We start from the raw sequence: 72,089 nt of genomic DNA on the forward strand, positions 1-72,089 counted from the left end.
GTGTCCTGTTCATTAATGAAATAAGACCTATGAAAAATATACATATATATATCTGTACATAGAAAACTTTAAATTCTACAATTTACAGGTGCCAGGACTGAGTCAACGGGTGCTCTCAACAAAAGTGGTAATTATGGGTCCCCTTCCCTGAAGGGGACACATATTGATTTTACTCAAAATGTTTTTGTTTTTTTCTTTTTTTTTCTTCTACCCAAAGTTTGTCCGACTCGTTTTTCCATCAAATCCTTGATGGATTTGGATGAAATTTACACAGATGGTAGATGTAGTTATGTAGATGTGCATCCCACTTTGTTTTTGTTGATAACCCCAGTATTTACCCCGCTAGCCCCCTAAAATGGGTATTTTTTCCCCGAAGTTTGTCCGACTCGTTTTTCCATCAAATGTTTGATGGATTTGGCTGAAATTTACACAGATGGTAGATGTAGTTATGTAGATGTGCATCCCACTTTGTTTTTGTTGATAACCCCAGTATTTACCCTGCTCGCCCCCTAAAATGGGTGTTTTTACCCCGAAGTTTGTCCGACTCGTTTTACCATTAAATGTTTGATGGATTTGGCTCAAATTTACACAGATGGTAGATATAGTTATGTAGATGTGCATCCCACTTTGTTTTGTTGATAACCCCGTTATTTACCCTGTTAGCCCCCTAAAATGGGTGAGTTTTTAAACAGTGTCAGAATTGGCTGAAATTTGGATTTCTTGTATAGTATGCCATTTATATGTGTCGATTGTTGCGTTCAACCCTGTAGTCCTAACATTTACCCCACAAGCCCCTAAAGTGTAAAACGTATTTGTATGTTACTGGTCACCACAAACGAAAGATTTCTTTGGAGTAATAGTGTTACAAGGGCAACCAGTTGTATGTTGCTCATTGGTGGGTTGCTTGGTGGTCGTTTTTGCGCCATGGCAGTTAGGGGCTTGTTAACAGCCCTATAACATCAGAAACATTAACAGTTGTTGCTCAAAACACCTCTAGTGGTCGAAATTTTAAACATTGGCAGATTGGGCTGAAATTTTGCAGTACTATTCATTGAGTCATTGTGGTTTTTACATATTTTTTAGTTTGTGTGTCGAACCCAATTAGTTGCTCTACTAGCCCCCTAAAATGGGTCAGTTTTTTAAAACGTTAAATAGGACATACTTCAAACAATATCTGGGGTGAATCTAATTTTATAGCTTGTATTCTACATAGTATTATTATTTAAGCCCAGTGCCGATCACTGTGTTTTACCTTACATCACCCGACTTTCTCATGGTTGTCTCTTGAATTGCATTATTTTCAACTTTACATTTGTGGGGACCCATGAGTTTTTGCCTGCAGAAACGACTAAAGTTATAAAAGACGATGGCTAATATGGGACCCAATACAAAATAAGCATAGGAAATATATTTATGTTTCAAAATAGGTTATAGTGTATATGCAAGGGCAATATGTGCTAAGCCACCCTTCTAGTTAATTTTTGATCTCCTGGAACAACTTTTCCAGGACTCATTGATATATTTATGTCACTAATATAAATGTCAGCACTTACATTGGACCTTTTTGAAAACACAACATTTGACGTAGATCGTCATATCACTTTAATAGTTCATGATTTGTTATTTTTTATACATGCGCTTTTGCAGATACATTTTTACTTTGACTGTCTTACTTTTTAAACTGATTAACAGATGAGGGAAAGAAACTGATTTTTAAACTGATTAACAGATACAGGGCAGAAATAGCAAAAACCTTTTTTTTCAGATTCAGAACTTCAAAGTAAGACATCCAAAACAGCTGAAAACTCTAAACAAGTTGGTAAGAGACTTTTTTTGCTTATTGTCTATGACCACACTAAGTTAAATTGATATATATCTTCATATGTATATAGTGTGTATTTGATGTTTGTGCAATTTTATGATAGGACTCTTGTACTGTGTTTTAAATTGCCATTCAGACACAACCAGCAATAGTACTCGTTTATCTGTCAAGTACACACTTGGCATGACACAAGCAAATAATGGTGTATTTCATCGGATTAATGAAAATCTCACATATTGTATTAGATTCTGAACATTCTGATATGCCAGATGAACGTGATGATCATCAGCAAAAAACTGGTAAGATTGACAAAACTGATGATTTCAGTGAGATTAAAAAAGGGGTCCGAAAAAACATACCGTTTTGCAGCCGTTGTCGTCCGTTTTTTCGCAGATATTCATTCTGCACCTAAGCCATATCTCCTGGTCCGAGTCTTGGATACCAAACCAGCTGAATCCCAAGAAAGAGAAATCAAACTTGCGAGAGTCGGTCACATCGTAGACGACATTCCCGTTCACATCAAGAGGATCAGGCGCGGCACAACTGTGAAAAACATGTAAGTTGAGGTGGAAATTTCGTCACCTCGAATTACAAGCGCTCACCCTCCGATGACAACAGGATAAATAGTTTCACTTTCATTCTCAGCGCCGGCCAGAATACAGTCTATTCCCTAAACATTTAAAGTAATGAACTGGGTTGGTATTTAAAGCGTGTTTATGTGACATTATACTTGTAAAACCAAGTTGGTGTCAGCATCCACATCGATGTTAACACCAATGTAAACAGGGGATCCAATTGTTATCATTTGTTTAGTTTCAATTTCAGTAAAACTGTCCGATGTGTAACGAGCCATTTCCATGGTGAATGATGACGATGTTTTGCCCAAATCCACCTCAACGTGACTGCAGAAGAGGATTTGACTGTTTAATATTTGTCAGTACGATAGTTTTTATTCCGAAACAGAAACAACACTAGTGTTTTGGAAAGCAAAGAAGTCGCTTTCTGGGTATTTTTGTTATTGATAAATAATATACAAACATATTATGCTCCCATACGATAACTAAACAGTCATTTACAAATCACGGTAGTTTATGCTAGTCCGTCAGTCTGAAGTATCTTATATTTGCTTTATGTTAACTGCAGGAATGACTAGTCCAGAGGTGCAAAACCGTATCGCATGACGGCCGCATCACCGATCTTTATTTCACCAACGGCCGGCCAATTGTCGCTTGCTTGTGTTTTAAAATTACTGATGTAAAGAAATATTATATATTATTCCATCTAAAGGCGCCAAAAAAGCTTAGATTAATTTCTAACTTGAAGCGCGGATTGAGGTGAACGGTCTAACGATCAGTCTTAGCTGTTTATGACGTCATAATCTATATTATGAGGCTTAGGGTATTTGGTTTTTCCCATTGTTTGCACACTATAGGCATAAAAACGTCTGCCGCATATGGCCCCTAGGCTGCTAATACTTTTTCAGTTCCATAAAATGGGGAAAATCAAAATAGTTTTTATTCAGGTCACGGCCGCCAGTACATATATTTTAATAAACATGTTCACGCCCGCAGGTTGTGTACACCTGCACTATAGTTAAACTAATGCATAGGCATTTTTGCAGCCAAAACGCAAGCAACCCTCGAATAAGACGTTTTCTGTTTAATGTTGAGTCATTTAAAAATCGTCACACGCAATGTAAATGATCATCTTGAACAACGTACACTTACATCCCGTGGCAACTTCACTATCTGACTGTGTGGAAATTTGTTATATCTGCGAGCTTTATTTCGTTACGTGCAACCCAATATGGGTCATAACTTAGATCGCGCGGTCGCCAGGACAACGGACCAGTTAAAGCAACTGCTTTGTGTTCCTAAGATTTTGGGTTTTAACGGCTGACGTCAAAACATGTAAAGGTCTCCCCTAAAATTTTGCCAATAGTTAAAAAATCGACGCTAATGCCGTCTGCCAATTTTAAGTCAGATAAATACATTAAAAAAAGAGATTTTCAAACCTGATCATTGCCAACAGAGGTTGATCCATTGTCGCTATACCTGAACGGTTGTAAGCGCATTGAAACACCACGACTGCCGACTTCCCGTTGCGAGTTATTATTTGTGAAGACGAGCCAGCGGCGACACCAGGCGAGACTTTGTATGTTACCACAATTTCTGTGTCGCTCTCCTTGAATTGAACAACAAAATGATTTAAGACAGAAAGCTCGACGGCGGACTGAATATGACTATAAAATCACTCACTATCACTAATGATATATGACCGATCTGTCATTCAAATAAATCATATTGACACTTGAAAGAAGTATGTAACTTGTATGTTTAAACCTTACGTTTATGTTTGCAGAACATTGTCCAATTCCAGCCAGGACATTTATGTTATACTTGTCAGCCTGGTTGTCCTTCACTGCAAAGCAATTGTCCAATGGCGTCGAATCGTCACCGATCATTTCAAACTGTTCGCCGGCTCCGGGGAGCAAAGATCGGACGTAACTTCCTGGGAGGCTGCGGAAACCAACGAAAGTTGAAGAGAAAATACTTGGGGCGGAATGCTGCAGAATTGTTTGTACATGATGGAGAGTACAAAATTGATTTTATTTTTAATCGAATATACAGTAGTCGTTCAATATAATCCTGGCAAAACTAACCTCGCCGAAACTCCGGTAGTTGTGCAGTTGGTTGTGATCACTGAAAAACAAAAACAAATGTTTAAAAAAGGTGGGTAGTGCAACCACAAAGGTGATTAGTGCAACCACGATTGCAATCGTACGACTGGTGGCTCTAATCCCAGCTCGGCCTCTAAGATGACCAAGTGGTTAGTGCAACTGCCTTGAAATCGCAAGGTTGGTGGTTCTAATCTCCGCTCGGCCTAAGATGACGCAATGGTCAGCGCAATCGCCTTGCAATCAACGTACAGTTTTAAGATGGTGCAATGATTCAGTAGTTGGCAACTGAAATGTATTTCTAATGTTCCTAAATCAATTTCAGCTTTCTAATCGTGTCGCGGATCGGTAAAGTCTACAGTTCAATCCTATACAATTTAACTGAAACAAACCTGGAACTGTTGCGGGACAATTGGCTTCGTCGTCGTCAAAGTCAAAACAGTCGTGCCATCCGTCGCATACATATTGTTGTGGAAGACAGTAACCAGATCGGCAGTGATACTCGTCAGGTCCACATTCTCCTGTGATGGTTAAATGGAAAAAAATGATTCAAACTGATTTTAAACTAGAGTTAAATGTTTGCGTGCTGGCACACATATCCGTAGAACTGCCAAGAGACCAAGGTTCTACAATCTTACCTGTGTTACAAAAAAACAATTGTTTGCGCATAATTGAATGACCTAAACTCGTCTGTGATGTCACAAGCTGCTCTTAGATTTATATTGATAATCAAGCGAGTTTCTATGTTAATAAAATCCCGAACGTTGTAGTGAGGGTGGAAATGTAGTGACGAATTTTATTTAGCTTGGACCGCAAGTCCAATAACACACCAACCATTCTGTAAGACAAAAAGTTTAAATGCCACTTTACTTGGCTTGAGAAATAGTCTGTGCGGCCTGAACGAGTGTCGTGGCGTTCACAAACAAAAAGGTTCCCCACCCCTGGGCTAGCATGATAACCACGGGGCTACTGAAATTAGCATGGACCTAGCGAAATGACCATGGGACTATCGGGTTAAATAAGGGGCTAGCGGGATAACCATTGGCTAGCAGGATAACCATTAGGCTAGCGAGATAAGCATGAACCCCAGGTATAAGTATTGGGCTAGTGGGATAATCATGGGGCTAGCGAGATTGGCATGAGCCCAACAACAGGACATAGGAACAACGGTTTAATCAGGGCATAAAAAAATAATTAAAAGCCAAAAATTAAAATGATTCAGGGCTCCATTATATTATTCGGTTTATTACCAAAGCACGAGTCCTCGAAATCGGGGTGACAGTCGGGTTCGGCGCAACCATAATGAATGTTGTTGCAAGAAAAGCAGTAGAACTGATGCGCAGTGCAGTTGTCGGCATCTGTGAGGAAAAAAATGTATCACAAGATTGTTAATTCAATTCACTAAAAGCGAATCTACGAACTTCAAGGGGTCAACCAAATTGTTTGTTACATGCACGACTTTGCACGCTTAAAGCGGGTTTTCTAACGAGCTTCGTGCAGACAACCATGGCGCTTGTTACATGCACGACTTTGCAAGAGTGATTTGGCGAATTTCACAAAATATTTTTATTTACTATGTAAATAGAAGCTTACTTGTGTGATAATCATCTGGAGCGCATCCTATTTCATCGCCCTCACAATCCCAGATTTTGTCGCAGCGGTATTGTTGCGGGATACAGGCCCCGTTATCGCACTTAAACTGATCGGGACCGCAAATACCTGAATGACATTACGGTTTAATGCTTCGTAAGGGTAATTTCTGAGACTATTAAGTCGAGTAGAGCCGACATGAGCAAATTATCCTGACTAGTTTAGTTGATACTGTAGCACTGAGCGGACAGCACTTTGTCAAAGACAAAATGATCGTACCATTGCATAAAGGCGGCTGGTCACCAGGTGGACATGTGTTTGGTTTGCACATGTCCCAAATCGGACGGCACTGCTTTGATGGAAAACACTGAAATTCGTGATATCTGCATCCGTCTGAATCTAAAAAGAAAAAAAAAATAGTTGAGGGATGACAATAAATTATTCACAACTAAAGTGCATTCACTTGATCACTTATTTTCAACTGTTAATTCTTTAAAGACGAGTAAAACTCATTTAAGATAAGTTTAAACACAGAACCATCGAAAATACTCAAACGTTGAGATGGGTTTATTTCCTTTGGTGAAAGAAATCATAGCGACACAATTGCACTAAAACCCACCAACAAGCCGGAAATAGCTGCGCAAGGTTAAGACGTTGTGGAGCGCATGAAAGTGGAGGGCACAACTGGTGGATGTTGGCTAAACGCGCTTCAGCTACACTGTATTCTAAAGAGTTATTTGACTAAAAGGAAGAATATAAGTTTGACGCATTGAGGATAAAGACGACTGGGGGTGGGACGTTAGTGGAACGAGTCGAGAAGCCTTCAAACATTTTAAAGCAATTTCAAAGTGATGCAAACATTGACAAATGGAGTAGAAAAATTGATGGTCTGTTTGACGATTTTAAAAACCTCGGTTAATTCGGACCCGTTTGGATCACGCAATTTGTCCGGATTAGGCGAACATCCCAAAACCGCGGTTTGCTGTAATTGCAAATATCAATCGGAACAATAAAGTCATGCTCTCTGAACTGCTTGAAAAGTAACTGCGGTATACATTTGAACTACTAACGTAACTGATACGCAACAACCTCTTAATTGTTATAACTAAAATTCCCTGGTGTTCTTGCATGAGTCAGCGTTACTTGCCAAACATGCCACATTCTCAACCTGTCAATCAGTCTTATCGCGTTTTAAAACGTGTCTTGAAACTAACAATCAAATTCATATTGTTGGCTTTTAGCGGAAACCGTTTGTCAATCGAACTGAAATTTGAGCGATGGGCCGAGCCGAACCAGAACCGAGAACTCGGTATCGAACATTGCTGACTTTGATGCTCAAACGAGCATCTGCACAAACTGACTTAAGCATTAAATTTGCATAACTTGCGAAACTAGTGTTCGAAAGGGTATCCAAGAACAAAAAGGACGGTTTTCCTGAATGCGTTAGTCAGTGGAAAACGCGTAGTTCTGGGGCCTGTACAGCTTAATACACTGCTGGTAACGCTAGGGACCTTGGAAAGCTACAAAACTAGGGTGGAATTGGTAGTGCTTGCGACGTTGAACAATGGACGGAGCATTAACGTGTTCGGCCAAACATAACACTTGCTGTTTCGGCCCATCCCCACTGTTTAAATACAGCATTAAAGAGTACATCACAGGACGACGCATACCGGTTAAGCACTGCAACATGTTTGAACTGGTTTTAATGAGTTGCAACAAAATCAAAATCTTTAAATTACTTGGACATCCGGCTTCGTCATCCCCGTCAGCACAATCGTTCCTCCTGTTACATTTCATATACAGAGGAATACAGGCTCCAGATTGGCATTCGAATTGGTCAGCTGCACAGTTTCCTGCAAGATGGAAACAGAGTTGAATTGATGCTACTTCGTATTGCCTGGAAAATCTGTTGGATGTAATCATGCACTACACTTGTCAACGCCCAAGAACGGAGGAAAAACGGAAGAAAAACAAACCCATTGCACGTAAGCTTTTCTTTTATCAGAAGAAACAAATTTAAAACAATGAGACAATGTGGTAAACACGTGGAAAAGTGAAATGTGCAAATACCCGAAAGAATTAATCGCAAAAATAACCGATATCATCTTGCAACAAACTGAATTTACTTTAAACAAAACCAACAGTTTACCGTCACAATTCATTTCATCATCAGAACACTCGGAGCTTTCATCACATAGCTGTGATCGTGGAATACAGGTCAGGTCTTGACATTGAAACAGGTGGTTGGGGCAATATTGGCAAGATCCTGTCAACAAAATAATTATGGTCACAAAAACTACCAAAAGCTTACATTTAAAAAAGCGCAATTATGAGATAATACTGATTACAATGAGTGTGTTCCACGATATCTTTTACGTTTACTTTATATCCTGACTTATATGAAAGACTTAATGAACTTTCTCACCTGGTTGTATAAAGAAGAAAACAAATGTGGCCAGAAACTTCAAGTAGAATAATGCCATAGTTGTATTTCGTGCAATGCGTGTAAAAATAAAAACCAGTTCAGTCGCCGATTTGATCAATTCTTTAAGACACGAACTAACTTATGATTTGACTGTGAAAAAAAAAAAAAAAACTGTGAAAAAACGAATCCTGACAACCGTAGTTAACAGTCGATATCAGCATCTCCACTATATTAAACCGCTCACTTTACTGTGGAGGTGCAAACTGCTACGTGGCTATGATCCAATGCATCGTTCAACAACGAATGCAAAAACAGGAAAACATATTGTGATCGTAAAACAATCGTCGAGTCACAATCCTGATCAACACGTTTAAACGTATGCTCATGTGTTAAAATATCCCTTCTTTGTGAACAAGTGTATGATAGTTGTGCAACCTAGGTGTAGTTTTCCATTTAACGGTTTTAATCCCAACTTGACACCGAAGATGACCCACGTTCATACAGCCCGATTCGTGTAGAAACCCACGTAGAAACCAGAATGTAACGAATGTACGCAACATGTAGGAGCACAGAATGTAACGGTTGCGTAATACACCGGCAAGCTCCGGTGACTGGCATCTAATTGCTGCCAAACGCGAAACGATTTCCTCGCGCACATCGCGTATTGTTATACGACCCTGTGTTGGTAGCTGCATGCTGTTAATATTCCACCCGATGCATTATAATATGCATCATATAAGGGTACTGAATAACTTTCCAATTAAACACCTAGAATCGCCAAACTCACTTTTTATGCCTTTTTATGGAGATCTTAATGATTATGGACTTCAATCCCAACCAATGCTTGCTTTGTAAAGTTGTATTAGCTCGGAGAGAAAATATTTTTGTTTTTGTTTCAACTGCCCACAAAATAAAGAAAGAAGACAGAAAAACGTAACTTCTGTTTGTATTGATTCCTTCTGGAGTAGAAATAGGGTAAAAACCATTATCTTCTAAGTTTTAGTGGATCTAGCCCATTTTGTTGCTCTAAGATGGCCCATTGGTTAGTACATTTGAATTTTAATTAAAAGGTTGGTGGTTCTCATCCCAATTCCGACTCTGGGATGGCCCAGTGGTTAGTGCGACCCTCCTGTAATCGTAAGGTCGTTGGCTCAATCTTTAACAAGCCGTAAAACGGAGCAGAAACATGTTATAGACTATTTACAGCATGGCTATAGCTAATTTATAGTCCATGCACATTGTAAGTACGAAAGTCCCTATTGTGAAACTTCAATGAAAATATAAAAAGGGATGGCAGAGGTTCGTTTGGATATACAAGTTTACAACATCATTGGTTGATAGGACATAACTATAGGTATTATTTCGCATTAGGAACACAGCATGTAACGGTTGCATAACACTACGGCAAGCTGCAAGCTCGGGTGACTGGCATCTAATTGCTGCCGAGCGCGAAACGATTTCCTCGCACACATCGCGTTTTGTTATACGACCCTGTGTTGGTAGCTGCTTGCTGTTAATATACCACCCAATGTATTATAATATGCAACACATAAAGCTACTGAATGACTTTTCAATTAAACACCCAACATCGCCAAACTTACATTTTTTGTGACTTCGTATGGAAATCTTTAGGGTTGTGGGTCGAATCCAACTCAGTAAATGCTCTGTAAACAGCTGTGTTGGCTTGAAACGAAAATACCTTTGTGTTAATTGCAACTGCCCACATCTGATAGAAAGTAAACAGAAACAAAAACGTTGTGATCTGCACCTATGTTTTCATTTCTATCATCATTGGCTCAGATTTATTCATGAGAATATATCGGCTGGGAGGTATAGTGCAAAGAATTCTAATTTTCTGGTTGGTATTTTACTAAAAAATGTAAACCAAATGTTAATTGTTCAGGGATGCTGTGTTGATTTTAGTCGATAGCTCTATTACTTTGTGATACAAAGGCATTAGAAGACCAACTTACCAGACTAAACAAAGGAATGTAAGAGAAGTTATTATCCTTATGGGAATTAACAAATTGCTCATTGGTTATTTCATTCTGAAAAAATGCACCTATGAATATATTTGCAAACTAAGAAACTGTTTGTTGCGTATAACATAAACTGTTTTTATGGGTATTCTTTGTTTACCAGTTCTATATTTCGAACAACAAACATCATTTGTCAATGTTTCTGCATATTGCTATAAAACAAAGAATATCAGGCCTGAACTACAAAACAAACTCACATAGGAACGAAGACAATAAAATTCTTCACAAACACTTAAAACGGAGCAAGCTGTAAGCTCGGGTGACTGGTATCTAATTGCTGCAAAGCGTGCAACGATTTCCTCGCACACAACGCGTATTGTTATACGACCCTGTGTTGGTGGGCACAGGCTGTTAATATACCACCCGACGCATAATAATATGTATCACATAAAGCTACGGAACCATTTTCCAATTAAACTCCTAAAATCACCAAACTTACTTTTGTATGACCTCTTCTGGAGATCTTATAGATTATGGATTTAAATTTCCAGTCAATTGCTGTTTTGGCCTGGAAAGAAAACATGTTGGTGTTTATTGCAATTGCAAACAACTGATCGAAAGTAAACGGGAACCAAAACGTCTACAGCATTGTTTTTACTCTTAACATCTGTTTCTAATCTGTATTTTATGAAAAAAAATTGGATCAAATAGTTTCTGTTCAAGGCCCGTCGGATGATTTTAATTAGCAGATCTATTAGTTTCTTACACGAAAACTTGGTACATAAATGGCTCAACTCACCAGAGTGAAGAAATTATCTACCCTGAGAGGCTGATCTACAAATCACTCATCGGATTTAATATTGGGTTTCAATGCTTGCTTTTGCAGAGGAGGGAAACAGATTTAATGAAAATCGTCTGTGATAAAAAACATTGGTTATTCACAATTTCGGAAATCAATGCAAATATGACATTTACGAACTGAGATGCCCTTTGTTTTACATTACATACACTATTATTCTCAATAGCAGAGTTTAATATAACAAGATCAAGCAAGGAGGCTTTGCAAAACACTGCATTTCAGAAGCTTCTTGCTAATTGATGTTTCTAAATTTCACAAGCAGCCACAGAATATCAGTCCTGAACCACAACACAAACTCAGATAAGTAAAAGCCGAAATATTTGTCTCTTTCTAGTGTAAAGTTTTTACACATACTTGACACAGCAGGGTATGCCACGCATATCGTTTATATTCAGTTGGCACCAACAAAGTGGTTGCTTATGTTGAAATTCATGTGAAACCTTCATTTTTTTATTTGTGAATGGTTACAACTTCATAATCAACAGCACGTCCTAGGACCAAGTATATATCATAATTGTTCATATTTCCCGGATGAATTTATAACATAAACACTATTTATGTTCAACAACAGTCTAGTTGACTAACAAATACAAATAGTTACAAATAGATTTATTAACGTTTTGTTTTGCAAACATTTAAAACACTGCGCCAAAATTTTAAAACAATCATCACGGTTGAGTGATTATTTGATTGAGTTTGATTTCTATGACTAAACCAACTCTCTAGGAAACAACTGCTGATCCCAAAAGAAACACAGCACTATAAATCTCGCAACTATTTTCTGAATTTACTCATAATAAGGATTATATCGTGTTTGGTGTCAGTGTTTTTCCTAAAACTTTGCTAAAGTAAATTAGCGTATTCAATATATATTCAAGGAGACCTGCACACGATCAACGTGTAAGTGAAGATAGATATGCGGAGGTTCATGCGCGGTCTTCAAGTACTGGTAATGCTACTCTCGCAATTTAACAACGCAATAGGTTTGCGCTATGAGCCTCACGAAGTTTGTAGTTCAAACTGCTGCCTCAAGATTCCTTGGAGATAAACTCCACTTGTAAAAAAAAACACCACTTGTATAATCCTTTGACTGCATTGTTGGCTTATTTGGTTATCAGCGACAGAAATATTTCAAGACGTCTTATTCAAATAGAATGTGATTAAAGAGAAAACGGTAATTAGCAATTAACACCAAAGTCACAGTACGCCAGGGTCATTCTGCTTGGTGACCGGCTGATTCGGTATAGCGCCTTCAATGGCCCTCGCGTACTGTGATTTATATATGAGTGTGCCGTGATCGCTGGTCTGCATAGACGCTTCAGGGCTGATTCCAGTTATATATTTACATTCATCTTAACACCAAAGTATAAAAGAAAGACTTGAGGTCAGGGCCGCCATTTTGTTTTGACCGGTAATTAAGGGCCGCTGGTCCGCTCGCAGGTTTCAGTCAAAATTGGCTAAATCCGCGCGCCTCTATATACTTAAACACTTCTAAGTCCCATCGCTTCAAGTTAAATTAAAGGCTTTGTCATTTTTCTAGTCACTGTTAAAATTTCTAAGTCCAGAGGCTTCAAGTTAAATTAAAAGACTTAGTCTTACCTAAGCTAACGTAGGTCTGCTTTCTTTTTTGTTCCTGTCTAAGTCTACTTTCTGTCCTATCTGTCTAATAAGCGTTAACATACAAATGGCGATTTTCCCCAAAATCGCGGTTTATATAGGCAGGAGTCAGGGTATTTCCCGAGCGCGCCATGTTAGAGCGGGATGTATTTTCTATGACGTACGGGAAGTTAGTTTTCTAGCCTGCTGTACGCGGCTGTGCTTTTGTTGTGGAAAAAGCTATACAAAATGTCGGGTATTATCATGTTGCCGCCACAAATAGTCCCCCACCCAGATTTTAGGCGGCGATCAGTATAAGATCGACGGTATAGACATAGCGACCGTGTGATTCGACACACGAACAAACATGTAGTATAGGGTGCAAGAAATGATCATGGAACAGAAATGTCGGTGACAAATATACACTATATACAGTTGGTTACATGGATACGTGTAAGTAGGGCGAAAGTTGCGTTGCTATACGAACGACTCTCGGCTGAGAGCAATGATGGCGCTCGACCCACTGGCGGTGTCGAATTCTGCGCAAGGAACGTGAAATAAGTTCATGAATGCGGTAAAGGTCTGGACATCAAACTGTGGTTGAACATAAAATGTCTTCATCCGTTGCGATCGTCGATGTGGGCGTCCACGATTAGAGAAGTAGAATCGAGCGTTGGTTAGACGCGAAGTTGATAATAATGCTTTTCACATGAGGAATAGTCGCATTACGATTAGTCTCGTGGGATTCGTTGTCGTTCTGCACTTGCTGTGCGCGGTAAGGAGGGCAATAAAACTTTGAGATTGTCATAGAAGTAGTTAGGCGGAGGTGCTCGTTAATCTTCGTGTGATATAGAGCGAAACACACTTTCGGAATTAGTCCTCAATGTAAAACCACGACGCGGTAGAGATTCTTTGTCCCGAAAAATTTGAAATCATTCAAAACCGAAGTGGTTTGATCAGGTCCCTTCAATTCCAACAATTCACGCCAGCGAACCAGCCGCTACATTCGAGACTCTCTATGAACTGCAAATTCCGCTTGAATGCGAAATTGCCGTAGCCATATGCAGCCCGCGGTGTTGGAATGGATGCTAGGTTGCAAGAGAGCCGGTCATGACATTTCTCCTCTTGGCAATACTGTGCCAGGTAAAGTTTGCGTCGATTGTAGCGTTGTAGTAAATAAAGCCGAAAAGGATTGACGTCGACGTTGGCGCATGTTTGCGTTGAGTGTAATATAATTCGGCTGGCATAGTAAGTGATTTTTAGAGGCGACACCGTACTTGGGTGTGAGGGCGAAGCGTGACGCAGATTTGCGTTGAATGTTAAAACAATTGGACGGTGCAGTAAGTGATTCTCAGAGGGGGCACCGCACTTGCGTGTGGGGGCGAAGCGTGAAGAAATCGCGATTTAATATGGGATGAGACTGCCAAGACCACAGATTCTGTCCCTTCGGTTGATAGTAACGGCCGCGCCATTATGTTTTGGTCGTATCGGGCTCCATTGCTTGCTGACATTCACAGGAAACAAATCGTGTGAAAACATGAGTTTGGAGCACAAAGTTGTCGGGTGGTAATCATCCACTGTATAGTAGCGTCGCTTTTTGTCACGAAATAGGAATTCAGCAATTATCCAGTAGCAGACTGCCCGTTATATTTTTTAACGGGTAATTCAGTACTTGTTTACAGCAGGCAATGGTCAGACACAGAACAATATGTACAGCGCAGAATAATTCCTTTTTTTACAATATGTACATGTTGTTTTGTACTTTTGTCAATGTTTTTGCGTTGCAATCGCGACGATTAACTTGTCAATGACGGCGTTGAGTTCGTCTAATTTGTCATCAGTTTTATTGGTAGGATGTGTTTTAACAGAGTAAGGGCGATGAAATCTGTCTGCAAATGCTCCTAGCTCAGAAAGAGTATTGAAGTCACGTGCAGTTATTACTGTTTGCACTACTGGTTTTAGCAAGGAGATAAATTTCGTTGTGACAATTTCTCTCGTTGTTTTGTCATAGTCAGGATTAAGCTTGCATGCAGCTTTTAAGCGATTTAGAAGCAGAGATGGCGACTCGTCTTCAGACTGAAAATCCATTTCGTTAACTGTCAAACAGGCAAGTCCTGTTCCTTGTGTAAGTTCCAACATTCTTGATTTCATCGTTTCGTAAGGTGTTGTTAAATTGACTGCCTTTAAGAGCAAGGCCCTGTGATTGGCTGTTTGCTCGCTCGTTAAACTATTTACAAAAAGTGTGAATCGCGTTTCTTCGTCGTATACTTTGTTTGATTCCAACCATTTGTCCAGAAATCGAAAGTAAACAGGTAAATCCATTGTGTTACACCAGGGGCGGGCAACTTGTCCAGTCGGCGGGCCTGATATGGGAAAATGAAGTACTTGGCGGGCCGGATTCCTGAATCGATACATTAATCGCGTATTTATCCAGTGATTTAAAACGGATTCTTGACCACCTAAACCAGGGGTCGCCAACCCGCGGCTCTTTGGTCCCTCCATATCGGCTCAGGTTTTGAAATTACCAAATGTTTGAAACATTTGATTTTAAAATCTGTGACGATTAAGCCGGACACACCGCGCTTCTAAAAAGAAGCAAGCTGGCGGCGCGCAAGTTGTTAAATACTGTTTTGGTTTGCAGTGTGTGTGCCCGCGCAACAACACCTGTTTGAAATTTTTATGACACAAACGTGTTAAACAAAGAAATACAAATTAGCGTCTGAAGAAAACAGAACATTTAACGCTACATGGGGAGATTAATTTGCTTTCACTGCTGATAAGGCTGGTTTACCAATGTGCCCAATAATATGCAATTAAAAAACGCTTATGAAGTTGCATTTCATTTCATAACGACTTTGTGGCTCCTACGGTTTATGTCCTATGTGAAACTGGTTCGAATGGCTCTGAGTGGTTGGCGACCCCTGACCTAAATCAAATACAATTAAGAACGTCACAATTACAATACAGTCCAAACAATCTAACTGATATAACTTTTTTTCTTTTTTCACCACAGCAAATTTAATGCATACACCACAGACTTAGGTACTGCTGAAACACTAACTAGGGTACACGTGTGGAAACAAAGGAAACCGTGAAAGCAGGCCACACACAAGGTTGGCGGTTATGTCGTAACAATGGACGTATGGTGCAATGGTAACAACGGCGGGAAAGTTTTTTATTATTGGGGAGCGTTACTGTCCGTTAATTTGACATAGTTAGCAAGTAGTGGGTGATTGTGGCAGACTGTGGCCGCGGGCCACATTATCATGTAAGACCGGAAACTGTGACGATTGAAATGAACTATCTTTTGATTCTGTTGTGACAGATACATGTTGCTGGATGCAGGTAGGTTGTTCGGAAGCAGCGTTGCTTGTTGCTTCCTGGCCACTCTCTTGTACATAGTTGGTATGTCTGTTTGTGACATCGTTTTGGTTCGTAATGCCGCTCTTGTGCGACTTGAAACACGGGGACTTTATTCTGGAGTGTCTGCCCGAGAAAGGCGCCCCAGAGTAATTGAGGTGATAAAGGTCGACATCGTGCTTGCAGGATAAGGCTTGCAAGGATGGCAGTACGGTACGGTACGCAGCAAATTTCATCAAAAAGTACGGTACGTAGGTACGGTGCGCAAAGAAAGCTGAGATACGGGTACGGTCGATCACTAAAGCGTACCACCGTACCAAAAGCGTACCGTACCACCGTACTGGTACGCATATTAAACGTTGATTAAACGATCATTTTTTAATCGTTACCATTTGCAGATAATATCAAAATTGTCTGAAACTTGAATTTAAGTTGTTTGAAACATGATTTCATCACAGTGCCCTGTATCAAAATAGGGCTTAAAAAAGTTTATGACGTCACTCCTTAATAATGTGTGCTTTTTTATGTCTGTATATGGGTCAGGCGCGCCAGACCGTTCGGCCAAGTTCCTGCCCTTAATAATGTGTGCTTACTATGCAGAAGGAGGGTTACACGCATAGGCGACATCTGCCGAGTGGGCGGTGGTGGGGTGGGTTTGTGAAGTACGGTGGCGGCCACTGTGGAAATTTTGATTTGTTTGTAGCGGTATAGTATGAAACATCGTAAAATCTGAAGAAATTTGGAAACTAAACAAGCATGCTGACAAAAAAGCAACAAAACGGGTGGAAACTACAACGTGTTTTGGTTAGAGCTTTGTTTATGACGTCAAACAAATTGTTGACAGTGAATGTATGGCCACTATTATGTACAATGCGATTGTACTGTAATGAATGGTTAGTTTAGACTTAAGGTGATACAGGAGCAACAATTTGATGAAACTTTTTCTAAACGTTGCTAAACGAATAAAACGTTATAGCAAATTGTTTCAACTGAATATTTTTTTAAAGAAATGTTTTTTTTTAAAGAATTTAACGAATGTTACATTCTATTGAAAGTTTCTTGGGCTTTAGAGTGGGTTCGTGTGGTTGTACGCATTAGTGACGTTACAAAAAGTGACGTCATAATTTACGTCCGCCACCTTGCATTTTATAAAACTCGGCGCCTGTGGTTATACGTACCGTAGACGTATTATTAAAACGCGCACATGACAAGAACAGAGATCAACTCGGCATTTGTAATTGATTCTTCAGTCAGTTGAAAAAGCTAGCTAGTGTTGTAGTCTCTTCCGCACCAATGATTTAAAGAAACATGCTGTTGAAAATTACACACTGTCACTGCACGAGCCCATCGTAGAAAACGGATCAACCTTTCATTTCGAATAAGCTGGTTGTAATGGGACAGCTTGTTTAGAGTTTAGACAACTCTCCTTTAAGTGCATGTCATATTGACATAAAATGTATCCAACTTAATCCCGATTGGTTTATTTGAAGGTACGGTACGCAAATTTTCGTACCGTACCTTGAGTACGGTACGGTGGTACGGTACGCTTTGATTTTTGACATTTGGTACGGTACGGTGGTACGGTACGCTCTACGTAACGAGGTACGTGGTACGGTCAACGCAATACGTACCGTACCGTACTGCCATCCTTGAAGGCTTGGTAGCGGAAATAATTCAAGATTACCATGTACGGTTTGTATTACAAAGGTGAAAAATAATCCATAAATTTGTACTCCAAATAATCCGAAATAAGTCCAAATTGTTGGTTTTCCAAAGCAAATTCAAAAATTATATTCGAAAGTAATTCCCAAGTTGCAGTTAGATGGTAAATCCCAAATTGTATATCCAAACGTTGCGGTATTCCACAAGAATAATTATACAGCAACAGTAGATCCTTGAAAACCGCAGACCTCGAACTTTTACAGCACCAATTTGCGGAGCTTCAGGCGCGGTCTTCAAGTACTGGTAATGCTACTCTCACAATTAACAATGCAATAGGTTTGCGCTATGAGCCTCACTAAGTTTGTAGTTCAAACTGCTGCCTCAAGATTCCATGGAGATAAACTCCACTTGTAAAAAAACACCACTTGTATAATCCTTTGACTACATTGTTGGCTTATTTGGTTATCAGCGACAGAAATATTTCAAGAAGTCTTTTTTAAATAGAATGTGATTAAAGAGAAAACGGTAATTAGCAATTAACACCAAAGTATAAAAGAAAGACTCGGGGTCAGGGCCGACATTTTGTTTTGACCGAAGTATTTCTGTCTTACTTTTGCAGAATGCAGAATATTTTTGTGTAATTATGTAGTACTTTGTGGTACCTTTGTATGTAGTTCCAGCTGAAACAAGGCTATTGCTGAAAGTGTTTTTCAGTGTTTTGGTGTAGCTAACCAACAAGTTTAGTCAATGCATAGGTTGTCATATTTTGTTACATATTTATAAGACAGCATTGTATTTATATGACTTATTTTTTATCTGTTGCTTACAGAAAAATAATTTTACACATTGAAATATGACAAAGCGAACTTTTGATGCCGCTTGCTCTTGACGTGGTCATGGACACTAGCTATAATGATAAAGAAGAATAAGAAAGTGATATATCTGAGCCTGATTTAGATTCAAGTGACACAGAAAATGATGCAAAGGCAGTGAAAGTGATGTTCTTTTATCTTGAAATGGTGACAAAGTTGATGATGATGATCTTTGGATGGTGATAAAGTGGATAATGTTGATCTTCGGATGATGATGAAGTGGATGATGATGAATACATAGATGGAAAACTTGTCAGTCTGATGATCAACTTTAAACCAACAGTGGCTGGAACTGAACCAAACTGCATTGGAAATGTTTTCAGAATTTTGTAACATATGATATATATATATATTTCTCAAAATATTAGTGATCGGGGATCTAAGGAACACTGGAAGGCGAGGGAAGCCTAGCAGCTGTGGCTATACAGAAAGGCTGCAAAACAATCCACATTTCATTGAAAAAGCTCATAATAAGAGAGGTCATCATAAGAATGTTTTGTGTGTATCATCCCTGAACAATCTGTGAAAGAAAACCAGGGCTTCGAGCCTAACCACACACCCCAATACTACTAACTCTAGGTGTTTGCTTGTAAAATTGATGTTCATTTTATTGATTTTTTTAGCAGTAAACTTCAAGTTCTAATCCTTTTTATGTTTGTTTGTTTTCCAATTGAACACAAAGCTGAGAATGCATTGACTTTTGCCAAAAGTGGCAGTAAAAGCACATTCGCTACTAACAAAATAAGGCATAATTAGCTCAATTTAATTTCACAAATCTTTGGACTTCAGAGATAAAAACTATAAAATCTTGTTTTGTATGCCAAGGGCTGTGAAAAAATGCCAAAAAAATAATTCCCTCCCTGTTTGGCATTTTATGTACCAAACTAAAAATGTGCAAAGGGTTAAGGGCCGCTGGCCCGCTCGCAGGTTTTAGTTAAAATTGGCTCGCGGGTTTCAGTTAAAAAGTCCTCGCGCATCTATTTACACTTAAACCCTTCATTTTTCATTTTTCAGGCAGTCGTTAAAATTTCCAAGTCCCATCGCTTTAAGTTAAATTAAGGGCTTTGTTATTTTTCTGCTTCCTGTTTATCCTATCTGTCTAAGCGTTCAGAGGATTTCCCGAGCGCGCCATTAGGCGCGATGTATTTTCTCTGACGTACGGGAAGTTAGTTTTCTAGCCTGCTGTGCGCGGTTGTGCATTGGTTGTGGAAAAAGCTATGCAAAATGGCGGGTATTGGCATGTTGCCGCTACATATACGTCCGTCACCGCCCTGTTGCACAGACTGATTCCTGTATGCTGTTATTACACTGCACTTACATTTGTGCCAAAGCATATTTACAAGTTACATTTTTATAGCAGTAAAGGTGGACGTGGCCTTACAACACTCCCACAGTCACAAAATGACTAATTTTGTAAACAAGCCAATTTAAGTGGATTATTTTTGTATTAAAACAACCACACGAGAAATTAAATGCAATCTGTGTAAATGTAGACTATAATGTTCGGTTTGTCTTCTTATGTCTTTTACTTTATCCTCTAATTTTCTTCCAACTCTTCATCCTTTTCATTTCTCCCGTTACTCGAGATAAGAGAGCCTTACATAAGTTTCTTAACGAACTGCTTGACCTCTAACAAATAAGTGTGTAAGCAACTTAAGGCAAAATAGGAAATAGCAGTTTATGTTTGGCTCTTAAATCGTTCCAAAAAATAGACTTGAATCCTTCATTTCTGGTCTTTAAAAATTAGGTAAAAATGTACCAAACGATCTTGACAAGTAAAGTAGGCTGGCTAGGTAATACTTACATATTTTTACTTTTATAAAAGTTTAACGAACTGCTCCTCTCCAGTCGGCGGGCCTGATATGGGAAAGTTAAGTACTTGGCGGGCTGGATTCCTGAATCGATGAACATTAATCGCTTATTTATCCAGTGATTTAAAACGGATTTTTGACCACCTAAACCAAACACATTCAAGAACATCACAAAGACAATACAGTCCAAATCTAACTGATATAACATAAAATTATTCACCACAGCAAATTTAACTTAGATACTGCTTAAACCCTAACTAGGCTACACGTGTGGAAACAAAGGAAACCGTGAAAGCAGGTCACACACTTGGTTGGCAGTTATGTCGTAACAATGGACGCATGGTGCAATGGTAACAACGACGGGAAAGGTTTTTGCTATTGGGGGGCGTTATTGCCCGTTACATTTACAACTATAATTTGATACAGTACGCAAGTAGTGGGGGGTTGTAGCAGACTGTGGCCGCGGGCCACATTATTATGTAAGCCCTGAAACTGTCTGCGGGCCGCTCCTAATCCCGCTGTGGGCCGGATCCGGCCTGAGGGCCGTATGTTGCCCGCCCCTGTTCTATGCTATCAATTGGTCTAGGTGGCCATGTTTAGGCATTAGCAAGTCTGGGTTTACCTATGTCGTGAGCTCGAGTGTCCATACAACTATAAACAAGTTACAAGTCACTGCAATTAGGTATTTATTGCCCCGGTGGTGATAATAAGACATCGCCGAAGCATATAGACTTGCTTTTCTATTCGTGATCACCGCAATTGCCTTTACAACTGGTCGAGTTGATTAAACTAAATTATATTACACCTGTAATGTTAAACACATAACATGCTTAATGGCAAAGTTTAAAGTCTATTTGTATTGACTAAAAACTCTATACTATTTTGCAGTCGTTATTTTCGGTTTTATCGCAGATTGTCATGTGGCATGTAACCAATATCTCCTGTTTCACTTCTTTAACACCAAACCAACTGAATCCTAAGAACGAAAAGTCAAACTCGCGAAAGTCGGTCACATTGTAGATGACATTCCCGTCAACATTAAGAGGTTCAGGCGCGGCACAACTGTGAAAAACATGTAAGTTGAGGTGGAAAATTCGTCACCTCGAATTACAAGCGCTCACCCTCCGATGACAACAGGATAAACAGTTTCAGTTTCATTCTCAGCCCGTGTCAGAATACAGTCTATTCCCTAAATATTAAGGTAATGAAACAAAGTGGGCATTAAAGCGTGTATTTGTGACATTATAACTGCAAAACCAAGTTGGTGTCAGCTTCCACATCGATGCTAACACCAATGTTTGCTCAGTTTCAATTGTAGTAAAACTTTCCGATTGGTAACGAGCCATCTCCATGGTAAATGATGACCAAGTTTTGCCCAAATCCACATTAATGTGACTGAAAAATATAATTTTGCTCGTTATGTCAAAGATTGACATCAAGGCCTGTCATGCAAGATGCGCTTTGTCGTACGAGAAAGGAGTCAATACAAAGCAAGATCTTGCACGTTACAACGATTTCTGAGTCGCGTTCTTGCAATTAAAAACACAACGAATAGCAAATTGCAACAGAAAGCTTGCCAGTGGACTGAATGCAACCCACAACAAAATAATCAAAACTGCATTTTGCAAGCCACGTTATATTAATAATTTGCAATTACAAGATGAAATGAACACCACTCAGAGAGCTTACACTAATATTTGCAGCACATTGTCCAATTCCTGGCTGAAAATTCATTTTATACCTGTCAGCTTTACTGTCCTTCACTGCAAAGCAATTGTCATGTGGTGCCAAATCGTCGCCGATCATTTCAAGTTGTTTGGCTGCTCCGGGAAGCAAAGATCGGACGTAACTTCCTGGGAGGCTGCGAAAACAACTAATGGTTAGAACTCGTCATAGAGCATGTGATGAAATGAAAATAGCGAAAGAGAAAAAATATGGGCTAGAGATGGTAGCAATGCATCAACTTTTGTTCGCATCTGTCGGTGGTTTAAAAGTTCGCTTTGTGAATAACCACTTCCGGCCGGTGTTCGGCGGTACTGCATTAAAAACTCGAGCAACGCTTCTATAGGCGGAATTGACGACTTCCGAAGAGCCTGCTTAAAAATTTGTACCAAGCGCTCAGCAGCCCCATTGGTGGCTGGATGGTATGGTGCTCCTGTAACGTGAACTATTCCTCGCTCTTTGCAATAATTCTGAAATTGTTCGGACATAAACGTGGGAGCATTATCTGTCGCAAGCGTGTGAGGATAACCTAAGTAAGAAAAGTCGTTCTCCAAAAGATCGATTGTAGTTTTTGCTGATATCGACTGCGTTGGATGAATACACGGGTATTTCGAATATGCGTCAATTAGCAGCAACCAGTTGTAACCCATGAAGTTAATTGCATGGTCAACATGTAACCGACTCCACGGTTTTTGTGGACTCAATCATGGATGCAGGGCAACTTTTGATGGAGCGTTCTGATATTCCGCACACGTAATACACTTTCGGCAGAGATTAACGATGTCCCTGTCCATGTTTAGCCAGTAGACTGCTGTACGAGCCAACTGATTCATACGCTGCATACCGAAGTGTCCCTCGTGTAGTAGTTTAAAAGGACGAACACTTTCAGGAATCACCGTTCGTGAGCCGTATAATAGACATCCGTAGCATGTGCTCAGGGATCCTTTAATTTTTCGAAAACTCTCTGCTGGATCGTTTATACCCTCTACGCGATATTTTACCGGTCATCCTTCTCGAGTATAACGCATCACCTTGGTCAGTGTAGGAATCTTTGGTCTCTTTCTGCAAAGAATACGAATCTGACGGTTGAACTTGTAAACTCAAAGTCCGAATATTGCAAACGGTATCTACATCGTCAGCACTTTCTTTTCCGTCAAAAACTGGATCTTGAGGTAAGCGGCTTGAAGCTTTGTTAGCTGTTGGAAAGTGTTTTGTTGCCGTTCAGTGGAAAGTGTTGCTTAGCTGTTGGAAAGTAGAAAAAAAATGTTGTTGGTTTTTTTTACATTTAACTACTGAATAAGTATGTGTTGCTAACAGTTTGGTGCACGAAACACTACATGGCCTCGTGGACAGATAATGCCGGCATTGAAGTATCCGTTCGGCGTCTCCGGAAAGCAGGTTAAGTGGCTGGTGCCTAAACCAAGAAAGAAGAGCTGCGTACTGTTCGTTTCGGACAGCAACGCACGGGACCTGATTTCTTCTTCTGTGGTAAAACCTTCGCCCAATTTTTTTTCCGATTTTGCAGCTGTTACCATCCCCGGTGGTACCATTGAGCATGGAATCACGGAGATGCAAAATCGTCCCCCAATTTCAAACGTCGACGTTGTGGTTTTGGCCCTGGGTACGAACAACATCCTAAGTGATGCGTTTGCAGTTGGAACCCAGTGGCGTTGGTTGGCCAGAAAGATTACCGGGGATATTCTTCGGATGATCAACTGTACCAAATCGTTGTACCCCCATGCAAAGGCCAGTGTAAAATAAACATATTCTTTATGTGCTTTAGCTACCTCGATCGTTTTTTATTTTATAACCTGTTTCGTTAACCAAACTGCTAATTAGCTTCATCTCCAATAAACGCCTTCTAAACCTCCATGGATTCAAAAATGTATTTTATAGATCTTCATCGCAGCACATTCGTTCAGGGTTTAGTAACCTAATAATGTACCATGTTGTATATTTTGTCATGCCATTGGACATTGGGGTGTATTTTTTTTGTTTTTTTTTAAATCTTGTAAATATAGGTATACTGTTGTGGAATTCTGTCACAGCACTGGCACAGCGAGCGTGGCTTTATTCCCCATGTTAACCTGGCAATTCGTGAGGCTGCAAATCAAAGCAATGTCACGTATTTGGACCTCGCTGTACCAAACACACCAGAGCTGTGGTATGACAAAGTCTCCTATCCGATGATGGACTGACCGTTTATTTGCGGCAGCTTGAGGAATGGATTACACCACCAACACTTCCGAAGTTAGTTAGGAAACAAACTGAGGTTTCACTTTCCGAAGGTTTTCCTGCGTTGTCTGATTTGCCAGGATCAGATACCCAGAAAAAGAAGGCAACGAAGCTCCGCCAAAGCTATGCCCAGGCGGCAAGATTGTTGGTAAAACCCCGGGTGAGTTTTTATGAGTTGTTTCTGAAAAAAATAACAAAACTTAAAACTCTACAGATTACAAAACCCAACACACCAACGACATCACCGAGGAGCAAAGCAGCACCAGCACCAGCACCGACCACACCGACGCCACAGACATCAACGCAGCCACCACCAAGAAGCACCCCAGCAAAACTGAGTACAACAACACGCTCACCACCACCAAACAGTACCCCAGTACAATCAACATCAAGAACACCATCACCACCAAAGAGCAGACCATCAGCACAAACATCACGATCGATAACTTCTAAAAAGGTTAGTGTTTTTCAAAATGTTCGATTAATTGGTGGGGCTAACCGACAAGAAGTAACCAAATTTGAAATAGAAGCTGCAGCCGCTAGTTTGGGTATAACAGATGTCCAACATAATTCAATTCAAACTTGGAAAGACTTGTCAAATTTATCTACAACAAAAACATGTCAAAGAAAAAAATACAAACGAAAGCAAAATATTTCAAACGTGTTTGGCAACAGAATAGAGTAAACGAATCGCAGTGTGACAGTAACAGTCCAGAGTTTGTTGACACTAATACTCAGTCTAAGTGTGATGTAAGTTTTTGGACCCCTTCAGATATATTAGCGGACCAAACTTCATTTGTTTTGCCATCAGACGATTGGGAAAAAATTTACGGTTCTGTAAAGAGTCGTTATATTTGCAATAAAAATTTGACAGATATTTTTAAAAACATGCTAAAAAAGTCAAACAGTTTTTGTTCTTTTGTTTTCCAAACCCACCACTGGAACAAACATAAAACCGACCAAAGCGTTTTTCATTGCTTTGGAAATTGCAAGTTTGAATTTTGCACACGCAAATTCGAGATTGCTTTGTTTGACAACATAACAAAAGAATTTTTCGTGAAGTATAGTGGAGAAGTGAAGCACCGTAAAAACGATTTTTGTAAGTTGCAAACTGAAAGGAGAGCGTAGAGAGGAAATGAAAAAAACGATGCAGAACAAAAAAGCGCGACTCCATAGCAAAAACTTGGTTGACACTCTTTCACAAAGTGTTTACGAATCCGGAAATAGAGACGTTGCTCCGAGTGCAGAAGTTTTAAGGAAGGTCAGGCACGAAGCGAGAAAGATTGAGGTCGCAGATAAATGCGAGTTGACAGCGTTGCAATAAATGTTTGAGACTCAGAAAGCGAGTAGCGTTGGAGAAAAGATTCCTGGGGTTTTGAGAAAATGGTCTGGTGAGCCGCGCTCTGTGATGTTGTGGTCAGAGGACAATTTAAGAATTTTTCACGATCGTACGCAGTTTGACGCAGCGTACATCGATGCAATGGGCGGTGTGATAATGGGCGTCTCCAAATCAAAGCCGTTTTATGCGTATGAAATTGTGGTGCGTCACCCTTTTAAGGGGAACGGTGCCCTATGCATTTTCCCTATTGGTAACAAATTTTGATTTCAAATTCGTTAAATTTAACGAATTTTTGTTTCGAAAGTTGAAAATTTGTTTTGAAATCAAATTTGTATGTTTGAAATCTGTGTCGGCGAAACAAATCTTGTTCGACTTTAACTTTTTCCAAAAAGTGTTGGTAATGAGTCGAAACAAAATTAAAAACTGAAAATTGATTTGAGAGGCATTTTTTTGTTTTGGGCAAATTTTTGCCAGTAGATGTCAATAAAGTGCCCCAAAATGAAGAACTTCAGCAGTTTGCACTTTAGCTGCGGCTTTCGATGCAACTTCTGAGCAGATTGTAGGGATAATGTTCGTCACAAATTTCGTTTGCAAAGTTGATTGAAAAACAAATTTTGTTCAAAAATTTGATTTGGAAACAAATTTCGTTTGTAAGGTTGATTTTGAAACAAATTTCCTTTACAATTTTATTTTGAAACAAATTGTCTTTGCAAATTTGATTTCGAAACAAATTTCGTTTACAAATTTGATTTCGAATCAAATTTCGACTATAAATTTGATTTTAAAACAAATTTCGTTTACAAATTTGGTTTCGAAACAAATTTCGTTTATAAATTTTATTTCAAAACAAATTTCGTTTACAATTTTGATTAAGAAACAAATTTCCTTTACAATTTTATTTTGAAACAAATTGTCTTCACAAATTTGCTTCGAAACAAATTTAGTTTCAAACTTGATTTGGAAACAAATTTCGTAAACAAATTTGATTAAGAAACAAATTTCGTTTATAAATTTGATTTCAAAACAAATTTCGTTTTCAAATATGATTTCGAACCAAATTTCGTTTATAAATTTGATTTTAAAACAAATTTCGTTTACAAATTTGATATTAAAACAAATTTCGTTTACAAATTTGATTTGGAAACAAATTTCGTTTACAAATTTGATTTCGAAACAAATTTTGTTTATAAATTTGATTTCGGAATAAATTTTGTTTTCAAATTTGATTTCGAACCAAATTTCGTTTATAAATTTGATTTTAAAACAAATTTCGTTTACAAATTTGATTTCGAAACAAATTTTGTTTTGAAATTTGATTTCGAAACAAATTTCGTTTACAAATTTGATTTCGGAATAAATTTCGTTTGCAAATTTGATTTTAAAACAAATTTCGTTTTCAAATTTGATTTCAAAACAAATTTCGTTTACAAATTTGATTTCGGAACAAATTTCGTTTGCAAATTTGATTTTAAAACAAAGTTCGTTTTCAAATTTGATTTCAAAACAAATTTCGTTTTCAAATTTGATTTCGAAACAAATTTCGTTTATAAATTTGATTTTAAAACAAATTTCGTTTACAAATTTGATTTCGAACAAATTTCGTTTATTAATTTCATTTTAAAACAAATTTCGTTTTCAAATTTGATTTCGAAACAAATTTCGTTTATAAATTTGATTTTAAAACAAATTTCGTTTACAAATTTGATTTCGAACAAATTTCGTTTATTAATTTGATTTTAAAACAAATTTTGCTTTCAAATTTGATTTTGAAACAAAATTTGTTGTTAAATTCGATATTTCTGAAAAAATTAGTTTATTTGCTTTTTATTAAGGACACTTAACTGTGGAAGGGTATATGAAATAACTTAGTTTTTAGCATAACTGATCCTGTTATTTCTGTCTATAATGAGCAAAGATTTCCAAAATGAAACAAATATATGATTTTCAGGAGTCCCGACAAGATCCCATTCTGACTCTGATGTTTGTGTTACCCCAACCAAAAAGAAATTGTAGCCTCAGCGCAAATTTTTTTGTTCTTTTCTGTTTTTATTTCAATTGTATTAAAACATTTGTAAAATGTGAACAGTAAGGGTTTGCCAAAAAATTTAAAATCCAATATTTCGACTAACCCAAAATCATTTAACCATTAGCAAAATAGCCTAATTTCATTTCTAAGGAATTTTTTTACTTGGTTGTGTGTGTTTGGTTGTGCAGGTCTTTGTGTATATATTTAGGTTTGTGAAAAAATTTGTGAAAATTTGTCATCAAATTTTGTTTTTAAATCAAATTTGTGAAATAAATTTGTTTTTATATCATATTTTTGAATGAAATTGGTCAAATGAAATGTGTAAACTTCTAATGATCTGAAATCATATTGACAAGCAACTTTTGTGTTAAAAATCACTTTTATAAACAAAATTTGTTTCCAAATCAAATTTGCAAACAACTTTTATGTTCAAATGTGGTTGTCTGAAGTGGTTGTTTGTTATGCAGGTCTTTATGTATATTTTTAAGCACAACCTTTTACATTTTCATGTTCAGCAATGTGTCAGTGTTTCAAATTCAACAAATGTTTCAATTCAATGTGTTTTGCCAAACAACAAATCTTTCAATTACTTGCCAAATCACAGCATTTCATTCTATTTTATGGCCTGTGTTTTTGTAAGCAGATCTTCATGTATATATTTTTGTGAACCAAATTTTTTACACTTTCATATTCTTGTACATTTTCCTGTTTTTAAGTTCAATACACATTGTTTTCTGATTACAATTTGTGTTATTAAATGAAAGGCGAAGAATGGCAAATTGGATTACAATTTCTTTTAACATAAATTATTGCTTGATTTTTTATAAAGCAAACAATAACACCACCATCGGTAAGGACCATTCTTATAAGTTTAAAGATTAAATTTCTGAATTGTACTGTTATCAATGTTATGTGAGTAAGACTAGAAACAAAGTTAATTTGTATGAAATGTGAAATAGATTTCTGACAAGGTCCTACCTGTTCATCAATGTCATTACTAAAACCAAATGTTTTCCATTTTAAGAATCAAAATGCAACGAAAATTCTTTACCTGTATTAGTAAACAGAATTTGGTTTCCAAGACGCATAATTGTCTATGTAGTTATTATGTACATGTCAATGCTCTTTGTGATAGCAAACCATTCGGACCTAATTGGGTTTTAAGAATAAATGAGGAACAAACTTTCAATTTGGTAGCAAACTTTCTTTTAATTGACAAAACAAAATTGGTTTAAAATGTGCATATTTGTGTACAATAGATGTAATGAAAACTACACCAGTTGTAGCTATCAAAGCAATATAAGATGGATAACAATTTTGGAACAAAGTCAAGCAAATGTTCAAACCAAATCATTTCAGACCTAGTTGGGTTTTAAAAAATAATCTTTTCATAAATGGTGATTCAAAATCAAATTTGTAACCATATTTTTTTCCGAAAATAACTTTGTAAACTACATTTGTTTTCAAGTCAACTATGTAAACAAAAATAGATTTCAAATCTAATTTTTCAACTTAAGTTGTTTTCAAATCAAATTGGAAAACATATTTGGATTTGAAACCAAATTTTTAAGCAAAAATACTTTCCTTCCAAACAAATTTTGATTTGAAATCAAATTTTGTAATGAATTTTTTTTTAAAAAACGAAATTTGTTTTCAAATGAAATTTGTAAACGAATTTTGTGATGAACATTTATCTCTACGATCTGCTAAGAAGTTGCATCGAAAGTAACAGCTTAAGACACGGAAATCGTAAGCGAACATTGTACTTACTTTTACTGGCAGGACCGTTACCGCCACAGAAGCCGAGACAATTTGGATTTGAAGTTGGAAATAGCTTGCAATGTTTCAGTTTGTTCCGTTTCGCGGAATATAAGTTTCAAGTGCACATGTTGCTTATTTTCGTTGGCACAACCGTTTACGCTATAGAAGTATGTCGCTTTTAGCATACCTTATTGCTTATAAAACACGAACGAATTCAGATCAAATTAAACCGTTCTTAAGAACCAACTTGGGATAGCAATCACAACCCTTAATAAAAAGCAAATAAACTAATTTCTTCAGAAATATCAAATTTAAAAACAAATTTTGTTTCGAAATTAAATATGTGAAAAAATGGTTTTGAAATCATGTTTGCAAACGAATGTAGTTTTCGAAATCAAATTTGAAAACGAAATTTGTTTTGAAATCAAATTTGAAAACGAAATTTGTAAACGAAATTTATTCCGAAATCAAATTTGTAAACGAAATTTGTTTCGAAATCAAATTTGAAAACGAAATTTGTTTTGAAATCAAATTTGAAAACGAAATTTGTTTTAAAATCAAATTTGTATACGAAATTTATTCCGAAATCAAATTTGTAAACGAAATTTGTTTCGAAATCAAATTTCAAAACGAAATTTGTTTTGAAATCAAATTTGTAAACGAAATTTGTTTCAAAATCAAATTTATAAACGAAATTTGTTCAGAAATCAAATGTATCAATGTAATTTATTTTTAAATCAATTTTGTAAACGAAATTTGTTTTCAAATCAAATTTGTAAACGAATTTTGTGATGAACATTTATCTCTACGATCTGCGAAGAAGTTGCATCGAAAGTAACAGCTGAAGACACGGAAATCGTAAGCGAACATTGTACTTACTTTTACTGGCACGACCGTTAACGACACAGAAGCCGAAACAATTTGGATTTGAAGTTGGAAATAGCTTGCAATGTTTCAGTTTGTTCTGTTTCGCGGAATTTTTGTATCTCACATTTAAACCTGATTTGATCAGGATTGTCCCTCGGAACCGATACCTGATATTCCAGTCAAAAGATCAATCCCAGATGAAACTGATGAGGCAAAGAAAATCTCTTTAGGACCCTTTATCCTTGCACCTGATCTGAACAGTGATGAGCAACCTGTTTGCAACAAGGTGAAATTTGAGCAAAAAAATCAGAGCCGGTATGTGAGTGTAAAACATTACGATGTTTCGACAAGTGCTATTGTCATCTTCAGGTTACCAGAAACTGATTACAATAGTATGTGTCGAAACGTTGTATTGTTTTACACTGATACACTTGCTTTATAGGCGCCGACAGAATTATTTGTGGCTCCTCCTGCCCCTATGTCCCGGCGCGCATGGCTGGCTCTGGTTTTTGTTGCCGAGGTTATTCAAAACCGTGAATAGTGTACATAAGGTTTAAACTTGTCCTTTTACTTAATGTATAAATTAGTTGGGTCTAACTTATCACAATTATTTTGTAGTGGGAATTGGGATGCTCTCACATGTGTGGCATCGACACGACAGGTGTAGCTTACTGCTATTGTCTTTAAGGATATTTCCTGATGAAAGATTGGAAGACTTGCCATGGTAAGATACAATTATAAGTCTGCTCATAAATTGTTTCAAAAGTTAGGTTTTGTTGAAAACACAATTACATTGCAAAATTTTAGTTCAATCTGTGAGTCATTGCAAACTTCCACCTAACGTTTTTACTCTTACACCTATTTGTTAGAGGTCAACCGAGGCATTAAGTCACTGATAGTGGTCTCTCTCATCGCGAGTCTCTGCCTGATGATGCTGATCATTCTTATTTTGACTGTTGTCATGGTGATGAAGAAGAAAGATATGAAGAAGATTGTGATTTAGAAGTATTATGAAAAGGAACGAAGAGTGTGGGCAATGATAAACCAAAAGACTTGAAAAACAAACTGATCATTATAGCTTGTATTTTCACAGAATGCATTTAATTTTCATGTGGTTGTTTTAATACAAAAATGACCCACTAAATTGGCTTGTTTATATAATTTTTTTGTGAGAGTGATTTATGACTACAGTCCCTTAAAAACATCTTTGCCTTAGTCTTGTAGTTTGTCAAATCTGTTGCTTCAGGCTAACTTCAAAATCTGCCAGAAACAATTACTGTGATGTGAGGATTAAGCTATGCACTGGTCCGTGTCACATCTGAAAAAAATATCATATTAAAAACAGACATAGCGGTGGTTTTATTGGAAATTTTGCAACCAGTTTAAATAAACCAATTGCAAAAAATTATATTTTTCAAAATTTTAACTCACAAAGTTGTGGACAAATGGAGGCATAGTTATTTCTTTTATTTGCAGGAACTGGCCTTTTGTTTTCAAACCATCATTTTCTGTAGAGATAATTGCGTCTCGATGGCGTTGAGGTGTTCTGCTTGCAATGTTATGTTATAATTGGTTTGAAGCTTTTTTAGCAACAGCGCCATGTCCGAATCGTGTTAGAAACATTTGAGAGATATAACGACGTGACACAGGTTAGAAATGGGCACTAGCGAAACAAAGTAAGTAACACGATTCAGTAAGCTTGAATGCACACAATAGTTGTGTCATGATGTCCAATACGTAACAAAACATCAGATGTAGAAAATTTAGGCTACGTAAAACTTTCAAAAAATTACAGTTAAGTTTTTATGCTAATTCGGCATAACTGTAAGCATTAAACATTCAGTTGACAAAAAATACACACATAATTGCAAAGTAACAACCACGTACTCGAAACAAATGGACTAAAGTTCTAAACTTACCGTCTAATTAATTCGTTTATATCACCGTACTTCACTTCCTCCAGTGTGTAAATTCGAGCAAAAAAATACGGTTGGCATCTAGGGTAACTAAAAAAGCAAGTTCTGCAAACCAACACAGTTCACAACCAAAACACTTAAATTCGGAATAAATTACTGAAGCACCGCGACAATTTTAATGCTTTTGCACTTGTTTGTAGTTTTTTTAGCTTTTATTTTTCATGTTCTGTCTTCATGTGTTCTTGAAACTGTTCTATTCTTGGAAAGCTTAGTGGACATTCGGAGCACTGATAACGTTGCACCGTTGTATAAACTTTCATGTGACGCAACATGTTTCCGCGCTGTCGAAATTTCGTCTCGCAATACTTACAAGCGAATGGCAACTCGCCGGTACGGAGCAGCATATGGTTTGGCAAAGTTTGACTATATCCGAAACTCTCTTTTCAAACTTTGCATTGGTAGGGTTTTTTCTAACAATGAACTTTTTCCTCGTGGGTCGTCGCTTGTGATTTGTAGCAAACGTCTGTGTGCAGACGCCGCAATTGAACTGTTTATTTCTAGTGTGCATCACCATGTGACTTTTAAGATGATGCTCTCTGCGGAAAGTTTTTTCATAAATGTCACATCGGAAAGGTTTTTCGTCATTGTGGACACCCATATGGGCTATCAAAATGTGTTTAAGATCCGAAGATAACGTGCATTCTGAGCACTAGTGACGCTGTTGGATGGAGAGTCCGGAATGTTGTGATTTAAAATGCTTGACTAAGTTAGACTTGCTGTCTAACTGGTCTTCACACTCGATACACTTGTGAAGCGTATCTGTAAAAATGTTATGGTTTAGGGCAGAAGAAATGTTACCATAGTGATAGTGTATAATTTGTTTGTTTCGATATCGTTGCCTTTACAAACTTTAAATCTGCTATTAGTCAGCAAGAGTTATTCTGGTAATAATATAAACAAAGTTCATACAGTCTAACCTAATGCAAAAGGTATTTTACGCAATCGTATGAAAGCATAAATTTGAAAAGCAAAAAGTATTTAACCGAACCTTCGTGATTTTTTTCGTGAAGTTTACAAGTTTTTTGTTGTGCAGATTGCTTGTCACAAAACTTGCATCTGTACGTTTTTTCTCCTGTGTGTCCATTTAAATGCTGTTCATAACTGGATTTATGTTTAAAAACATTTTAACAGAATCCACAGATAAACTTCTGTCCTTGGTTATGCGTAGATCGCTTGTGACCTTTCATGGCGCTTGACTGGCTAAACTTTTTCCCACATAAGTCACATTCGTACGGTTGTTCAAAAGTATGCCTGCGAATGTGAAGTTTAGGATGTTCCTTTCGCTTCAATCGTCTCTCACAAATTTCACAAGAAAACGGAAGTTCCAGAGTTTCTTGAAGTGACACGTTTTCTTCATCAAGCTGAAACTGCAGAATGCTCTTTAAATGGAAGTATTTTATTAGTCTTTTGTTACTACAACTTTGTATAGAATTCATTGCGACTTGTTACAGTAGCGCCGCAGTAAAACGCGATTTTTTCCACTAAAGTTCACTGACTAAAAAGTTTACAAATTATTTTCATTTACAGTGTGATAGATGTCGATATTGTTGGCAAAAGTGAAATAATTCTTGCGTTTTGTCATTAGGCGTTGAAATATTCAGTACCGTAATTTTCCAAGTATAGTGCGCCCCCGTGCATAATACGCACCCTAAAAATGGCATGTCGATGCTGGAAAAAAGCTTGTACCCATGTATAATACGCATCCAAAGTTTTACGTAAAATTATTTCAGAAAAAAGATAATCTTTTGAAACAACCGGGTGTTATTCTGCCGGTCAGTATCACTGCGCATGCGCTCGCAAACTCGATAGCGAAAAATGTTTAGGATTTGTGCAGGGTACATCGTGACAACAAACGAGATCTTACTGGTCGCGTTCAAGCGGAACCGATCTTAATACTTGCAGAGAACATTTTTATTTTTAAAACACAAATGAAGTTTAATATGTTTTAGATTAAAATACCTAAAAATCAGAATAATTAAATTGAAACATATATACAAAATTTTAGTTCCATCCGTTGCATATCGCCAATGATATCATCCCATTCACGTTGTCGCTAAATGGGCAGTGTGCAGTATTTGACAATAACACACCATCAAAGATTGCACCATCGCATCAAACGATGTGTCGTCGATTATGAAATTTACTGACCAAGTGTGTTGGGCAGGATGGCTAAATGTGATGCGCGATAGACAACAAACAAGAAGAAAGGTCTGATTTCAAGTTTTATTTCGAGGCAGATTTTCTTCAAAAACTGTTGTACCCATGCATAATGCGCACCCTAGATTTTAGGACAATAAATTAATTAAATTTTGCGCATTATACACGGAAAATTACGGTATTAGATGAATTCTTCGTAACGTTTTTTTACGACCGGCTTGTTAATCTCCCAAGACACATCGGTTAAAAAACACTGCTCCAAAAAACACGCCGAGCTGCGTTGCATGAAAAATATAAAGTGGGTATTGGCGTCCCAATTCTTTTGTATAAATATGAAAAAATCATTCTGCCTTTGGCAGGGCGTAAGTAACCTGCCAACTGTTTTTTTCTTCTTTTTGGTAAAATTACCACAAGACCTGCAGTGAAATACATTTTAGGCTCAAAAAATTCTGGCCATGTGCTCCTTGTTTGCAGATAAGAAACATATTCGTACTCAGCGTCCCCAAACAAAGAAAACCGTAATGCGGGCCGGCTATTGTAATACAATACAGAGCCGTGTGTGGGCCATGCAAGAAAACTTAACCAACGTTGCGATAAACTTAAGTATGCCACAAGCTGACAAGGTAAAAACTAGAAACGACTACGTACAAATTTTAAAACTGGAAATTGTTTACTGATAATCTTCATAATATAGATTGCGAAATAAAATCAACACCAATCTTGAAGTAAAACCATAACTGTTTCACATACGTTTCACACTGCCTACTATATACATGGAGCGACACTGACGAAATTTAAAATGTCGTAGACCAACTAAGTCACTTTCAAAATAACTGCTCCATCGAGTATTCAAGTGGTATTTCGCATATCGTTGCGTACACATTTGCAAAAGTCATATCGTAAGTCTAAGTTTCATGCAACTTACAACCAACTCGGTTTTCGATACAGTAAAGTTTTCCAAAACCTTTCCTTGCATTCCACACAGAATAAGTCTATTGTTGTGCGGCAAACAGGAAGCAATTTAATTCCCTGTTGGAAACCAGAGCACGGAATGTGGGGCGGATTAAAGCAGGGGCCGTCAAATGAACGGTGGTACGTTGAGTGAATTTCCATGGCACGTCTATTGGTCAACTGGTCTGTTTTCCAACGCAGGTTATATTTTTCACTACACGTTAACCTATAATAAAACTGTGCGTTTATTGTAAAAGTGGCTGTCAGTGCAGGCTTTGTGGTCATTTTTTGCCAAAAAAATTATTTTAACTTCAACAAACTTTAACGTGAAATTCAACTCCTACATTCTTAACATGGTTTAAAATAACAATACGACAGCGATGTAAAACCTTACGCTTTAGTATGGCAGTAAGTATGAAAAGCATTAATAGTTTAAACCATGTTACGAATGACATACGGACTTCATGAACTCGGTCTGCAGCAACTGCTCTGCAAAAATAATCGATGTGGCTGCTCCTGCCACTATACAATCGGAAGCAATTCAGTTGCCCGTTTCTGACCACACTAAGTGCCGAAAGCATAGTATGAAATACATTTTAAACTCTGTTATACGATGATAGTTTGTTTTGTCCAAGCGGAAATTGTGTAGTGTAGCGTTATTATGCCATCTGTTTATTTACCTGTAAGTAGATCTTTCGAGCTGTTACAATGTTATATACTAACAGGAACACTAGGAAGAGAAATTATTTAACTTATTTTGGACATTCAGGAAATTGTAGGGTTTTTAAGTGTTTGTGGAGTCTTAATTATATCTATATGTATAAAAGCTATTGCTGCCAGGCATAGTATATAGTTTAAAGAGCTCTTTTGGCAAATGTAGTTTTATTACGACGTTTCGACGTCCTATACAGGTCATCTTACTTAGTGTAAATAACACTGAATGCGACTAGTACAGTGCACGATAAACAAAGGAAAAAAGAATGGAACGTAGGCACGTCATAACGCAACGAAAACACCGCGCGATAACAAATGATTGGGCCTCGAATCTTTTAGCGGGTGCCTGTAGCACGCTGGGAGGATCACGTCTGTTTGATGTTCATTGTGTTGCCCCGTTGGTGAATATTCCATGACTCAAGAAATAGTCTTTTCCTGTAGTCTGGCTCCCGGGCCACAACAGACGCTGCATTGAAATCAATGTGATGGCATTGTGATATCGCGTGATTGGAAAGGACCGACTTCTTAGCGCCGCTGTTGGCAACATCCCGTTGGTGTTCTTTTCGACGGGTGTTGAGTGACCTTCCAGTCTCCCCGATACATATTAACGGACATTCGGCGCAGGGAACAGAATATACAACACCTCGTTGTTCAAAGGGGTTGATTGGATCTTTTAGGTGACTTAGTAGCTTGCGGAGAGTAATAGCAGGTTGAAAGCCAACCGCTACGCCGAAGCCACGCAACATACGCCGTAGAATATCCGTCAGTTTCGGTATGTACGGAAGTGTCGCAAAACCCTCTGTTTTTGGATGGGTCACCTGCTTGGGACACGTTGCCCGTCGATCACGGAGAATCCAGTTGGGGTAGCCGATATATTTCAAGGCTTTGCGAACCTTTGTCAGTTCCGCCTCGCAGTCGTCGCTATGAGTGCACAAGCGTCGTGCCTGATCTTTTAGGGAACGAACCACCCCTCTTTTCTGATATGTGGGGTGATGAGATCAAAATTTGAAATACCTGCCGGTATTCGTTGGCTTGTGGTACACTCTCGAGTACAAGACAGTGTCATCGGTTCTTGCGACTTGAACATCTAAAAATGAAAGACAGTTTACCGATTGGAGTTCCATGGTAAACTGAATGCCTGGTTGCGTCTCGTTGAGATGCCGCAGAAATGCCACAACCTTGTTCTTAGCAATGACACAAAAAATGTCGTCAACATATCGCCGTCAGAATCTTGGTGGGTTGGCAAATGTTGATGAGTTTTTTTTCCTCAAGAGCTTCCAATGTCATGTTTGCAACAACTACAGAGAAAGGGGAACCCATCGCTGTGCCTTGAACTTGCTGGTAAAAGCTTCCCCTGAATTTTAAAAAGGATTGCTTCAAGCAAATGGTGTTCTGTCTTTCATGTGACACCATTACCTCTTCGTTGGACAGGGGCGGCAACTGTGCTATCTCTTGAACAAACTTGGACGAGTTCGAAACAGTCCATTCCTTATTGCCCACGAGGGGAGAAACAACTTTCGCTAGGTACTTTGCAAGATTGTAGGTTGAAGTACCAACAAACGAAACGATTGGTCGCAGAGGGATGTCTTGCTTGTGGATTTTCGGTAAGCAGTAGATGCGCGGGGCGGAGCCGTCCTTGCTATGCAGTTGATGGAAAATGCTTCAGAAATGCATCGCCTTAATTATATCGATAAATAATTTCCGTAGCGATATACAGATCATGCTAAAGTGGTAAAACACAAACATTCAACAAGAAAACAAAGGCAAAAATGAGCTTTTACAAAAAGCAAATCCTAATACACTTTTGGTAAAAAATTGAAAATTTTTACGAAGGTTTGGGAAACTTCGCTGACAATTAAATCGCCCAAATTTGTCGCAGTGACGTCATGAGGTCGCCATAGCTTGTGGTCACGCTTGGTTAACGTCGCAGCCCTGAACTCGCAATCAGAGTTGAACTGCAGAACTCGGTGATTCCCCACATCACAGACAAACACGTTGTCATGACAATCGCACGTGACGCCGGCCGGGTACTTCATCTCGTACCCACAACCGCTTAAGGGGCGGATCAGGTGTATGGGGTTCCCGTAAGGGTCAAAAACCACCAACTGGTTTTCAAGGTGGTTTGGCACTATCACGTGGCCTTTACTGTTGCAGCAAATCCGCAGGAGGTCGCCCTTAATGCCCGGATTAAAACTTTCCAAAAGTCTGCCATCTTTTGAACACGTAGAAATCCGCATCTTTCGTCTACATGACGAAAAAATCAAATACTTGCGTCAGAATTTCACAAGATATTAACCTATTCTATTTCAAAATCGTGCAATAATGATACGTCATAAGTTCAACAAGCTTTACAAATCTTATGGACTAAGTTTTTATTTCTTCTATCAACTGACATGTTAACACAATTAAATTCTGACTAAATGTACAAACATGATAAAACGTGCTCTTAATTTGAAGTTTACCTGTCAATAGCAACGATTCGGTCCATATTGTCTACAGCGATACAAGATGTTGAGCCGATTACACCCGGTCCGAAACTGCTTATTTTTCGGCCTTCGGGAGTGAAAATCCCAATCCTCGAAGTACCATCAAAACCAACGCAATTAATGCATAAGTTCCCGTCCCTAAAAACCTGGACACCTTGCGCTTGGAAGTTAAATCTTTCCATAGTGGTCGGAAAGGAATTTCTGGAAAGAAGCGAGACCAAGATTAGAACTTTTGGATGATTATTTCTTTTTTTTTTACACTAACAATTACCAACTGCGAGATTTGAGTTTGTAACTATCATAACCTTCAGTATCGTTCTCTTTGAAACTTATCTACTCACATTGGTTTCCGCTTTAACAGGTCAATGACTTGCACACGTTTGTTCCAAAGGTCACATACATACAGGATTTTGCCATCCTTGCTAGTGGTAAAATGTTGTACCCAGCCCCCGAACTGGCCTGGGGCCTTTCCTTTTCTCCCGACCTATGAAGCGTGTGGTTTAAGCTAAACTATGCAACTTAATAATCATATAGTAATTTTCTACGAAAAATCTTTTGCCGAAAGTTGGATAAATGTTATAAACAAAATTAGCTAGATAAGGGTATATTTTTCCTACCTCAAAATTGTAATTCACATAACCTTGAACAGGATTATGTTTTGCAGGTGGGGCTCCCACTTCTGAATAGGGATCTTTCCCTGTTTGCAAACCACCACCAACACGCGGAACCCCTAAATTGTGCGATGAGGTCATAGTAACTCAACGTAAGAAAAAGCAAATCTATAAAGTAACAGTTTTGTTTATTTCGTGCTACACATTATGCATACATTTCAAATCAAGCCCAAAAATAATACACTTGCTTCCGTTTTTCTCCAAACAGGAAAAATAACTACAGAAAACCAGACACTGTTGTACACAAGACTTTAGATTCTCAAGTCTTTCTAGTAATCGCGTCTATACTTTTCTAGAACGCTTTGTTTCGAAACTAACAAGAATATTTTTGACATACGCATTCATAGCGAAACTGTGTAACCATTGTTCTAGATGACGTCATACTTCCTGTGACGTTTAGCTGGTAAACGCTAAGTGCTTCTCCGTGGTCGGAAGTAAGCTAACTTGGCAATAAAATGGTTGTACGCTCCTATGGTGCGGTCTGTAATAATATGGCACAACCTGTAAGCACAAGATTTAACAACCTCAAAAAACGCCCAATGTTTAAGTCGCTTGACCCTTCCTAATATATGCCTAAATTTTATCAGCGCACGTGCATTTTTATAACTTGTAGTGTCGTCTTCATTGTAGTTAGCAAATGCAACAAAAAGCATGAAAGCGTCAATAACAGAAAATAATTGCGAACATATTCTAAAAACTACGTACGACTTTTGCTTTATTTCACAAAAGTGAAGAAATAGTGGTTAACTATGACGAATCACATAACAAGCCAAAACCCCAATAGGACATCTATACCTGTTAGTCGCTTTTACCTACAACAGCAAGCATAATACAACCACGGGTTTACACGCTGTTCGATCCGCCATGAGCCCAAATCAGAACATGGATCTGCTGGAGCCACTAGTGGCCATTGCAAGTAGCTGACCATCAGCTTTGTTGGGAAGAAAACTGACCTTTTGTTGCCTAAAATAAAAGTTTGAGTTTCAAAAAATTGTTTTTTTTACCCCACTTGACTATACAGCTGGTCTAAATGATGTTAAATAAAATTCTTACAAATTTTTGACACAATAAAATACATAAACATCGAAATTTGACGTCGGTTTAAATAAGATTTGCAAAACGCTGACAAATCGTCGACCTACTGCAGTTTTATATTGCCCTACGCCTTTGATCCTAATTCATAAAACCTACAAGAATAAGAAAGAAAGATGAATGACGCATGGCCCTATGAAAACAGACAGTGACGTCCATAAAACCAATATAGAACCTTAATAATTAGAGAAACCACTACTAGAATATACATATACTCTACAGCGAACAACTGTTTAAATGTCAGTAAATCGGAAAATATAGTATATGGTAGAAAATTGCACATCACTTGGAACGAACATACGTGAAATTTAAAAACAACGATATTATATTTTTGATATATTTTCGACTACAGCAACTCAATTACACTAACTTTTATTTACCAATTTTTTTAATCATCTTGTAAATCGATTTTGCAAAAGTTTCTGCTTGAATATATGCAGCAATTTTGAACAATGGTGAAAGACTTGTGACTCTTTGGAAACCAGAAATTACTCAAGCAGGCGTGCGATTATGGAACCTAATTCATCCCTATTGTCTCAAGAATATTGGTATGCTATAATTCATCTGAAACTGCTTTGTAATGCAGCAAAGTGTGCATTTGACTTTAATGTTCTAATACGTGTTTCTGTGTTTTTTAAAACTATATTAAGTTTAGGTTAGAATAAAAATTTCACTATTGCAAAGAGCAGCATTCTACCTTTCGCAATGACTCACCAGCATGAACAAAAGTGTAGCAAAAAATGTACCTACTTTATCCGACACGCGAAGGTATTTTTGGTTTAATGAAACGTATAGAACATTTTGTAACATAATACGTTAAAGATTGCGCAAACCTGTAGAATAAATTCTAATGATGATTTACCCGGTCTAGCAAGATTTCATTGCGTAAATATAATCCAAAAGCGGTTTGTCACATCACAGACAAGATCAAAAGAATAGTAATTGTACGCGAACAATTGTCTTTCCTTTGTTACTTATGATAGAATAAAAGAGCAATAGTTAGGAGATGAAACACTTTTAAGCCAAGCAAATAAATGCTGCCATTTGCAATTAAAACATGATTGTGCTAAAATGACACTAGAAATATAAAAAATACAATGCACCTCAATGAATGAAAACATGTAACCAATAATTATCCAGCTTAAGTTCAAGCAAAACTAAAAAAACAGAGATGTTTACAACTGCAATAAAATAAAATTTAGGCTGCGAAACGCGTGCCACATGTTGGTCTCCCCTGGCTTATACACTAGGTTGTACATTGACTTCTTAGTGACTTTTACAAAGCATAGACATAATTTGCAGTTTGTGTTCACAAATTTGGGCGCATTTAGCCGCTTGCCTCGTCTACACATCGTCCACAAGCACGTTAAAAAACTTGTTCAAATCTCTCAATAAACCTGATCGTCGCAACAAAAACAGGAATGAGAAACAATGAAGGCGCGCGACTCTCCGAAACCAGGAAGCGCCTTCGACGAAAACGTATTATAGAAATTAATTAATCGGTGTAGACCAGGGGCGGGCAACTTCCCCAGTCGGCGGGCCTGATATGGGAAAATGAAGTACTTGGCGGGCCGGATTCGTGAAACGATACACTAATCGCGTATTTATCCAGTGATTTAAAACGGATTTTTGACCACCTAAACTAAATACAATCAAGAACGTCGCAATTACAATACAGTCCAAACAATCTAACTGATATAACATAAAATTATTCACCACAGCAAATTTAATGCATATACCACAGACTTAGATACTGCTGAAACACTAACTACACTACAAGTGTGGAAACAAAGGAAACCGTGAAAGCAGGCCACGCACAAGGTTGGCAGTTATGTCGTAACAATGGACGTATGGTGCAATGGTAACAACGGTGGGAAAGTTTTTCTGTTTTTGGGGAGCGTTACTGTTTGTTACAGCTATAATTTGACGTAGTAAGCAAGTAGTGGGGGATTCGGCAGACTGTGGCCGCGGGCCACGTTATCATGTAAGACCAGAAACTGTCTGCGGGCCGCTCAAAATCCCGTCGCGGGCCGGATCCGGCCCGCGGGCCGTATGTTGCCCGCCCCTGGTGTAGACTCATCAAGAAGTGAGGCATAATGGAAATAAAAACCATCAAATCAAAACAAACAATGGGCTAAAATGACAAGTTTCTTCGTTGTTTTAAATTGCATTGAAGCAAGACGGTTAAATGAACAATTATATAAAGTGTGTGTTTTTATACCGGAATAAACACCAGATCACAAAGACTCATCTGCATCCTAATTAACTGCGACAGCAAATATTACAAAGTCGGAACATGATTTGTCAATACAGTGAGATTTGGTGCTACACATTTTAACTTCCTCGCAAGCTTTGAGCCAGCGAGTCAAAAACGAGCTATATTTGGTAAACAACTATTGCAAAGTTTGCACAAATTATGCCGCAATCGCTACAAAATACCCCACGCCATATTTTTGAGCAATGGGCAATATATGGTCATTGCGGTTTTGGGCATTATAGTGGCATACAAAAAAATACATATCACACACAACAGAAAACAGTACGCAATTGAAAATTTGTTGATTTCTGGAAGTTTCTGTATCAACTACAAAACGATACACAAGTTACAGCACATAACGGGATTGTCCGCATTAGGCATTAAAACATTTCAACTTATACGTTCAAGAACAGACAACATTCGCTTTTACACCACACTAATTATCGAATTTACAATCCGCATTTCGAGCGTAACGTTTTGTTAATCGCTGAAATTCTGTGTCTGTCAGTATGGTGAATTTGACTGTTCCTTGCTTTTGATCACAATGGCAGTTGAAAGTCAGGTTACTTCTAAAACACTAAAATAGCAAGCAGTATACCGAAATAACAATGACAATACATGAAAGTTTCTGCGTTTTAATGAGTAACAATAGAACATAGTAAATACGGCAGAGCAGCGCATTTATTGCCTGAGAATCGAATTCATTATTATGTCTTACAATTGGTCAGGCAATAAACCTCGCAATTGAACCGGTAGCTTGGCTGACTATGTTCGATAAAAATTGTACAAGAAATGAAAATGTTTGATAAAGTAGAACATGAAATCAAGTTGTGGTTTAATGTAGGTATACCCCCAAGCTAGTCGATGTTCAGACTAAACCTTTCAAATTGATATGGTACTGAAGAGTATAAAAAAAAAGAATATGCCTGACTGGTTTCCTGAATCAGTGTTACCAGTTAATATTTTTAAAGAGGTGACCGACAACAATGAAAATGACACAGGCTTTGGTCAAGAGTGGAGCGATGACTCCGATTTGAAAGGTAGGTCTGTTGACATCCTATCTTGTACATTTACAAAATTTTACTTTCTTTCATTTGATATCCCTTACAGCGTGCTTGATAAACTATATTTCCGCTGGTATTTGAAATATCTAAGGTAGATTAGATAGGGAGAGAGGATGTATATTTAGTCGAACTTTAGCTCTGTTACAGCCGAGTGTGTATAGATGGTCTGTAACAGGTCCCTTGGGAATACAATGTTCTAGAATCTAGACCATTTGTAATTGGCTGCCTGTGGTATCTGCAATCTATGTTTAGCGAGATAGGGGCAAGGGGGGATTTCTAGTCGAACTTTAGGGGGGTCTTATACTGGCGATGCGGTGGAACAGTAGTCTGTCGTACCCCAATTGGCATTGTATGAACTTAACTTGTTCATTTGGCATTAGTTGCGAGTGGTATCTAACTCGTTTATGCTACCCCCCTTTTTGGGCCCTTTGTGGGGGGTGTGGCGGGGAAAATATCTGTCGTTTGTGGAATTTGTATTTCAATGGGCATCCCATGGCGGTGGAATCAAGTGGTATTTCTCCCGTTTGCTTTGTACCCATTTGTTAGCATCTTTCGGCTTCCCCGGGGAATACCCAGTGGGTGGAACCCGGCAGACTCCCATTTTTATTGACCTCTGGTGACCCTCTACACACTTGTATCGTTAAATAATGGTATCTAATGACAAGTATTGCTCATCCAGCAGTTTTTATTGTAAACAATCGACGTTTCGGCGTCCTATACAAGACGCCTTCATCAGGGTAATGACATAACTCGCAAGACGAATGTCTTTTAAAGCGACAAAATGCAAAACACACACATGTAAAACAGCGATAACAAGATCGCGCGCTGCAAACTCGCACCACCGTAGAGATAAAACAAGCTCAGTGGTGTAAAAGCGACCGATAATTTATTAGCATTAGAACATCTGTTTTAACGTTCATTGTGTTGGGGCGTGAATGGATGTTCCAAGACTCTAGGAAAGTTCGCTTGTGGTAATCAGTTTCCTTCACCAACACCGGAGCAGCGGAAAAAGTAATGCTGTGGTGGTGAGTCGTTGCATGGTTTGCTAACGCTGATTTCTTCGCACCATTCTTGCACACATCCCTTTCGTGCTCCTTCCGGCGCGTATTTAGACGTCTACCAGTCTCACCGATGTATATTTCGTCACACTCCCCGCACGGTATAGCATACACCACACCCCTAGTTGCAGTAGCATCTAGAGCAGAGATGGCGAACCTTTTTAGTTAAATGGGTCAAACATGAGATCAAAATTCGGAAAGAAAACAAGATGGGTCACATATTTTATTATATGTCAATGTCAATGAGAAGCTTGTCGTTTGCAATCCCAGATAGTTTTCAGTTTAATACACGCAGCAGTCATATCTGAGCTGAGACCATTCCGGGCACTCGATGTTATGAAATTCATGTGCGAAAACATTAATTCGCATGAATATGTGGAACCGAACAGCGTCAACACAGTTACAACAAATAGTTTCATATTGTACGTTTGAATAAACATGTCTGTTGCCTCACAAACTTTTTTTGAAAAAAATTAAAAATTTTCTGGACTTGCGACGCGCCAGCAAAAAAAGTTAATCAGAAAACGTATTATTAAAGTTGTAACAACAAAAAGCCATGAAACAGAACTATTCTGCGACGCCGTTGGGAAATTGAAACGACGCACCAGGGCGTCGGTTTGAGAACTACTGCAATAGGCAATCTGGCAAAGGGCTTGAAGTTAATTGTTGTGTTGCTTTTTAATCTTGGAAATCTGGTCACCTTACCTATAGTAATCTGCATACATTTTTAAAAACTACAAGTGGGTCACTGGAATTCACATGGTGGGTGACTGCGTGACCCGCGGGTCAGTGGTTCGCCATCTCTGATCTAGAGGGTCTTTTGGGTGCGACAGCATCTGACGAAGGGTGTTTGCTGGTTTGACCCCAACCGATACTCCGAAATCGGTTAACATGCGACGGATTATATCTGTTAACCTTGGTATGTAAGGTAAGGTGACGAAGGCACGTTCTTTGTACTGGATTTCTTTCCGTGCAACCTTTTTGTGATCACGGAGAATCCAGTTCGCGTAGCCATTTAACCGCAGGGCCTCGTTTACCCTGTGCAACTCCGCCTGAAGCAATGCTGGGTCTGGCGTCAAGCGTCTGGCCTGGTCTTTGAGCGCTTTGACAACAGCCCTTTTTTGGTACAAAGGATGATGGGATGTGAAGTGTAAATAGCGCATGGTGCTGGTCGGCTTGTGGTACACCCGCGTGGAAAGCCACCATCCGCCGCTTTCAAAATTTCCACATCTAGAAAAGGAACCCGGTTCTTGCTTTCCAATTCCATAGCGAACGCAATTCCTCGTTGCACATTGTTTAAATGTTGCAGAAATTCTGAATGACACAGAATGTATCATCTACATATCGTCGCCAAAATCGTGGTGCTTTGGCAAAATTTTGCAAGGCGCGTTCCTCCACAGACTCCATGACCATGTTGGCAATGGCCACTAACACAGGAGAGCCCATGGCCGTGCCATACATTTGTTTGTAAAAGGAACCTTTGAATCTGAAGTAAGTTTGTTGCAAGCAAATCTCAAGACCCCTGTGTATGTCTTCATGTGTCCATGTGGTCCTGTCTTTAAGGCTGTAATCATCGAGTAGCCGTGACGTGGCTATTTCCAATGCTAGGTCGATTGGAACGTTGGTAAACAATGAGGTAACATCAAATGAAACCAACGTTTCGTCTTCACTCAATGATTGTTGCGCATTCAAAGCTTTCACAAACTCTGCAGAATTTCTGACGGTAAATTACGTGTTTCCGATCAGCGGCGCTAAAAGTCGAGCCAGATGTTTGGCTAGGTTGTAAGTGGGGCTTCCGATGAACGACACGATTGAACGAAGAGGTACATTCTTCTTGTGGACTTTCGGCAATCCATATAACCGTGGAGCAGAACCATCTGTGCTGTGCAAGTGATGGAACATCGCATCTAAAATGCATTTTTTCTCCTTGTGCAAAACAAACTTGTTAAGAACTTGTTCCGTTCTTCGGGTCGGGTCACGTGGCAGTTTCTTGTACGTGCCAAAATAACGGTACTATTACCTTTGTCTGCTGGTAGAATGGTAATGTCGTCATTGGCTTTTAGATCCGTGACTGCACGACGCTCTTTGCAGCGCGCGATCTTGTTATCGCTGTTTTACATGTGTGTGTTTTGCATTTTGTCGCTTTAAAAGACATTCGTCTTGCAAGTTATGTCATTACCCTGATGAAAGCGTCTTGTATAGGACGTCGAATGTTTACAATAAAAACTGCTGGATGAGCAATACTTAGTCATACATTATGCCTGGCAGCAATAGCTTATTTAATGGTATCTAATATCTAGATATTGGTATCCCAACGCGCGCATTGGCCAGAAAGCTCTCTTGATTTCCATAGCCATCGCAAAGAAGCGTGATCTGTGCGCAGCACAAAACTGTTACCCAGTAAATAACAGCGATATAATTTCGTAGCAAAGATCACAGCCAAGAATTTCTTGCGGTTTGTCGAATAATGCCGTTCATCTTTACTCAGGCTCCTACTACCATACGCAATCACGTGCTCTTTGGATTTGACCTTTTGGCTGACAACGCAACCTATTGCATACACAGAAGCATCAGTGTCTAAAATAAAGGGTCGCCTAAAGTCGGGGTATAGTAGGATTGGTGCGTTGGTCATTTTATCGTCCTCATCAAAGTTCTTCCCTTTTTCAGTAAGCCGGTGTAACGGGGATGCGATCTGCGAACGTGCTGAACAGTGCTTGGAACAGGCAAATTTGCAACAGCGCGAAATTTTTCGAGTTTGCACAGGACACCCGCCTTGGAAACAACATGTCCGAAAAAAACTTACTTTCCTTTTGAAACGGCAACATTTTGATGGCTTTAAAGTTAACCCTGCGGACTCCAATCGGGCTAGATGTTCGTCAAACGTTCGCGCATATATTATTACGTCGTTCACATACGCAAGAACTCCGCTCCATTCCTCCCTATTTTAAGGACGATGCGCATTATTAACCTTTGAAAGCTGGCGGCTGCATTGCATAAACCCATCAGCATTACATCAAACTCGAATAGACCAATGTGACTAGCGAATGCTGACTTTCCGCGAGATTATGGATCCATAGAAATGTGCCAATAACCCGATTTAAGGTCAAGCGTGGAGAAATAATAGCAACTGGCCATCTCGTCCAAACTGTCGTTTATGATTAGATAACTGTTCTTTTTGGTGACGGCGTTAAGGTCACGATAATCGATACAAAATCTTGAGTCATCTGACTTTCTCTGCACAAGAACAATTGAACTCGACCAGGGAGACGTTGGCGGACGGACTAAACCTTGTTTGCGCATTTCATCGATGATCTCTTCAACTTTGTGCCTGTGACGTTGCGGCATCCTTCTAGGAGCTTGGCGCACTGGTCGAGCATCTCCTGTGTCGATAAAATGCCGCAAAAAACTAATTTTGCCAAGGTCAGTTGCGCATGTAGAAAAGGCGCGCGTATGCGCCAACAAAACTTCAAGGACTTTGCGCCTCTGGGTTCCAGTTAATTCATCACTCATATTTACCCCTGAGACTATATTTCGCCAATGCTCATCAGCCTGGCCTTCCTCTGCTTTGTGTGTGATGCTGGAAACTTGCTCAGCCCCAACAGCTGTTACAACTACATTTAGAAGCATTAGCATCTAATAATACACGAGATGCGGATTGTAAAAGCTGCCACCCGGTAACTCTAACTCCTACCCCTGAAAACCGTCCGATCATCACAGCTGCTCCGTCTGTAGTGAGAGAACAACACTTTTTCCAAGGTATGCGATGTTCCGCCATAACTTTCCCAAGTTTGTAGAAAATCTGAACAGCAGTCGTGGTCACACCCAAGTCTACACAGCATAAATATTCATCGACAACAGTAAAATCCAAATCTGGTATTCTTATGAACACCAGTAGTTGGGCTCGACCCTTACATCATTTGCACTGTTCCCACAAAAAAATTTTTGATCGCGAACTCTGGATTTCATTTAGGCATAGTACGCAATTGTTTTCTTTGCATACGAAGAATGACTGCTTTTCAGGTGTTGTAATTTTGCTGGAGCTAGGGCAGAATTACAAAGCATTTTATGGCAAATCAGACACTCAGGCTGAGGAGTCAGATTCTGAATTTAAAGAAACATATCCTAAATATGAGTCATCCCATTTTCTCACTTTGGAATTGTACACGTGTGTATCACGTTCATCCTCTTTGGTGGCAAATCTGCACTCTCCTGGTCCCGCTCATTGACGACTGAGTCAACTCTATGAAAACTTGGACTTACATTTACAATAGGAAGCTATTGTGTTTTGCTTCATTTTAGCTAAATTTGTTTATCTACGCGAAATTTATATTACCGTTTAAAGACAGTTTGCATAATGAATTTACCTACCAAATACCTCTGCTGCATACCTCAAAGCACATCTTAACAACTTAAGCATTCACCTTGTGCCAACATAATTATGCCTAAACTGTGTGCAATACACAAGGCAAACAAGATGTTCAGTCAATGGACTGAATCGTCGTGTCTGTTATGTTACAAACGAGTTGCTCAGTATAACTGGAAAAAACGTAGATTGAAATGATGGATAAAAACATTTTGTAATAAGGTATTATAGTGACTTTGAACTAAAATACCGAAACCCCACCCTAAGAGCTCGCGGAACCCCGGTTGTAGAGCTCTGATCTAGCAGATACATTGTCAAGAGCCTATCTAAAAAAAGAATCAGACAACAACCTGAATGATGATATAGAACAGGTGATTCATACTCTCATTGCAAGTCTACCTGTAACTTCCTCAAAGCATGAAGAAATCCAGAGTGCATACATCTTTGCAAAAAGTGCAATACTATTGTCAAAATGGATGGCCACATTCAAGACAGAATGTTGAGATTAGTGCTAGCAGTTACTGGAATATTCGAGATGTTCTACACACAGCTGATGGAATTGTATTTGCAGAATGACAGAAAACTGCAATACAAGGGACAATACCTTTACCAACAAATTAACCCAGACAAAATTACAACTGCCCTGGAAAAATTAAAGTCAATGAACACAAATTTTAATGGTATTGCATATGTGAATTTTCAAATTTAGCAGATCTGTAACAGGGCTTAGAAAAATGAACTACGCAGATGCTGATCTGTTGCAATACTGTGATGAAAAAACAGGTATTTTAAAATTTTACTTCTTACATTTTAAAGCTTAAAATAATTGTAACTCACTGATGTTTGGGCAAATATCCAAAACCATTACTTTTCATACCATGATATTCAAGACGGTACATCGCATTTGCCGAAGAATGTCGTGGTAGAATGCTTGAAGATGTAGAACTAACCACTTTAGGTTTGTTGTTTTACCTTTAAGTTGTAATGTTTTTTTAAATCATACATTGCACCCAGGTTGTGATTCTACAAACAACAACACACATACCAAGACAAACTCTGCAAATGGTAAGATTATTTTTTGGCAGATTTTAGTGCAAAGCAAAATAATAACTTGCGTTTTTTTAGAGGATATAAGTCAAACCATTGCTCCTATTGTGTTCTGCCTTCTCCCTGCGAAGTGCAAACCCAGCATAGTATCGTTTTGATACTGATGATAAAATATTGTGTCTTGCACCTGGGAAACGAAACAGACCCACCAAAAGCACAAGAAGCGGAGGGAATGTGTTTCCCTGAATTGTTTCCTTCTGGAAAAAATACTTTTCAACAAAAAAAGAACCAAAAAAGTTCCATTTAATCGGTATTTAAACACAAGGATTGTGAGTCGTGACAATAGGTTTGCTGCCTGTCCTGAGTACATATTTTAGGTCAGTACATCAACGATGTAACAACTATTGTTTCATCCATGGCCATTACAAAGAGAAAAAATACAACTACAATGCCCGATGGTAATACAATTACAAAGGATGTTTTGCTTGAAGAGGAATCCATAAAGAAGTTTTTGAGAAAAGATTAAGCATATAAGTCGCTAAAAAGTTTTTGTGGTAGTCCCCCATATTGGAAAAAAAACCTAAGGTTTATTTGCCATTCTTAGACAACTTGGCATTCCTACTTGGTTTTTCAGCAGCAGATAGGTGATGGCCAGTAATAATTGAGGCAATTTGCCTTTTACACAACAAAACCATACCTGTTCTGGAAAACATACTGCTTGTAGCAACCAACCCTGTTACAGCAGCACGAATGTTTGACCAACGGGTTAACCACTTTCTTAAAGATATGATTATGTCTGACGCTCAACCGATCGGAGAGGTTGTAGATTTCTTTTACAGGACTGAATTTCAAATGAGAGGTAAGAAATTTTATGATACCTTATAACACATACAATCAACATCAGTTTTCAAACTTCTCACGTTGGCACCCCATCCATGCACTTTTCTGGGTAAAAGATGCACCACAGTTTAAACTAAGTCCAAATGAAGAGGTTTACCAATTTATTGATAAATACATCACTTTTCCTGATGCGCAAGAAGATCCAGAGCTGCATGAAATGGTAACAAAGCTGCAAACACATAGCAAAAAAACACACATTCCAAATCATGCAAAAAAGGTGGAAAAGTTTGCAGGTCAATACGTTCAGCATTTTTAATGGTTTATATTTCCAAATACTGTCTTACTACTTGGTAATCCATTTGCAGATTCAATTTTCCACGTCCAAGTAGCTCTGCTACGTTTGTGACTAAACCTGTTTCAGATGAAACCAAAACCAAGAAAACTTTTACTGAGTCAATGCAAATCTTGCAGACCATATGTAGTATGCTTGCCTGGGATTTGTCACCAGATAAAGATGCTGATGTACTGCTTAGGGTTCCTCTATTTCTCGACTTTTTCGTTTCTCGAGAATCGAGAAATTAAAAATTCATTTCTCGAGAATCTCGAATTTTTTTTAAGCGGATTTCCTATTAATAACAAACAAGAAAATTTGGAGTGTACAATTTTTTTGTTGGGCGCATCGAAGACTTGTTTTTTTGCGCATCGCTATTCGCTTCCAAATTGGCAAAGAAACTAACCGCCAGCCGAGTGGATCAGGTAATAAATATAACGCAACCAAGCGTGACTGCTGACTGGAAGAGTGGTGAAAGTTTTGCGGCACCGCACGGTAAAAATCGCGCTGTTTCGAAAGCTAAGCAAAAAACTGATCAGTGCTCAAGGAGCAAGTTCAAACAAAATAAACGTAGTTAGTGGTGTCGCATTTACCTATTTTAAACGTTACGTAATTTTCTTTAATTTTTCGTTTGTTGTTCGATTGTTTTACTATTGTCGTAATTAGCATGCAGCCTAGCTTAGGCTCCTTATAATACACACTTTTTGAATTAGCCATAATTTAATTTTTATTCTGAAGTCTGAACACGAAAATACGAAAAAGGCGCATAAAACGAAATGGTACAAAAAACATAAAAACTGGAGAATATATTTTATATATAAATTTATTGGTTCTTAAAGTAAACTTTAAGAAATGCTAACATATTTATCGTGGAGTCCGACAATCGAGAACGTAGTTTCGACACAAAATATCCAGCTCCAGAAAAAGCGCGTTCAGCCTCAACGCTAGTGGGGGGCAAGGACAGCATAGCTTGGTAGAGTTTCTCCAAGTTTGCTGTCCTGGAACCTGTGCCTTGAAAGGCTTCAAATTCGCTTTGCAACGACACAAATCGGTCGCTTGACGAAATCATCGGAAGTTCTGTGTCGTATTTTGTCAAGCTTTGTTCCAAGGACTTGCTGCTGCACGGTTGAGATGCATCGGTATCAATCTGCTCGCGTTCATCTAAGTTTTCTTGTTGAAACAGTTTCAGCATCCAAACTTTTGCTGCCGAAAACAGAGCAGTTTTTGCAGGAATCGCAAAAAAGCCAGTTTCTTCATGATCATACATGAGCTTCGGGTTGTGCAAAAATTTAAGAAGCCCTATCATTTCAACATTACGGCGTTGAGCAATCCTGTTTTTGACTGCTTTTAGCATTTGAGAACAAATTGGCGAGCCTTCTTTTTCTAATTGATAAAAAATAAATCGAAATGCAGCATCTGCCGTCAACAATGTCGCGTTTCTCGAAGATATTGTCTTTAATGACGCTTCCAGCGGACTTTGACAAGGTCTTGCAGTTGGGTGATTTCATCCGCGGCAATGGAAATGCTGATATTAAAATCAATCTGCGCCTTAGCGACTGCACTTTTCACCTCTAAATAGGCACGAAGCATTTGCAAGAGACTGTTCCACCTTGTTTTGCAGTCCAATTTTAGTTGCAGTTCTTTGCCCTTAGCTTCTTTTATGTAAGCTTGCAGCTTGTCGTTTTTTAGAGGAGATTTTCGAAAAATTCGAGCCAGTTTTCTCACCTTTTCTATCACGACTGATAGCTCCTGGCGCAAAATGGGCAAAGGTGTGCTCACAACTGGCTCGAAGCTTTCCCAGTATGTTATGGTTTCCATATCATCATTGTCAGAATACTCATCATCGGACTCTTCCGGTAAATTTGGATAATTTTGCAAGGTTTCCAAGTCGTCGGTGTTCGATGTGTCGTCAGCAATTACCGGAGGATTTTTGTAGATCACATCGCACACAGCCAAATGAAGGGCATGGGCAAAACACTGCTGGTGTTCGGCCGGAGCCAACCTTTCAAACTTTACCATTACTGCGGCACCGTCGGTTACACAGCCAAATATTTGCTTTTGAAAATCTAATCCGAAGTCTTTTAGATGTTCGGTCACAAGTTGGAGGCTAATTTCTGCAGACAAACTCCCCTTCACTAGTACCATACCCAGACTCCAAAATCTTTTGTCCCGCGCATGGACATTTACATTCAGATAACGTCTGTTTCTGGTAGATGTATACTCATCCAGCGTTCAACTGAAGCGTTCCATTTCCCGAACACGCATCTGAAGTTGATCTTTTACGGCGCTTTTTGCTTCAGCGTAAAATTTTTGCACAAAGTGCCTGGCCTTGTCTTTTCCCTTCGGACACCGAAAACCGTCGTTACTAAACGCCTTTTGAATAAATCTACTGTTTTCGATTTGACGAAATGTTAAGCCATCTGTTGCAGCCAGTCTTGCAACCGTTTCATCTAAACTTATTTTTTTCTTAAAAAAGGAATCAATCAAAGATTGTTTTTTTGCTCGTGGTTGGTCCTCTTTAGATGACGGAACTGGGTCTGTTTTTTTTAATATTGTGCTGCGACTCCAAATGCCGCAACATTCCAGTCGTTTGAGAACCTCTACAGCTTATGACTGCGTTTGGACAAATTGTACACTTTGCTTTTTCGGCTCCTGAAACCTTTGTGAAAAATTTCCAAACGCTCCATTTGCTTTCCTTAGACATAACGCTTGTATTCAAAACTATATAGTACTTCCACAATGCAAAATCAATAAATGATTCGTTGCCAGAGAGTCCAAGAATCGTACGTTCGAATCTGGGTGTCATTGTGATTAACGGGTCGTTAGGGAAGGATTCACGCTGCGATTCAATAGCAGCCAGTGTCAATTGGAAAGTTCGACGCCAGACAAAGAAAAGACAGTCAACAACACTGACCGTCGCAGAAACTAATAATGACCTGCTGTGCGTAAATGTTGAGACAAAAACGCTCGTGTACATCACTGTCAAATGACTAAAGACAAAGTGACTTTAACTCGAGACGGCGTATTTTTCGGCTTTTCAACGCGAAAGAGCGCTTCCTTGTGGCCAGCCAGGTAGGACTCTTGACAAAGGCAAATATGAGACCGAAAAACGATGGCAAATTTGCCCGAGTCACTTCGGTCCACAATCGAAATTCAACACTGACGTTGTGCAAGAAGGACTGGTGCATACTTTTGCAATTGTGTGATGACGTAATTTTTCTCGAGAAATTGTTTTTCATTTCTCGAGAATCGAGACTCGATTTTTTCGAGATTTCTCGAGGAGGAACTCTAGTACTGCTACAGGTAACATATATATCCATTTGCACACGGTTTAACAACAGAAAAACTACAAAACGCATTTTCGCAAAACGCTAGGTTAACCCTTTACAAGACGTTAATTTAAAAAGAGATCCAGAAGAGTGTTGGGTGAATGCTTACAACCCACATCTGCTTCGTGCATGCACGCCAATGTGCATTTTTAGTTTGTGCTTGACCCCTACAGCTGAGATGTGACAAACAGGAAAACTTACATGCAGAAACAATTCACTCATCGTGAGATAAGCCTTATGGAATCAGCCTATAGATTGGTTTACCTCTTGACGCATGTTCGTCTGCTTTTGACTGGTCGTTAGCCATTAAATTTTCCAGTAACTAATCAACGGCTTAAGATTCATCAATAACCAAAATTAAACAATATTTAACAGAAATTGCGACAATTTGACACACCACAGAAGTGTGCCATAGCACTGAAATGAATATTACTGCTTTGTAGCGTGACAATTATAATTCTGGCATCAAAGTAAGTCGTAACAATTAGAGTGTTTGCGTTACAGTGAAATAATTTGCAGTTGAGCGGTAGCACTAGTTCAGTTCAAATGATGAGCGGTTTAAAGAGAAAGGAAACGTATTACTTTAATGATTAATGGAAGGTCGAATATTTTTTTTGTCATGGTAAAGGAGAATAATTGCACATGTCTCATCTGTCATGCTTCTCTTGTATTGACCAAGGAAGAAAATTTGTAAAATACTTTATGACACGCCATATACGATTTGGAAAAAAGACTTTATGACACGTCAATACTATTACTATTCTCTTGGAAGTGAAGCAAGGAAAAGATAAAAAGTTAAAGAGCTCACAACAAGATTTCGAAGACAGCAAATAAGTCTTAACAAGATTTTGTATTTCGTCAAAAGGAACTATTTTAGCCTCATTTAAAGCAAGTTGTTTCTTTGAAAAAGGAAAACCATTCTTAGGTGGAAAGATGCTGAAAGAATGCTTTCTAGAAATTGTAGACACTCGGGAATTTTCGTAAAAAAAACGAGATTAAACAGCGATTAAAGAGCTACAGTTGTCGAGAAACAAAGAAGAATAGAAAACATAAGAAGAATAGCAACTTTTTCTGAAATGTTTTTACTAGCTGTGAGTGCTATTCATTGCAACTTAATAGGTCAACAGCCGCACAGGTTGTTTGTTTGTGCGTATGTTTTTTTATGACTGGAGCATTAAGAAGAGGTTTGTGTAAGTGGTAGCCTAAATTATTACCGATCAGCCCATCGCGTAGGGTTAAAGAACGTCGATCTTTACGACTAACAAGTTGGCCACCCCTGGTCTATAGTCCCGAAGATGTCGTCATTTATTTACGGTATGCACTAACGAAAAAGGTTGCACACCCCTCGTTTAGACTATTTTTTTGCGCCGGTCACTTTGTTTCAAATATTGACGTCTATATAAGTGTTGATCGCCAAGTAGATCGTTCTCCTGAACCTTTCTCATCAGCTTTAGCTGTCATTGTGTTAATGACTTCATGATGGGTAATCCAGTCCCAGGAAGATGGCGTTTGTTTGAAAACATCTAAGACAGTGTTTCTCAACCTTTTTGCAAATTAAGAACCGCGACCCCCTTCTGGAACTGCACATATCACACTACAGTACAACTCGAAAACATTTATTACAAATGACTGAAAATAATTGATGAGAGGGTTGGCGTTGTAACTGAATGGCCGTTGTAAAAAAAACTTTGCGATCCGTGGTTAAGCGAACTGTGATCGACAGTGCCTGTCTCATATCTTCAAGCATCATTCGGTTCCGTGCCTTCGTCTTGATTTGTACAAGTGCCAAGAAGCCACTCTCACAGAGATCCGTTGTGGCACACAGAAGCAATATTGGAAAGCTTGTTCAGATAGTTGGCGCATGCCACACCAGAATTACGAAACAGACATTTCATCAACTGCACGTCGTGGGGACGAATCGTTCAGAAGATCGCAAAATTGGTCTTGTAGTTCATCGGGAATTTCGGCAACATCTAAAGTAGCAGACTAGCAGAGAACGGATTTATTTGAAGATGAAAAATAAATGCTCATCAAGCTTTTGTTCAAATTTTTGAACATGACATCGACGCCAACTAGCTCTGTACTAATCGTGGCAAATAATTTTTCGAAAAAGTCTGGATCATCCTTGTGTGGTGGATAAATGTTTACAAACAATAGTGGCTGAGAATTGATGGTCGCTTTTATCATTATAAATCTGCCTTCGACGTCTCGGTATATGTTCGATAAAGACAAAATAATTTCTGACCACACTTATATTTAATCATTTTGCATCTGCAATCTTTGTTAGAACATTCTTGGCACATTGTAATTTTCGGCAATAAGTTAACGGTTTTACACAAACACGTTAATGAAAACCTTTGACACACAAAACACTCAAACAAAGTAACTTCCACTTGAAAGTCTCTGCAACAAGGCATCCATGTCATTTGATTGGTGCATGTTTTCGCGTTTTCTTGCACCAGAAAGAGTTCGTCAGTGCAGCATTTAATTGCTACAAAAAACTTTTCAGAACAGCTCCAACATACAAACGTATAGCAACATTAATCTTGTCGGTTTTTGTAAAGTTTAATTTGCTTAAATTTATCTGATACCTTTGAATAAAGTTGAAGACATTTTTGCGGCTTGTGCAAGGTACATCGATGCTGTTACTTCGCATCTCAGCTATACCAATCTTTTTTTCGCATCTCAGCTATACCAATCTTTTTCGTTCCGCTTTAATTTCGAAAGTCTTTGGTGCAGAAACGAAGACGTGCATGACAATCTCCTGATTTTTGTCCATTTCGGAATTTTCTTAGTTTTTAATTTCGCTCCCTGACGACCGAAATTTGTAATGACGTTTTGGTAAGCTTATCATTGCAAAAACGGAATCTTTGAAGCGCTTGGTCGTTCGACTCCAGCTCCCAAAGCCCGTTGACTATTTGGTGCATAGCTTTATCCAGATCGCTGATGGCATTTTAATCGGATTTGATTGTACCTGTTTTGTCTATTGCATGTTTTTAGAATTTGAGGATCGACCAGGGCGAGTTTTTGTACGTTTTCCATTTTTACTTTTCTCCTAACAATCCCGTAATTGAGGGTCGAGCCATCGAGTTTAAGGTCATCCAGTGGGGCGCTTCCCTTCTGAGTTTGCAAGCAAAGATTGTTTGGTAAGCCTTTTCTGATGCATTCTGCTAACATGACCAAACCTTCTCGGCTGGGATTTTTCGATTCGAAGAAGTAGAGGATCCATGTTCAGGGATTTGCGGATTTCTTTCAGTCTATTTTAATGATCCGCAAAAAAGTGAACCCGAGTCGACATTTACAGTAAACTGCAATTTACTAACACCCACTTTGGTTTTAGTTGAGTTGAGTTTATTTCGCCGGGCAAAATCGTAGCAGCACAATTGCGCTAAAATATTCACCAGGCCGGAAATAGGTGCGCAACGTTCAGACGTTAAAAAGCGCGACAAAGATGAGGGTACAATTGGTGGAGGGATGGAAGACGCGCTGCAGCTACACCGTTATTATAAGCGTTATTTGACGTGGACTTACGTCAGAGGGTGAGGTTGGCGCATTTGGACATCGAGACTGGGGGGGGGCAACGTAGGTGGAACCAGTCAAGTTGGGACCTAAAAGCTAACCACCCGTGTTAGGGAAGAGGGAGTTGAAAGCCAAGTCAAGGTTCCGACAACAGTAATGGTTTTATTTTACAAATAAATAAACGAACATAATGATTTTTGTTTGACGAATTTTTTTGCCGACATACCCATTTCTTCAGAAGCATAATCTTCACCTTCATAACACAATGTATATAAGCCTCCCAATTTAGTACACGAGTTAGAAAAAAGTTTATATCAGATATTTTGAAGTGCGGAAAAAATCAAATTTCCTGCTGGCGTATATTCAGATTTAACGACGTTGTGATCAACGAAGCGCACAACAATCTCCAGGTATTCGTTGTCTAACCCTTACAAAACCTAAATCCTTGATTTGTGCTAATCAGTTCACTTCTGCGCTTTTCATGAAACAGACAAATAACCAGGGGCGGCTCGTGCTAGGGTGCTGCGGAGCTGCAGCACCTCCTAGATATTTTTACTTAATAAACCTATCATAAGATTACAAATAACTTTCATTATTTTTATTTTTTATTCCATGATTTTCGCCCTAATCACCTTTTTCTCATTAAATTTTTTTTTTCATGAAAAAACATTTTTTTTTTGAAACAGTAATGTATACCCATGCTTGAACTGCAGCTCCAGTTTTCTGACGTTTTGCGGTTCTGCGCATGCGCACATTTTTGCAGTTTTTGATTGAAAGGTTAATCATGGCTTTTCAAGATTCTCATTCGGTGACTGTAAGTGAGCTTCAGCAACTTGTTTTCGCAGTTATCAAGTTCTGAAAAGGTAAGTATAAAGAACAAAGGGCGTCCGACGCCTGATATTCAAGTTTGTCAGCCAGGAATGAGCCACAACAAGAAATATATACGAAGTTTTAATTCTGAATGGTATCAAAGGAAAAAATGGCTTTGTGGTTGTGAAGTTAAAAATGCACTGTTCTGTTTTCCATGTTTGCTGTTTGGAGGTGACGACAAATGCTGGACAAAAGATGGTTTTACAAATGTAGCCAAAATATGTGAGAAAGCAGAAAAACATGAAAAGTCAAAGAAGCATGTGGACAATGATGTTTCACTTTCACTTTTGGGAACTGTAAATATTAAGGAAAAACTTAGTGAGGCGTATAGACTTTCAATTATTGAACACAACAAAAAAGTGAAAAAAAATCGTGAAATATTGTCCAAAATAATAGACTGCATTTTGTTCTGTGGAAACTTTGAAACTCCCTTACGTGGACATGATGAAAAAGATGATGCTCCTAATCTAAGTGTATTTAAAGGATTAGTTAATTTTGCATCTAAGTCCAGACTTAACAAAACACTTAGAAACAAGTACAGTTTTCAAAGGGGTTTCTAAAACAATTCAAAATGAAATACTTGACTGCCTTTTACAAATTTACCGTGATGAGATAAGGGCCGAAATTGGAAGATCTTCTTTTGTGGCTGTCATGGCTGATGATACAACTGATGTTTCGGAAACTACACAAATGGTCCTTGTTCTGCGGTACTTTTTGGATGGAGAAATCTACGAGCGCTTTTGGTTTTTTTTTTTACTCCAGAAAATCAAGCAGCTGATGGCATATCAAATCGTATTTTAGAACAATTGGACATAATCCTTCAAGGAAATGGACAAAAATTAATAACTCAGACATATGATGGTGCAAATGTGATGAGAGGCAGAAAATCAGGAGTTCAGAAAAAAGTAAAAGCAGTGTATAGTAATGCACATTTTATTCACTGTTATGCACATCAACTCAATTTGATCATGAAAACTGCAGCAAGTATTAGTCGAAATGCAAGAATATTTTTTTCTAACGTTTTGGCTATTCCAACATTTTTCTCAAGATCACCACAACGTGTTACCATTTTAAAAAACATATGGATGCCAAAATTCCACGTCCATCTGCTACAAGGTGGAACTTCAACATTCGGACCATAATCACAGTTTATGAAAACTTGTCACCTTTAAAAAAAAGGCCTCACTGAAATTCAGGCAACATCAAATGCAGATCAAACAGGAATTTTAAAATACTTCACTGACGATAATTTCAAGTTTTGGTTGGGGCTTTTTTATCAGATTATGCCGCATGTCGAAATTATTTGCAATCTTGAGATATTGAAGCTTTTAAGGTCAGTGAATATATAACAAATTGTAAGTGTGCTATGTCTAAAATAAGAAATTCAAAGTACTGTGAAAACCATTTAAGGACACTCAAGGCAGAAGCTAAGGAAGTATGGACTGTATATGTGTTGATATAACGGACAGACACTCTTCCACTGAACACATAGTAGCTGCTAGATTGTTTGACAGGAAACTTTTTACTAGTTTTAAGAATGAACTTCCTACAGAAGAGATAGTAATGACTACTAGAGCATATCCCTTCATTGACAAAGACAAGCTGGCAAATGAGTTTTACTAAACTAAATGTGTTCTACTGTAGATCTGATATTCATGAATATTGCAAATTACTCGAGCTATTGAAATTTATCATGGAAAATAATCTAGATGATGTATTGAGTGAAATTACAAAACTGATAAAAATCCTTTTGACAATTCCCATGACTACTTCAGAGGCTGGACGATGCTTTTCAACAATAAAGAGAATAAAAACTTTTCTGAGAAGCACAATGAATTCAGAAAAGCTCAATGCTCTTGCTGTGCTTGCAATAGAAAAACAATTTCTTAGTAATCATTTAGATATCAAGGAGAACGTTATTGATCATTTTGCCCAAATTAAAACCAGAAGAATGGATTTTATTTTTAAATAATTAGATCTTGCTACATCTATATGCTTTTATTCAAGTGTGAAAGCAAGCAAAGTTTAAAAGTATGCTTTACATGTAAGTAGGAATGTTGTAAATTTTAGGATAAGGAGTGTTGTCCTGTAGATAAGTTCTTTATTTGAGCTTAAGAAACTGAAACAAAATACTTGATGTACAAACATTAGAACAAAGTGAAGTTGCTTAAACTAACATTAGCAGATAGAAACAAAATGTAGTTGTTAAATTTTTATTTAATACGCATTTTTGCTTGAACGCCGTGTGGTTAACCAATAAGCATTTTTGCTTGAACGCCTTATCGGTGTGGTTAACTAAAAGCCTAGACTGGTAATAAGGCCTAAAGGCTTGAACGCTCAACAGGTGTGGTTGCACTACAAACTCCCAGTTTCATAGGGCTACTGGCGAGGCGTCTGGGTTAACAAAAATGTGTGGTTGGAATTCTCATATTATTTCATTAGCAATTGCAAAAAAGTTAACTATCCCTGCCCTAAACTGTCATCAACTACCATGTAGTTTTGTGCTAATAAGTGTTAATTCTTTCGCATGGTACCTTTACAACATTAAATTAAATTAGACATCACCACAAACTTACATTTTCATTTTCTGCATTCTATAAAAACACAATAGTGTTACCATTACCACATTAAATTAAATTAGACATCACCACAAAGTTACATTTTCTGCATTCTATAAAAACACAATAATGTCATTAGTGGTACCATTACAACATTAAATTAGACATCCACACAAACTTACAGTTTCTTTTTCTGCATTCCATAAAAACACAATAGTGTCATTACTGGTACCATTACAACATTAAATTAAATAAGACATCACCAAAAACTTAACATTTTTATTTTCTGCATTATATTAAAACACAATAGTGTCATTAGTGGTACCATTACAACATCAAATTAGACATCACCACAAACATTTTCATTAATTTGTTCGAAGTTCTACAAAAAAACGAGAGTGTCACATTAGCTGCAAGTTATAGTACAGTTTAATGCAAGCCCGGTAAGTTTAATAAAGTGTCATTCAAGCGTGACGAAGGAAAACGTAATAAAAGAACACACAGTAGTTTTCTCGTTGCCTATATTATACTGTGACACCACAGAAATCTTTCGTTTGTGGTGCGCAGCAACATACAAAAACGTTTTAGGTTTTTGGGGCTAGTGGGGTACCACTAGGGCTATCGAGTTGAACTAACCAAAGGGCACATCTACATGACCATATCTACCACCTGTACAAGTTTAATCCAAATCCATCAAAGATTTCATGCCAAAAGTGCATGGACAAACTTCACCGGAGAAAAAAGAAATAAATAAAAACATAGTGAAATCAAGATGTGTCCCCTTCAGGGAAGGGGACCCATAAAAAGTCGCGAATGCACAGGATAAAGATTTTGACTGGTCGTAACAACTATTTTTAACTTCGCACACGGTTGTAAATACGTATAAAGTTTAAAATCCGATGAAAGCGGTATGTTTCCAATATTTAAAAATATAATTGGTGGGTGGGGCCTTAATACCTTCAGGTACCTTGCACAAAAAAAACTTTGATCCCGTAAAAAAATAATAAAATTGCAAATTTTGTTTTTCCGTCGGTAACAAACGGAAAGCACAGCGTCAAGCTTGGAACTAGGTAGGCTTTTGCGCTAAATTAAGCCTTCTTTTAAGCTGTCTAAAAGATATTCTGCCACCTGGCGACAATTTCGCAAATTAAGCAAGTTTCAAGCGACTTTCCCCTATTATCTCAAACGTCGACTGGGGTTTAAAATACAATTACTAAATCAATGCCATTAGTTTCATGATCAGTTAGCTTGTGTATTTTCCTCAGTGGATTCGTCAACAGTCCTCAATAATTTGGTAAAGAAAGGCGAAATCGTAAATAAGGACTCACTACAAAAATCAATGCGCTTTTCAGAATTCAATTTGTGGGTGTGTCAAAAGCGCACTTGAATTTTAATGTAGAGTCGTCGATTGCGTTTGGTTATTTACCTAACACTGCACACTTTTTAACTTTCCTTGTAACTTTTTCTTTATTTCCTTGTAACTTCGTTACTTTTCCTTTTTTATTTAGTATGAATCAACATGTGTTTTTTCAATTGTTCACCACGTTAAAATGTCTTTTCACAAGTGTCACATCGATGAGTTTTCTCATTTGTGTGCGTCAACATGTGTCTTTTCACACTTCCATTAAGACCAAATCTTTTGCCACAAGCATTACATTGATGTGGTTTCTCTTTAATGTGAGTCAACATGTGTCTTTTTAATACTGCCATTCGGCTAAATTTTTGTTCGCAAACATTGCATGGATAAAGTTTCTCAACAGTGTGAGTTATCATGTGTGATTTCAAATGTACGCCTTGGCGAAATCTTTTGTTACAAACATAACATTGATGAGGTTTCTCGTTAGTGTGAATCCTCATGTGCATTTTTACGCCTACTCTTTGTCTAAAACTTTTGTTACAAATGTTGCATCGATGAAGTTTATCACCAGTGTGAATCAATATGTGTGCATTCAAATTTCCAACGTTACGAAATCGTTTTTCACAAACTTCACATCGATGTGGTTTCTCTCCAGTGTGAACCAGCATGTGTGTTTTCAAATATCCAGCCCGAGAAAACCTTTTTTCACACACATCACATCGATGTGGTTTATCACCAGTGTGAAGCAATCTGTGTGCATTCAAATTTCCAACTTCACCAAACTGTTTTTCACAAACTTCGCATCGATGTGGTTTCTCTCCAGTGTGAACCAGCATGTGTGTTTTTAAATATCCAGCCTGACGAAACCCTTTTTTACAAACATTACATCGATGCGGTTTCTCGCCAGTGTGAATCAGCATGTGCCTTTTCAAATGTCCAACATTATTGAACCTCTTTTCACAAACATTACATCGATGTGGTTTCTCGCCAGTGTGAATCAGCATGTGTCTTTTTAAATGTCCAAGTTGAATAAACCTCTTTTCACACACAACGCAGTGATGTGGTTTTTCTCCAGTGTGATTCATCATGTGTAGTTTCAAATATCCAACTCGACTATACCCTTTGTCACAAACAGCGCATCGGTGTGGTTTCTTTCCAGTGTGGTTCATCATGTGACGTTTAAAAGGTAAATTTACGACTGAAGTATTTTCCACATCAGCCGCATTGATAAGGTTGTTCCTTTTAAACGTAAGATAAACAAATACTTAGATCTTGTTAAGTCCGAATCGTCTTTTATTGCATCCAACTAATCAACTATTAAATAAAATTGTCAATTCAATCAGGATGTCGTTGGCTCCGGGAAAACTTAAATAACATTTTATAAAAGCGACAACAAAAATCTGAGCTGACAACGAAAGAAACAAGCGTCCAGTTTAAAACACAACTACACGCAAAAAAAATTCTTGATACATATTTGCAATTTAAGTTCCATTATGAATCAATTAAACTAGCAAGTAAAGCGTTGAGCACGTTTCTAATCTCGTCAATTTCAGTCGACATTCTTATAAAATATGCACTTGAGTAAGCTTGTTGCTCTCATCGGTCTCATAAAGGGATTCATAAACGCAAATGACTTTGTCTTGTCGATTAGCGTGTAGCTGATTCATATGTGCAAAACATAACCTTTACAGTAAATTCGAAATCTGTAGTCCAATTCCTGTCCGGACAGTCTTCTCATTTTTTTGTCGTGCGGACAGTGGGAATTGTTAGGATTCTTGTTAAAGGAGCGATAGTTCTGCACAGACCATCAAACATTCTTTGCTAACTTTTCCTCTCATAAAAGCTTATGTTTTTAGATACTTTTGGGATATCACAAAGCTAGTGTTGGTTGCAGCATCCTAATACTTTTGTATCTGAGCTAGCAAACTTCTGATATCTGCACCTTTTCTTTATTAAACCAAATTTATATTTCGTCTTATAATGTCAACTACTCCTTTAATGTGCAGATAACTAAATACTTCGCCGCTTTACCTCGAAATTCAGTAAAAATTGTGCATTACTTAATCTTTCAGCGAAAATTTTGCATTCAGCATCTACCTTTCGTTTTTTTTTCGCCATCAGCAAACATTGCTCAGGACCAAAAAGTCTGATATGCTGTAAAACTTACTTCAGCCACGAAAGTTGTGGCATTAAACATACAATTACCACTGCTTTTTTCCTATTGAAACGGTCGCGTTACTGGTAAATAGCCAACTACAACTCGTTGAACACTGTTATGTGTTTAACAAACTTCCACATGCCGCTTGGATAAGTTTGACAGACGCACTATGTCCACAAAGCATGACCCTATTCTTTTCCGTCATGCGAGTGCTGACGAAGCAACCGGTTTTCCTTTTTTTCCTAAGCTCATGACAAATGTTCGCACACAACTAATCCATGGCGATTAGATAAAAAAACTAACCTGCTGTGATAACGTTTTTTTAGGTGATCTAGTTTGTTAAACACTCCCTTGTCTACTTCACACAGTAAAATCTGACACTCGACGAGCTGTAGGACTGCCCTTTTTTCTTTCGGTTACAGGTCAGTGCACTCGTGTTTACTAATGGGTTATCAAGGTAAATTTACGACTGAAGTATCCGGTTTTCCTTTTTTCCTAAGCTCATGACAAATGTTCGCACATAACTAATCCATGGCGATAAGATAAAAAAAACTAACCTGCTGTGATAACGTTTTTTTAGGTGATCTAGTTTGGTAAACACTCCCTTGTCTACTTCACACAGTGAAACCTGACACGAGCTGTAGGACTGCCCTTTTTTTCTTTCGGTTACAGGTCAGTGCACTCGTGTTTGCTAATGCGTTATCGAATGGCTACACGAGGTTTTCTGGGTTTTTAGACGTCGGTATTATAGGCCAGGGTTGCCAATTTGGCGGTTTTGCCGCCAAATACATCAAAATTGCCTATTTTTGAAAGTATTTGGCACCAAAAATAGCAACTGGCGGTTTGGCGGATATTTTTGTAAAATTTGGCGGTTTATGGAAATGGTTGGCACCTAATTGTTTTATTTGGCGTTTTTGCTTTTTTGCAAAGGTTTGCGCTTCTGATACAACAAATTACGGCTTAAACCCGCTAATTGCGCCATTACAATGGGTAGTTTCTGTTTCATTAAATTCCCGTATACGTCACACAAGCCCTTTTTGACAAATCAATGCAACAATTAAGAAAAAAATATTGATTGTGGGCTAAAGGCAGAGCTTGTTTGACATCATAAAGTTTGTGTTCCAGAAAACGTGTCAGCGCCGGCAAGTACCATCGAGTTTATTTAGTTTAAAAAATTCAACAATGTCGCCAGTCAGTAACGCCGTGGCTGGGAGGATTTTTTCCCTTGTAACATCTATTAAAACCAAAACCAGGAATCGAATGCAGTTGTACCTTCTTGATGCCATTGTAAGAATCAGAGCGGAGTTGATACTGTCTGGTAAATATTGTAAAGACTTTGTTGCATCGCCAAAAATGTTACATGACTTTACTTCAGATTAATATATTCTACTGAATATGGCAGTAATTGATGTTACTGGTCTTGAAACTCTAATGTGAAAATATCACCAAACTTGTTGTTGTTGTGTCGTTCATAGATCATGTTATAAAAGTGAGTGTCTGTGCTGTAAGGAGACTGATTGTTTGTGGCAAAACTGGCCATGTTAGGGAAAAAGTATCATTGCCAAATAAAATGCTTAATTGTGGGTAAACAAAATCCTTAAGGCGGCATTTTGTGCGTATGCAGGGTTCAGGGCAAAAACGATGTTTTAGAGTGATTTTTAAAGAATTGTTGGTAAAACTAATTTAAAATGTATACCGCCAGGTGGTGCTCTTAGAACTTTCTGGTTCTGGCCGTGCTGGAGAATAAAGTTGCTTTATTACTAGTTGCTTGGGCAGGAGCTTGGCCGAACGGTCTGGCGCGCCTGACCCATATACAGACATAAAAAACCCTGATCGGATTCGTCCCCGGGAGAGTCCTGGGTTCGAACCCCGTGAAAAAAAAAAAAAAAAAAAAAAGAAAAGAATAAAGTTGCTTTTTTTTGTAACTGCATGGCGTACACTGGTAAACGGTTATGCGTAGATATAATTATAAATTCTCTACTGACCAGATTTTAAGTATGGACCAGTTTATAATACCTATTTAGCAATATATATAGATGATAATACTCGTCATATTGCTATTTCTGTAAAATTGGTTTGGCGGTATTTTTGGCATTAAACATTTTTGGTTTGGCACTTTTTTGAGAGTTTTTGGCAATATTCTGCGTTTTTTATCTGGCAACCCTGTTATAGGCCGAGCACAGTGAATTATAGCATTCCAAAGGTATTTCATGTTTTGTTTGGGCGCTAGATTAGGGTTACCATATTGACAACCCTGACAACTTTATTTCAGTTGCGTTAACCTTTTTTTGCGATCTGAACACTTCTATTACGGAATAAATTTAGAATATTCGAAAGTCATACGGACGGGCGACACTAGAGAATGTTAGATACGATATTCCGATCTTTGTCAATTAACTTTCTGCGTAGACTTCTGTTTAGTTGACTATATTAGAATAAGCTCAATACACTCCCTACCCATGAAACCGTAAGCACGTATTTCTGGAGGCGCCAATATTTGCCACTCTAAGAGCCATTTGGACCAATTTCACATAGTAAAAAACACTGGGAGCCACAAAGACCTTTTTTTAATTTAAAACAAAATGCCACTGTAAGAACTTTTTAATGTCTCATGCCATGTCTGTTGTTAGTTAGTTCCTTGGCAAACCATTTTCGTCAGCACTGAAAGCAAAGTAAACTTTCCACGTAGCAATGAATGTGTATCGGACCTTGGACTTTTCATGTAAAACATATCGGACTTTGGACTTTTTAATTCAAAACATTTTAATTCGTGAAATTGTCGTGTCATATTGTCCCGGTCAAACTCGGTCAAACCTCACCTTTTTTCTACACAAAAGCTTGACCGGCTTTTAAACCTGTTTTCTAATCACCACGCTGGTCATATACTGGCTTAAGGCTATTGTTGTATCGCTTTTAACGTGGTAACAGTAACCCACGTATTACTTGGACCCAGCCATGTTATACATGACGTTTTTAAAATCAACCAAAAGAATAATTACGGTTTAGAACTTAGTTAACCTTCTCGGGCGTACGTTTTTACAACTTCGCTTGCATAACAACATTTGACCTGATCGCTATATAAACCGCGTCAATTTAGATTTAAGATCAGTGCATAAGTGACTATAGAAGTGACTAGGTTTTGCATTCGAGTCAATATCTGACTGTTGATTCGGGGCGCGTTATGATATTTGTGTTGCGTGTTAGCCGCAATTGGCGCTTTGGTGGCATGCTTTATTGAAATATAATGTGGGAACGTTAATTTAGTTTTGCGTCTTTTTAGGTTTAGTTAAGCAGCATTAGTTTGTTTATACAAGGAGTCAGTGTTGTTTATTGTCAACCCACTGAGTCAGTACAAATTTGGTGAGGCCGACGTGATGAAATTGATTGTCGCGCATTTAACCTTCTGATAAAATCGCTGTTAAGAACGCGTAAATTAATGATGCAGAAAATTGCTAGTTTCGTTCCCGTTTCTGTAAGCGCTGCGACGCATTGTTATAATACGCCTGTCCAGTCTGCATGGACGTCACCAACGGTATTGTATTACTCTGAGACTGAGCTTCGCTCAAATTATTCTGTCAAGTTTTCAGATAGAAACCAGGGCAGCATCGCCGTTTTTGCCACGTAGCCAGGCACCGTGTGATGCACAGTATTTTACACCTCGCTATCAAATTAATTCTGCGCCTTTTGAAGTTGGTGAACTTAATTTACCTCCAATGTGGACGGATACGGTAAAATTTTGGTTTACAACGGTGGAAAACATTTTCCAAAGCCACCAGGTAACGCCCGACGCTGAGAAATTCTGTTTAATTGTCTCTGTGTTGAACCAGGCACAAGCGCAAAAGGTCAGCCACGTCATTTTAGGTGCTGTTGGTGGTTGTCTTTCGTATGACGATCTAAAACAGGCTCTGATTAAAGGCTTTTTGCGTTAACCCTGTTGCTAAGGTACATGAGTCGCTTCCCGATGTTACGTTGGAAAGTAAGCGCCCTAGTGTCTCTGTTGATAGTTTGGTTCCTCAGGACGATAACCAAGATCTAGAACCGGTCGCCGAAAAGTTGTTGAACCAGTCGTTTTTGGCGCCTGATTACGGTTTGTCCAATGATGCATTGGCTGAAAACGCGTATGAAATCGCATCGTTTAGCGAACCAACGAACTTTCAGTCTATCAAAGTGACCGAAAAGGACACAATTGTCGCCGGCAATAAAAGTGTCATTGTCGACGCGTGCCGATTTCAACAACTTGTCAGACGAACTGCCGGATTGTTTAGATCCGTGGGCGATCTAAGAATCGGATAGCAGGTGAGTATAATTATTGATTGACTATTGTTTACGGACGAATTTGATTCCCTCACTACGATATTGCCTACTTCCCTTACTTTTAATCTCTACCTTGCGATTGCTAATCTTAAAATGCAGCAACTGTACATGTCATGACTATAAATTTTACTGGGAAATGTCACCTTTATGTTTGATACGGTCTAATAATAATCTACTTGTGTACTTAATTAGAAATCCTCGTCTCTCTCGTACGTGGTTGCGGTAATTGGGGCCGCATGCGCCTAAGGCAGCAATTATTTCATTTTTACTACTTCTCACTACATGTCAGACCCAATAGGTTGTAAGTCCTTGCACCTTAGGGATTGACTGCTTCTTGCCATAGACAAACAAGCGAAAGTTGGTCATTAGGGCATAGAAAGTTTGCAGACCGTTATCATTCATAGATAAGCATGTTCTTGTTTGGTTTATTACTAATACTCTTACATAGCAGTTTGTTTGCTCTAAATAGTTAGCGTCGCAATGTTGCAGATTTAATGTTTTGTTTTTTTGAGTGTAGTTTTACAGAAAGATCAATGCTACATGAGGTTCAGACGACTTCTACCGATACTGACGACGACTTGTCAAGCAGTAAGTACATTATCATCTTTATATGCCAAATCACATTGGCCTCGCTCATGCCAATATAACCAAAAGCGTCTGATAGAAACCTCGTAGATTGTCCGTTCTAACAACTACATTGATATTGAAAAAAAAAACGATCATAACATTCGTTCTAAGTACCTAATAGGTTGACCCTGTATAAAAATAATTTTAGATTTGACATGACTATAAGTGAAACCAAAACGATAAATATGAAATTGTGTTTAATCAATTAAACGTGCCAAGGAAAAATGCAGGAGAATGCTACAGTAATAAAGCGGAAAGATGTAAAAGCAAATGCTAATGGCCTTGACACTGTAGCGCCGCCGCGCGCACGCGTTCATCGAACGCCAAGCCACTGGTTCATATTGAACTTTATACTTCAATGATCTTCGCTCAAAGCAGCACTGCTGCTCAGTCGCTAGGCCAAATACCGCCTATAAAGCAATTGCAACTCAAACGAGATTGATTGCCTAAAAACCTTTACCTTGCCTCGACGGCAGCGCGAAAATATAATAATCTATTACAGATTGGCCTGTCGGGTCGAAATGGCGAGAGTAATGCTACAAAAAGCGACTTACCAGCTCACAACCGCAGATTGCTGAAGCACTGCAAAACCCTTACAAGTGGGAGGCTGCAAAGCCAAATTTCACATGTAAAATCAAGTCGCCAGCATAGCTACGCGTCAAACCGTAAAAAAAACTTAGCAAAACTCTGAAAAGTACGGCAGCTCGTTTAATTTCTTACAATAATTCGAAACAGAAACACTTGTCAAATGTCAAAACTATTTTTATCCTACATAGTACTTAGAATTTGCGCCATATTAATCGTATTGTATATATACTTAATTATCATTATATCCCTTGGAAAAATGCCCTTATATAATGATTGGTGTGAAAATTTGCCGCGCGAAAAGTTAAGTTTAGATTACAGACGTTCGAAAAACAACGTACGAATTCAACTGTTCGAATCCCACCGAGCCAACTGTTCGAAACTCAACAATCAACATTCTATCACAACTCCATTCGTGCATGATCTCGTTCGAAAATATAAGCAACTTCGTCGACGGGAGTCCATCAATAATTACGAACAAGTTATCACCACACAGCGTGATATCCATCAAGCAAGAATATCAAATTTGACTTTGGAGCACGAAGCGTCAAATCGGAAACAATAAACGGACAACAAACTAATTTGGAAAACATCATCCAGAAGAATCTCTTCCGGAAAACATTTCACGGGACGGAGAGTGATGTATCGGACCTTGGACTTTTCATGCAAAACATATCGGACTTTGGACTTTTAGTGAATTATAGCATTCCAAAGGTATTTCATGTTTTGTTTGGGCGCTAGATTAGGGTTACCATATTGACAACCCTGACAACTTTATTTCAGTTGCGTTAACCTTTTGTGCGATCTGAACACTTCTATTACGGAATAAATATTCGAAAGTCATACGGACGGGCGACACTAGAAAATGTTAGATACGATATTCCGATCCTTGTCAATTAACTTTCTGCGTAGACTTCTGTTTAGTTGACTATATTAGAATAAGATTAGGTGCTTCGCACACACACTAAAAAAAACCTGTGGTTCACATTGCTTTAAGCTCAAATCGTGCGCAGCGCACAGTAAGAGATATTATATCTAAAGCAAAATCGATTGTAGGCCACTTCTACCGATCTTCTCGTGACGCCCAAAAGTTAAAAGCAGAGCAACAGGAATGAGGATTACCAACCCATCGTTTAATAACGATGGAACTCTACTTATGCAA

General features: G+C 38.4%; 3 protein-coding genes, 1 long non-coding RNA gene and 2 pseudogenes across 4 annotated transcripts; 2 read left to right on the top strand and 4 right to left on the bottom strand.

The window, feature by feature from the left end:
• Positions 1-2,127: 2,127 nt before the first annotated feature.
• On the bottom strand, positions 2,128-4,286 carry LOC145220670 (uncharacterized). Its single transcript, XM_080087895.1, has 5 exons — positions 4,170-4,286; positions 3,837-4,006; positions 2,553-2,724; positions 2,425-2,492; positions 2,128-2,365 (listed from the first exon to the last, which is right to left on the bottom strand). Exons 1-5 carry the CDS (start codon positions 4,284-4,286, stop codon positions 2,155-2,157), a joined length of 738 nt encoding a protein of 245 aa, XP_079944021.1. The 3' UTR covers positions 2,128-2,154.
• Positions 4,287-31,038: 26,752 nt separating this feature from the next.
• LOC145219474 (uncharacterized) lies at positions 31,039-31,770 on the top strand. Its single transcript, XR_013857915.1, has 3 exons — positions 31,039-31,154; positions 31,222-31,327; positions 31,473-31,770. It is a non-coding gene; the product is annotated as an uncharacterized LOC145219474 (long non-coding RNA).
• Positions 31,771-32,488: 718 nt separating this feature from the next.
• On the bottom strand, positions 32,489-37,887 carry LOC145219538 (uncharacterized; annotated as a pseudogene).
• Positions 37,888-38,129: 242 nt separating this feature from the next.
• LOC145219539 (uncharacterized) lies at positions 38,130-39,639 on the bottom strand. The gene is made up of 4 exons (XM_080086890.1): positions 39,505-39,639; positions 39,229-39,371; positions 38,864-39,088; positions 38,130-38,645 (listed from the first exon to the last, which is right to left on the bottom strand). Exons 1-4 carry the CDS (start codon positions 39,637-39,639, stop codon positions 38,195-38,197), a joined length of 954 nt encoding a protein of 317 aa, XP_079943016.1. The 3' UTR covers positions 38,130-38,194.
• A 22,510-nt stretch (positions 39,640-62,149) lies between these two features.
• LOC145219472 (uncharacterized) lies at positions 62,150-65,678 on the bottom strand. Its single transcript, XM_080086837.1, has one exon. It carries the CDS (start codon positions 64,413-64,415, stop codon positions 63,432-63,434), a length of 984 nt encoding a protein of 327 aa, XP_079942963.1. The 5' UTR covers positions 64,416-65,678; the 3' UTR covers positions 62,150-63,431.
• Positions 65,679-68,740: 3,062 nt separating this feature from the next.
• LOC145219473 (uncharacterized) lies at positions 68,741-69,852 on the top strand (annotated as a pseudogene).
• The last annotated feature ends 2,237 nt before the right edge of the window (positions 69,853-72,089 follow it).

Source organism: Phallusia mammillata, chromosome 3, assembly GCF_965637545.1.
Source record: "Phallusia mammillata chromosome 3, kaPhaMamm4.hap1.1, whole genome shotgun sequence".
Classification (NCBI taxonomy): domain Eukaryota; kingdom Metazoa; phylum Chordata; class Ascidiacea; order Phlebobranchia; family Ascidiidae; genus Phallusia; species Phallusia mammillata.

What these genes read in the sequence shown, in the direction of transcription:
- LOC145220670 (XM_080087895.1), bottom strand. Translation starts at nt 4,286, where the DNA reads ATGATCGGTGACGATTCGACGCCATTGGACAATTGCTTTGCAGTGAAG. An exon ending in AATGTTCTGCAAACATAAAC is followed by an intron (nt 4,007 to 4,169) that starts GTAAGGTTTAAA and finishes GTTCAATTCAAG; the next exon opens with GAGAGCGACACAGAAATTGT. An exon ending in TATCCTGTTGTCATCGGAGG is followed by an intron (nt 2,366 to 2,424) that starts GTGAGCGCTTGT and finishes TGTTTTTCACAG; the next exon opens with TTGTGCCGCGCCTGATCCTC.
- LOC145219539 (XM_080086890.1), bottom strand. Translation starts at nt 39,639, where the DNA reads ATGACCTCATCGCACAATTTAGGGGTTCCGCGTGTTGGTGGTGGTTTG. An exon ending in ATGTGAATTACAATTTTGAG is followed by an intron (nt 39,372 to 39,504) that starts GTAGGAAAAATA and finishes CACGCTTCATAG; the next exon opens with GTCGGGAGAAAAGGAAAGGC. An exon ending in CTGTTAAAGCGGAAACCAAT is followed by an intron (nt 39,089 to 39,228) that starts GTGAGTAGATAA and finishes GCTTCTTTCCAG; the next exon opens with AAATTCCTTTCCGACCACTA.
- LOC145219472 (XM_080086837.1), bottom strand. Translation starts at nt 64,415, where the DNA reads ATGATGAACCACACTGGAAAGAAACCACACCGATGCGCTGTTTGTGAC.